The 70,361-nt window shown below is 38.2% G+C and overlaps 8 protein-coding genes across 10 annotated transcripts in view; 5 read left to right on the top strand and 3 right to left on the bottom strand.

Annotated features, from left to right (window-relative positions):
- The window catches only part of LOC144641970 (uncharacterized), a 2,249-nt gene extending 516 nt beyond the window's left edge, over nt 1-1,733 (bottom strand). The window contains exon 1 of the mRNA XM_078500979.1: nt 1-1,733. This exon is cut by the window's left edge and continues 516 nt beyond it. Coding sequence (XP_078357105.1) covers nt 474-1,595 — 1,122 coding nt within the window. The 5' untranslated portion in view covers nt 1,596-1,733 and the 3' untranslated portion in view covers nt 1-473.
- A 4,544-nt stretch (nt 1,734-6,277) lies between these two features.
- Nucleotides 6,278-10,138, bottom strand: LOC144642289 (protein AMN1 homolog). The gene is made up of 5 exons (XM_078501261.1): nt 10,130-10,138; nt 8,881-9,025; nt 7,283-7,500; nt 7,060-7,116; nt 6,278-6,466 (listed from the first exon to the last, which is right to left on the bottom strand). Exons 1-5 carry the CDS (start codon nt 10,136-10,138, stop codon nt 6,278-6,280), a joined length of 618 nt encoding a protein of 205 aa, XP_078357387.1.
- A 9,655-nt stretch (nt 10,139-19,793) lies between these two features.
- Nucleotides 19,794-24,099, top strand: LOC144644113 (deoxyribose-phosphate aldolase-like). The gene is made up of 5 exons (XM_078503527.1): nt 19,794-20,449; nt 20,976-21,161; nt 21,955-22,109; nt 22,948-23,135; nt 23,845-24,099. The coding sequence occupies exons 1-5, from the start codon at nt 19,831-19,833 to the stop codon at nt 23,876-23,878; spliced, it is 1,182 nt and encodes a 393-aa protein (XP_078359653.1). The 5' UTR covers nt 19,794-19,830; the 3' UTR covers nt 23,879-24,099.
- A 3,504-nt stretch (nt 24,100-27,603) lies between these two features.
- On the top strand, nt 27,604-30,152 carry LOC144644095 (cystinosin homolog). Its single transcript, XM_078503514.1, has 2 exons — nt 27,604-28,166; nt 28,986-30,152. Exons 1-2 carry the CDS (start codon nt 27,687-27,689, stop codon nt 29,334-29,336), a joined length of 831 nt encoding a protein of 276 aa, XP_078359640.1. The 5' UTR covers nt 27,604-27,686; the 3' UTR covers nt 29,337-30,152.
- Nucleotides 30,153-31,916: 1,764 nt separating this feature from the next.
- Nucleotides 31,917-39,271, top strand: LOC144644094 (cystinosin homolog). Its single transcript, XM_078503513.1, has 3 exons — nt 31,917-32,415; nt 35,277-35,622; nt 38,797-39,271. The coding sequence occupies exons 1-3, from the start codon at nt 31,936-31,938 to the stop codon at nt 38,817-38,819; spliced, it is 849 nt and encodes a 282-aa protein (XP_078359639.1). The 5' UTR covers nt 31,917-31,935; the 3' UTR covers nt 38,820-39,271.
- On the top strand, nt 38,369-46,401 carry LOC144644092 (trypsin-1-like). Of its 3 annotated transcripts, none has more exons than XM_078503509.1 (10): nt 38,371-38,907; nt 39,262-39,342; nt 39,843-39,995; nt 40,905-40,940; nt 41,668-41,820; nt 41,987-42,046; nt 42,159-42,218; nt 43,344-43,409; nt 43,815-44,013; nt 45,680-46,401. In XM_078503509.1, exons 1-10 carry the CDS (start codon nt 38,883-38,885, stop codon nt 46,227-46,229), a joined length of 1,383 nt encoding a protein of 460 aa, XP_078359635.1. In that variant the 5' UTR covers nt 38,371-38,882; the 3' UTR covers nt 46,230-46,401. The 3 variants fall into 3 exon arrangements, with proteins under 3 accessions (XP_078359637.1, XP_078359635.1, XP_078359636.1); XM_078503510.1 differs by having other exon boundaries at nt 38,372-38,891; XM_078503511.1 differs by lacking the exon at nt 42,159-42,218 and having other exon boundaries at nt 38,369-38,907.
- A 4,165-nt stretch (nt 46,402-50,566) lies between these two features.
- LOC144642291 (uncharacterized) lies at nt 50,567-51,674 on the bottom strand. Its single transcript, XM_078501262.1, has 2 exons — nt 50,631-51,674; nt 50,567-50,572 (listed from the first exon to the last, which is right to left on the bottom strand). Exons 1-2 carry the CDS (start codon nt 51,561-51,563, stop codon nt 50,567-50,569), a joined length of 939 nt encoding a protein of 312 aa, XP_078357388.1. The 5' UTR covers nt 51,564-51,674.
- An 11,172-nt stretch (nt 51,675-62,846) lies between these two features.
- On the top strand, nt 62,847-68,222 carry LOC144644093 (cystinosin homolog). Its single transcript, XM_078503512.1, has 2 exons — nt 62,847-63,515; nt 65,629-68,222. The coding sequence occupies exons 1-2, from the start codon at nt 63,036-63,038 to the stop codon at nt 66,040-66,042; spliced, it is 894 nt and encodes a 297-aa protein (XP_078359638.1). The 5' UTR covers nt 62,847-63,035; the 3' UTR covers nt 66,043-68,222.
- Nucleotides 68,223-70,361: the final 2,139 nt, after the last annotated feature.

Raw genomic sequence — 70,361 nt, forward strand, 5'->3', positions numbered from 1 at the left:
ACCTCAGCTTTTTTCATCGCCTTATCATTATAGCATCAACGCAAGAGAACTCCGCGTGGTTTTCGTCACATCGTAAACAACATTTTTCTGCAAAAAGTTACGGATAATAGCATGGCTCCATCATCGGCCTCCAAATACGTTGTTCACAGGTTCTCGAGCTACTCTGAGTGAAAAAAGTGTTCCAAGCACACTTGCAGAATCGTTTATCTATAACAAAAGCGTGTTAGATCAGCATGTCAGCATGATGGAAACTCATTTTAAACTCGTTAACTACTATGGGCCTTCTACTGATAATCATATATCAACTTAATCCGGCCACAAGAAACACAGTGTAAATTATACTTCACCCATTTTGTAACATGCATCTGATCCTCTTAAAATTTTAACATATAATCCTAGGCCTGAAGGATACTGACCAATCTAAAACAATACTAAACAATCAATAAAGACCTTGGGTGGAAAACGTGCGTTTGTCAGTAAGCTTCGGCGAGGTACATACTAAATTCCTCTCTGTCCAAGTCATCGCATAACAGTTCTGTAAAGTTTTCTAACATAGTCCCTGAATTTCCTCCCCTCATCCGTTCAGTATACTCATCACCTTCCTCATCATCATTTTCTACAGTTTGCGGTTGGGCAAATCTACAAGAACTCAATCTCGTTCTGCCGACTATTTTGCGTGGTTGTGTATCTTCTGTGGGTACTGTAGATCCACTATTTCCTGCGGGATGTACCGCACTTTTGACAAATGATGAACGAGGTCTATTAGGATAATAATGTTCAGATGATTTTATCTGTCCGGACTGATAAGCACAGGGCGAAAACATCGCATCTTTCCTTCCAGTTTCGACGGGATAAAACACATGCTCAGGGCTTGCGCCAGATCTGGCATCGTCAAAATCTGCTGTGTTCCGATCTGATGAAAAGCATACGCCGGCTTTGAATTGGGCATTATGACGATCAAGGGAAGCTGATCCGATAAAGTGAGATCTGCTGTGTTCCTTTTCCAATCTTGTTGGAGAGTATGCATGGTAATCGTGTTGATTGTTAAAAGATTCTCTGAACATACTGTAACTCCAATCTTCAGTTCCTGCAGAGTAATATTGCCCTGCAAGGTCCGTGTACTGAGTTGAGGCAAAATGTCTCTCTTTGGGACTCGGATCTGGGGTAGGAGGCAGTCCGAACACCTGGCTGCTCATAACAACGTTAGAAATACTGCTGATGAAGGTTGGGTTGATGTATGTCGAGTTTGTTCGCTGGCCAGGTCGTCTCTCCTGCGAGCGCCTCTTTGGCGTGTAACGGTAATTTGGATGTTCTTTCATGTGACGAATTCGAAGCCTTTCTGCTTTCTCGACGAAAGGACGCTTTTCCTTCGTAGTTAGCTCATTCCATGCTTTGCCTAACAGCTTGCTGATCTCTGCATTGTGCAGTTTTGGGTTCTCTTCAGCAAACTTACGTCTCATAATTTTTGCCCATATCATAAATGAATTCATCGGCCTCTTCACATGCGAGTCGTCGTCGTCTTCAAGGTAAGTCGATGGAAGCATCTGCGGCTGTACCATGCCAGGCCAATTTGTAGCAAACTCGCTGTGCCACATTTTCGTTATTGAGATCTGCGATAAACTTTCAACGTATCACTGCAGCTGCACACATAGAGCTCTTAATTCGAGTGGGATGCTTTTATGTAAGAGGACCGACCATATATAGGACAGGGGTACGGTTTCGTGGCGCGGCGTCTTTGGTAGGGGGTAACTAAGGCACGAGCTTTGAAGAGGTCTTACTGTTAGGTTGACACCTTCCCATTATCTCCCATAGTGGGAATTTAGCGTTCTAGTTCAGAAACAATGTTCAACATGTTTTTTCCAAAATTGCACAATTACGGAATTGACGTTCCATAATGCGGCCTCGAGCTTAAGCTATTGAAAAGCAATAAGCAAAAACAACTGGGGATTTAGTTTATTTACAATTATGAGACGCTTAAATCTACCATGTGTTTCTTATTGACGAAGCATTTTTTTCGCGTGACCCTAGATTCGGAAACAGGGATTGCACCTTTTTCCTGTCTGCACTGTCAACAGGAAATGAAATTTCAACATTGTTGGCTCATTGTCGCACGGATGTTGTTTTGAATTTTTCTTCTGGGCAATTTCACTGGTAAACCTCTTTTTCAACTTGACATAAAAATCTTGACCCTTTTTAGCTTAGAGTGGGTGAGAAGTGGATTTAATTGAAGTCTTTGAACGCTGAACAAACTTTGTTTCCGAGCTCGGTTAAGTGACTACAGTCAGCTGGAATGCAGAGCTTGGCTCAAGTTATGTAGATTAGACACGCAATTTTTATCTTTTAAACTATCTCGAGATTACTTCTTTTATGCCATAATCAGCAATGATGACACTCTCACGAGAAGCTTAAAACTTGATGGAACATCATTTGGGTGCTGTTTTTGGTCAAATTTGGAGACAGCAGTGTTATGCCTCTGGATAAACAAAGGATAAACATTAACCGCTATCATAGCGAGTATCTATCGATACTCCACTTGACATGTGACCTAAATGCTTGGTATCTAACCTTGTCGTTTTCCATTGCAAAAACAAACATCAAATATTATAGACACGTGATCAGTAGGCAAAGAAATCTTACTGGAACAATCGCAATATTTGTGATAATTAAAACCTCGTTTTGTCTTATTTTATTGTCTATTTTTATCAAAAAAAAAAGAAAGAAATTAAGTCCGCCATCGGACGCAAGGTTATCAGGATCAATTGAAAATCCCAACGGAAAGAACCTGAACAGGGCATGAGTTAAAAAAGTCAAGAGCTTTCAAGGTGCAGAAAGGAAATATCCTGTGGAAGCTAGCTATGGACATCTCGGGTCCCAGGTTAGAACAATACAGTTGAATCATCCCTCCCCAAAGATATGGCCACTTCAGAGAGCTCAAAGAAGAAAATGATTCATCGTGTAAACCGAACGGGCACAACCAAAAAAATTATGTAGTGTGTCTCAAAACGGAGCTAATAGTACTTCAAACACCTACACGAAATGATTAATAATATCTCAAAAGAAACATTGTGATTACTAAATATCAACAATTATCGATAATAGACGGACTGGATTAGAGACTAAGGATCACAAGTTCTTGTGGGGTGAAGTCTGTCATCACTTGACCATCTGCCGGAGGATCAATTTATCACTTGTCATTGTCAAGACTGGGGTAGCGTTCAGAAGATTAGACCGACCATGTGTCTTGGTTATTGACACTGTCAGTTAGCATCTTCATAAATCTGGGTCAGCGATACAATTTCTTTGGAATTGATACTAGCAAGAGGTGTTACAAATGTTGTAATGGCGCTCTTGACAACAGAAATGCTTCTACTTTCTATAAAACGCACCACTTTTTAGCACATTTATAGAAGTAAAAATTTTGCAGCAGTATTTTGCTTGCATCCATTAAAGGTAATGAATAAATTACAAAAGAGAAAATATGGAACGCATCAAGATTTAACCACTTTTGCTACCATACAATTTTTTTCAAGTTTTCTTTCGATGTAAATATTTTTAAAAGCCTTAAAATTGATTTCAGTTTTTGGTAATGATAATTTTTGAAATGAGAATTTAATTTCGTAGAAAATAGGGTACATCTTGAAAGTTGATGCCAACGTTGTCTTCTGAACAAATTTCAGTTATCCCGGGTTTTGTTCAGACTATTTGAATTTGTAAATAGCATAGTTTTAAACTATTTTTATTATTGTGCCTCCGGTCATCTACATGAATTCCGAAGTCAAGTTACACCTCTTATCTTTGTTATCAGACTGATTTATCAGTTACACCAAGGCAGAAAGATCGGGATCTTGGGTAAAGACATGAAGGAGTGGAAGAAGAAAAACTCTAATAGCCTACTCTTCACAGGGCTTTTCAGTAACTATTTACAATAAAAATTACACTAATGAATGAAAACAAATTTAAAAAATGTACAGTAGGTTTTAAGTTAGGTTGAAAATGATCTGAATGAAGTGCATTTACTTTATTGCGCCAGAGGGTAAAAAGACCCCGCTTAGACACCTAGCAAATTAAGAACATACGAGATGGATACGGTTAAATTCGTAACACATTTAACGTATTGGGATCGTCTATAACGGACCTCGCAGACAAGTCTACGGACCAAAATGCACTGAAGAATAAACTTATCACCGATCTGCAATTGTAAGATGCGGTGTCGTATAAGTACAAAATAGACGATAACTGCTTCGTAAGTAGAGAAGCCGCAAAAGGTGAAAGTAAAACGTGGGATGATTCAAAATGACTGCTAATGTTTTGTCGTTGTGATCTTGCAAAGTTTAGAGTTACAAAAAGAGTTGACATATATATATATGTATACTGAAAGTACTTCATTGCCCTGTTTATCTTCATCTCTCGATGACGTATAAATTCAACATCCCCATTGATGATCAACTCTGCTTTGGCTTTCCACTGTAAAATTCAGGTTCGCATGTATGCATAGCATGTACATGTACTTTTCACATCAAAGGGTAACTAAGAATCGGATAAAACGGATAGAACGAGAAGCATGTATTTTGTTATTACCGAAATTGATGAGTACAAGAGACATCATGTAACAAGAATGTCCCTTTGGCAAATCCATAAACCTTAAAAACTGAACAGCCAATCAGGACACAGCATTTTCACACCAATGATTGTAATGTTTCATGTTAAATAACTTGAACATCAGTGCAACTCTAAGTTACTGTCTGACGTGAATTTCCTGAAACGGCACTAAATGCATCAAAGATAGATGCAAGAATTGTTCTTTCAGGTTATTAACAGTAACAAGATAAGAAAGTAATTTTTCTTAAAATAAGTCCATGTTGCGACATGGCATTTAAACGGAATCAGGGCACACTTCAAGAATATATAGACACGTATATAGCGTTTCTGACTGTCCACATAGTTATCCGTTTGTGAGTTTCCTTTGTAGAGTTCTATTCTAGCAAAGCACAATTATTGGGCCTCTTTAACCAGTGCTAAAAATACATAACAGTGCCCCTGGGTACCCGGTTTCCTGATTACCTTCTTTTCTTCAGTAGGGTGGATATTCAACATGAACAGTGGGTAAGAGTTCACTTTGAATAATTTCAGTTGTTGTTAGTTACATGTATTTTTTCACTGTAAAAAAGGAAATCTAAACGAAAGGACCACTACTCTGCAGCTATTGTACCCACTCATCCCATACGCTGTGTCCACTATCTTTAACTCTGCAAGTGTGTTTATAATGCTCTGTTTTTACACACATAATGGTTTTCATTTAAACTTTTTACCTGATAGATACATTCTCAGTTTTGCTTTATTTATAGCAATTTATACTGGGTGGCATTCGTTTATGTACAAAGCCGGTGCCCAGAAGGGTCTTGTATTAGAAACACGTATATTTCTTCCGTGACATGCTTGACATATCTCCATAGCAACCTCATTCCCGGGGTCCTTCACTTCCTCATTTCCTCGCGTAAAAACAAGAGAACCCTGAGAAATCTTACAGAGCATGCGGAAATTAAAAACATGTGACGCACGCTTCACAGGCGAACAATGATGCAACTGCACGAACCCAGACACGAAAGCCCAACACATAGATTATGTGAACTAGATTGTGTTGTTTGTCGCACGAACCCAGACACGAAAGCCCAACACATAGATTATATGAACTACATTGTGTTGCTTGTCTTTTACTATATTACAGTAGTGGCCGGCTACGTGGAATTTAGTTCAAGTGTCAGGGTATTCTGCAGTTAAGCCCAGTCGGATCAAACCCGTTTTACGGAAACCAGATTACACTCGAGCAAAACATTCTTACAAGTTATCCATTAGAAGATTCAGCAAAGTGTAATTAAATTCGCATTGTGCAAAACCAGAACAGCTTACCTAGGCTGAAAAATTTTAAACAATTCAAGTCATAACTTAAAAGTTTTCTTTTAAGAAAACACACATATATATGTAAATTAAATCAAAAGGTAAATTAGTCACATATTTTTAAGTATCAAATTTTTAAAGTTAACTTATTTTTCAATAAGATAAAAGAATCTTTTATTTTTGTCAATTATTAAATTTTAGGGAAACGTTGTTAGGTTAACCTCGTGTTTTCTTTTTTTAAAGATGTATGTTGATGTCATATGTTGCTCAGTAAACTCCATCACATGGCGCGTTTTTTAAATGACACCGGAATTATCTTATTAAGCTAATCCTAACAAGATGTATCAATAAATAATTGTCAGGGTTGCAAACTTGGCAGCAGCTAATACACCGTCCATGATAACTGTTTCATACGCCCGCCACGCAGCATGGCTTCTTCAAGAGCTTGACGGGATCTGTCCGTAACGCGAGGGCAGCCATCAAATATAAGAATGTTTATTCTTGGACAGCAAGCGAGCAGTGCCTCAATGCTGACATCTGTTATGTGAACACAGTGTGACACTTGAACTTCCTGCAAAGTAAAGAAGTCAAAGAAAAATCAAGAGCTTACAGTCATATCTTTTAATACAGTAAAGCTCTTCGAAGACCTTTCGAAGGGGGCTTAATCCCAGCTTAATAGAGAGGGGCCTTTTAGAGACGGGAGGCTTATTTTAAATCATACAGTTTAATCCCGATAACTCAAACCCTCAATGACTCAAATGTCTCACTGAATCGAACATTTTCCCTTCCCTTCCAGGTCATTTTCTTACTAATTTTACTCTCGCTAACTCGAACCTTGTTTATTTTCCTTGAAGGTTCGAGTTATCGGGATTCAACTGCATATCAGTTGGAGTTCATGTAAATATGAAATAAAGGTATTAATAAAGGGGATTTATTAATGTTTTAGTGCTGTTTTGAAGGCAAGCAAATCTCTCTTTCGGCAGTCGATTTCAAAACTCAGGACTGACAATGTGTCAGTACGAATTAGGGAGAACAACAACAAGGTGTTATTTGAACTGCAAAATTACTAGTTACTTCTCAAAAGAAGAACGGCGATTGAAATAAAAAAGGTGACACACCCCTCCCCTAAGCGAACGTCTGGAACAGGCTAAACATTGTACTTACTTTAAGAGATTGTTGACATATTCCACTCGTTAAGTGCATTATACCATCATCAGTTACCTGCAAATTATTTTAAAAAGTCAGTTATATAATAGAAAAGCCCACATTTTTATTCAGTCCACTTATTTAAACAGGATTTGAATATAACATTTTGTTCCGGCAAATTATATATATATTTATATATTAACAATAATTTTGTATTTTATGGATAACTTGCTTCCATTACCCTAGTATTAGAGATGTTGAGACTTTGAAGAAATCTGCAGTTGAGTGCTATGAGCTGAAGTGATGCATCTGTAATGTTGACACATCCACATAAATTGAGATGTTCCAAATGACTGCAGTGTTGAGTCAGAGAAGCAACTCCATCATCTGTAACATAAACACATCGGCGGAGATACACTGTTTGAAGGCGGCAACAAGAGGAAAACACTTTGCTGATACCTGTAAAACGAAGAAAATGCATTGTATTACTGAGCCTCGTTAAAACAAATTAATCTTCACCCTCTGTCACCTTCATGCAGTTTTCATGTGGGTATTCTTTTCATCTTTGCTGCTTTAGGAATTCGCTCATGATAAAAATTGCAAGTTTGTACTTCGAAATCGAGGCTTGGTGGCGAAACTAGTCAGTCGGACGTAAACATGCATAAGGGCTATTGTTTCTCAAAGCTCTCATAAGCAACTGCTCCTGCAAGCCACCATGACCATCTCTGGAAAGAACCAACTGCCTGGTCTTTTCCTTGGTTTAAATCTCTTGTAAACGTCCACTCAAAGATTTTTGATTCAACTCTGGGTCATATTAGTAAGCACTTCAATAAAAGAACACACTACTTGATTACATTTATTGTAGTATAACAATAAGATGATTTAAGGCTGGAAAAAGATTTATGCTAAAAGCGGCTTAGGTAAGCGACAAGTCTCTATTGTTTTAGTGTGTGGTTGCTTAGCTTACAAGCGCTCATTCTCATAAACAACCTGAGCTCTAGTCAAATTCCTGATGTGGTCACTTACAAGAGCTTGACTGTTCATGTACAGTGCAATATTAACAGAAATGTATAGTAGTCAGGGTTTGAGACTAACATTTTTGCTAACTACAACCTTTCAGCCTTACCCAGTCACTGATTAATGTTACAACCTAAATAATGCTTGATTTCCCCAGCCTGCGTTGCAGACCAACTAAACCCCGGTACAGTCTAAATTTCCCAGACAGGCTGATAATTAGCAGAAACAGTTTTCTTTCACTTGTCGCTTTTGTCACTGGAAAGTCCTAAACAAAGTTATCGTTTGGTGCTTTTCGGTAACTTACTTAATAGGCTTGTCCGTATTCTTTGATATATGTCAACAGTGAACTTGTTAGATCTGTTCTCTCAGAGTCAATTTCAATTTGGGGTTTCTTTTCACAAAACTGCCTTAAATTTCCACTAGACATTTTGGCTAGTGAAAACCCAAAATCTACTAGGCAAAACTGCATTTCTACTAGCCTTTGGCTAGTTGGCTTCTGTAAGTCTCAAGCCCTGGGTAATGAGTACTTAAATTGAGTATTACTTACACGAAACTGCCCTATGACCAGACATTTCTATCACGTTTTGCAAATTTGCAACCAAGGAAAGTTGCATGTAGCTACTAGCTAGTCCCACTACTATGTTAAGCCTGCTCACAGGCTCACCTTTGGACCACAAAGCAGTCTCTTTCATGCAGCTTTGCCACTTGTACAAAAGACTGCTCACTGGCTACATGTACATTGTACATTATGTTTTTTTGTCAAAAATGTGCCCTTTCAAGATGGTAGGGAAATTAAGGGCTTGAGCCAGAATCATCACATACCTTTAGAAGTGATACTCTCTCTTGAATGCTTGGTAGCATTTAAGTCCAATTTTCGCAAATTTTTACAAATGCAGAGACAAGCAAGTCCATCATCTGTTATTGTGCACTCACACAGCTCCAGCTCTCTTAAGGCAGGGTGTAATACCTTAAAAAACATAAAAAAATGCCCAGTCTATAAAAGGACAAACGAACATGACTTCTTATGGTTTGCAATTCCTTCATTTATAATTATGTAATTAGTATATACTACTATAACAGTGGACAGCGTTTTTTGCACATGCTGATTGGCTACTCAAACTCTGAAAATCTTTTGCTATTCACCTCAGAGCAAGGAAAACGAGAAAATATTTGAAAATATTGTAATCTTTGACAGGAATAAATTAGTCAAAAATCATCCTTTTGGGCTATATTATCTCACTGTTTTAGTATAAAAAAACAGCTATTCACTTCAGTGTCAGTGGCTAGTGGTGAATATTAAACTCGCTGATTCACAGCAAGGTAAGTATCCACCACTAGGCACATTGACTTCGGTGAATAGTTGTTAAATATTAATAACAACATTGTTTGTAACAAAGTGCATGAATTTACATGTAACAACAGGTTTGATGACTTTTTACATAAACCTTTCAAAAATGACAAATAGGAGTCATGAATGGTCCCTCAAAATGTCGCAGTGCTTGCAGTGCTCGCAAAATCTTAGTGGGTGCTCCTTTGCTCGTGCTCGCACATTTTTACAAGTGCTCGCATGCTCGATTTTTAGTGGAGGTAGGTTTTTGAAAAGTGCTCGTTGCTCGCAAGGCTAATTTTTGTCAATGCTCGTGCTCGCAAAGAAAAACGCTGTGCTCGCATGCTCGCAAAGACCATTTGATACCCCTACAAATCATGACAATGTATGAACAAGCAAACAACTGTACATGTTCAAATGTGTTCATCAAACATTAAAAGTTCGCTTTGGTTCTCTTATATGTATTTAACATAATACATGATTTGAAATAAGCACCAGGTCTCTAATAAGCCCTCTCCCCTTTCAAAAGGTCCTAAAAAGAAATAAGTCCCCTAGAAGCTTAAAAGAGCTATAGTATGTGAACTAGGAGTATCTTATTACAGAAAATTAAAGCTCATGTTAATTAAGGTATTTGAAATTAAAGCATATTAAATTAAGGTGAATAATATTTTGAGGAAAACTTACTCCTGAATAAAGGAAATAAATATGAAAGAGGAGGTAGATTTTTAAAATGAAGGAAATTACCGGTAACATGATTAACATAAGGAAGTGCAGTTTTTGGTGACAGCAAGAACAAATTTTGTTTCAACTGAACATTGAAATTGTTTTGGCCAAAGTCATAAGATGTTTATGTGTCAGATTTCGAACTGCTCTGATAATTTCACAACATTATACATGTAGGATTTTACATTGCAAAAGAAAACAGTTTGTAGAAAAGAAAGTCAACTATGTCTGGACTGGATCCAAAATTTGGGGAAATATAACGTTGCAGAAATTAACGCTTCACTTAATCAATGTTATGGAAATTAACGCAGACAAAAATTAATGTGAATTTTTAAAATTCGTGTTAATTTCATGGAGCGTTAATTTCCTCTCAACAAGGGAAAAACACCAAATTCTCAAAAACAACATCTGTGTTACTGTACATGCCATAAGATAGCTAGCTATAGTTTATAGGAGAACAAGAAGCTTGAGAAGCTTGAGAAGCTTAAAATCGGGCGCTTAATAATTAGCTATCTGTTTTGACTTGAAAAGCAGGGTACAGTACAGTAAAAATCACTGGAAAAACAGTCACTTAAACCTATTCAGGCCGGGAGGGGGGGGGGGGGGGGGAGCTTTTGAGGCCCGCGCTGACTTTGGACGCTTATAACTTTTTCAAGATTCAACCAAACGCTGCCAAACTTTGCGCGTTTATCTAAAATTTATCTCGCAATAATCTGGTAGGATTAGTTATTGTGCCAGTAACTTGAAATCATCATGGCAACGTCATTTTGACAGGCTTGTTTTCCCAAATTTGAATTTTTCGTGTTTCTATTTAATAATGAAAATCTGGAATGTTTTCAAGATTGCATTATTACTTAGGGCCTGTTTACAAGCAGGTAGGGTAACCCTAGGTGCTAGGGTTACCCTAGCAAGAGGGTTAGAAGATAGCCCGGGTTTACAAGCAAAATTCGCAGGTAGGGTAACCCTACTTACCCGGGTCAACTTACACCGGTTACGCTTCAGTTAACCTTGTAAAATTTTGTCGTTAGAAGCTGTTATTCGAAAATAATTCCGTTCCAGTGCAAAAATACGACAAATTGTGAATGAACACGATGTTTCTTGGTCACAATTCGCTGTTTTTGTCGGTATTTTTAAACATATTTAGCTTCTTGGAGCCAAAATAAAGTTGTCTCGGGTAGGCGAGTTATCCCTAGCAGAGCGTTTACAAGGCGCTAGGGTTACCCTAGCACCTAGGGTAACCCTAGCACTCAGCTAGGGTTACCCTAGGTGCTAGGGTAACCCTAGCGCCTTGTAAACACGTCGATGAAAATAAGAAGAAATGTGGGAGCGCTAGGGTAACCCTCCTGCTAGGGTAACCCTAGCACCTAGGTTATTAATGACATAATGGTCTCAAATTATAAAAATATATTTCGCACAATACAAATAAACGATTGAACTAGACGTCTAGAAGATATAAATTTGTAACACTTAGCAAAGTGCAGCCTTTTCGCAATACTTAATAAAGGCGGGGTTTTACCTGAAGACCAATTTTTCCAACGCTTTAGGTGGCTGACGCATTTCTCCTAATCAGGTAACTACTATTGTCAAGAAAATGATCACAACTTTTTGACCAATGATTAGGTATTTGTTTCATACCATTACTGTAATAGCAACTGGTGAAGAATAGTAGTACTGATCCAAAGTATAAGGGCTGGAAAACACTGAAAACCATTTCAGCCGCGTTTCAAGGATTCCAAAAAAGCTTTACTTATCCCATATATATTTGTTTTGCAGTATTTTGTTAATTTTTGGACAATTTTGGGGGATGTCTGGGAGGCGATAGTTTTTCTCAAAGGATTAGTAAAATTTAGACAAATAAGAAATATTGGAGATTTAATGTGATTTTAAAATTTGAATTTGAAGTTAAAAATTGGTGGACGGACACCAAACAGTCTCCTGACAACCCGGAGTGCTCTTGCGAGGGGGTCAACTGTTTGGAGGTGTTTCCATTCTTTTCTTCAATCCCTTCTTTAAATCTCTTAAAGTTCCATTCAAATTCAGGTAGAACCCCACCTTAAGTTTTGTTCTTGTGAGAAAACAACAGAAGTCAAAGGTTGCGTGATATAACCAACCATGGATTTTAATTCTCCCTCCCTTTCCATCTCCTTAGCCTTTCACCCCCACCTGTCCCTCCCTTTCTACTCTCATTCAATTTAATGTTTGTTTACATTTCCTAACCAATTCAGTATCGTACTAATCTGTGCCAAGCAACCAGATAATAACAGAAATTTGCCTTAATTTTGATCTCCCATACCAAGACCTTAGAGTATAAACCGCTAATAAAACAAAACACACTTGATAATAATTTTCTGAGGTTATACACCTTGCAGTATTAACGTACTAACGAACTTGATAACAAACCCCATGTCGTACTAAGGATTTTTACTGATCAACATAGAAAATAAGTTCACAAGGGTTTGTTCCCAAAACGTTTTTTACTGTACAGAGGGTCTGTATATTGACCTGTAACTTGTATACCGTATTGAAAAATTAAGAACGAACCGACTTCTGCCCGCTACCATGATATCATGTTGAAAAATTAGCTCGTTCGAAACCGTAGTAAAATCGTTAGAGACAGACAAGATACAGCCGTTTACTGGCAGTCTTTGAAAATCCTGAATTTCGTCAAAATGAGCCAAAATAAAGTTTTAAAATTTCCTTTATCAATATGGTTCTTATCTTTTTATTCAATTCTATGAACTGCTTTTATGCAGTACTGTCCACAAAGATTTCAATTTCCTCAAAGTTTCGGGACAAATGGATACAAAATATTTCGTGCAGAATGTAATTTGAGTAAGCGAATGTTTTCGCGTCTATAAATACTCCAAGCAGTGAATGGAAAACCGTTTTGTTTTAATCGATGAGTACCACTTTCAAATAGTTATAATCCATAAAAAATAACAATCAGATCAGAATACAATAATTATTAATGTAAGGTCTCGCTATTATGTCTCGGCAGAGATACTTCTTTTTGCAAGTTCAAATGTATGCAAATTTCGTGTGAAATGTAATTCGATTCCATTGTCTTGTTTACAAAGTCTTTCTTAAGAAAGTTGTATTTTCGTGAATAAAACCCATTGGCCTGTTTTGTTTTCCTGATCATGTTTGTCTGTGATTTTTACAAAACATGTGGTCTTTTTTTTCGGAACTTTAAGTTGTACAAAAATTCCTCTTTTGAACACAGATGTCACTTCCGGAATTTCTCATCTAAAATTCAATTGGTATTTAATTATAATTATTCGAAGTTTTCATTTTCGAGTCATCTTTTCATTTGATAGCATTACTGATCTCGTAAAAAATTCCATTCAAGTTCACACCAATACTGTACATTGCCAATGTTTTGCTGACGTCTTGAGAAGTGTCATACTAACGTCACTAGTCAAATCTAAAATATATCCAAACCAAGTTGTGCAAACATTCTACTCTTTGTGACAGGCGACTTTGACGCCCAACTGTGCGGAAATGAAAATCGACATACTTCTTGCTAAATATATAAAAAATAGTTTTAAAGTGGAGTCCGCCTCAAAAAAATGTACCGCCAGATCACACTGCTATTTGTAGAAACCAGCAAAGCGTCTAGTTTCAAAGTTTCCCACAAAAACATTGCGTGACATGAATGACGTTACCCCTTTTATTTACAAAAATAGCTTCAACTTGTCAAAGCAACTATAGTTTCACAATGGTGATTATTAGTACTTTACCCGTTAAGCTTTTTTCTCTGTCCTCCCGCCGAAGCAAAGAAGAGAACCAGATTGCAGATTAGCCCAAAAGTCGACCCAGTGTTCCTACAACGATTTACTGTCAAAACTGAAATGAAACCGATTGGCCCAGGCTATCCCCGTCATTTTTAGCCGACAGAAGACTATCGTCTAGGACGACCAAAGGGTAAACTATAAATCGGCCACGCCCGATTAATAAGTCCTTGACGGTTCTTGTCGTTTTTCGGTGCCTATTCATCTTCGGCATCTTTCTCATCCACCTCTCGTTCTGTCCTGTGTCTGTCATCACACGAAAGAAAAGCTGATTCTCAAAAAATCTGCCACAAAGGAAATTGACAAAAACAATATGAAAACCATATATCGAAAGTTTCTTATTCTAAAATTTTATCATACGTCTTAATTCAGAGCTACAAAGAAGTTCCTCCTTTTGAGTTATTGATACTGTTCTTACAGTACCTCTTTCCACTAGCGAAATTTTACAAAATTCCTTCGCGGCGAAAAGGTAGCGCGAATCCAGAACAGACTCCAATCGAGAGAGTGGGTTAATTCTAGATTACTATTAATTAACTATTACAACATTCATTTTTAAAATAGTTTCCCAAGCCGACTAAGCTAACTAAACGTCGAGTGTATCTTTCAGTAAACAAAACATGCCGTTATGACGCCGGAAATCCAGCTCACGCATACTATACCCCGTGACTCACGCAAACCTCCGACTTACGTGCTACTACAGTCATTCCTTTCTAAACATTTTTTTTTGACCACCACCGTACCTTTCTACCCAAAAAACTCATGAAACCGCCCGGTTTTAACCTGTTTTAACCTTTCAAAAATTAGAGCGTTCGAAACTAAATAAGATCCGTAATCACAAACAACATACAGCCGTTTACCAGCACTCTTTAAAACTCCTGAAACCCTTCAAAATCAGGCAAAATAAATCTTTGAAATAACCTTTATCAATGTTTCTTATTTTTTATTCAGTTCTATAAAATGCCTTTCATACACTACTGTCAAACAAAAATTTCAATTTCCTCAAAGTTTCAAGACAAAAGAATAACAAATATTTCGTGCACAATGTAATTTGATTAAGCCAATATTATCACGTCTAAAAATACTTCAAGCAATTCAGTGAAAACCCGTTTTTTTTTTCGTATCAACGAAAACCACTTTCGAATAATCAATACATGAAAATAACAATAAGATCAAAAGGAAGAAAGGAACCTTTCTAATTATTTGAAGACTTTCAAAGCCGTGATATTATGCATCCAATCCGCGATAAAATTTAATTACAACAAAATCCAAGTTCTCATTTTGAAGTCCATTTTTTTCAGTTGATACCTTTATCCAACTTGTGAAAAATTCCATTCAAGTTCCTATTAATACTGTACATTCCCAATGTTTTGCTCAGGTCTTCAGAAGCGTCTTACTAACCAAATCTAAAATAATTCCAAAACATGCTGTACAAACATTCTACTCTTTGTGACAAACGACTTGACGACCAATTGTTCAGAAATGAAAATCGACACAGTTCTTGCTAAATAAAAAAAAAGTTTTACGGCGGAGTCAGGCTCAAAAAATATACCGCAAGATCACACCCCCATTCATAGTCAGAAACCAGCAAACCATCTAGTTTGCTAAAAAAAACACTGCGTGACATCAATGACGTTACCTTTTTCATTTACAAAAATAACTTTAACTTGTCAAAGTACCGTAAAAACCCGCAGATAAGCCGCACCTTTTTTCCAAAAATTTTCGCTCGAAAGCGGGGGTGCGGCTTATCTGCGGGAACATTCGGAAAAGGTGCCGTAAATTTTCGTGGACTGATGCTAATTTATGGAAAAGTATGTAAATTAATATTACACAAAACTACAAGAGAGTACCGGTCATTGCTTTTGCAAGTTTGACAGCTCCTATACTGTTTGCAGTGTCGACAATGGCCTATAACTTTAATAGTATAAATATTGATACTTTACGAGCGAGAAAATACCACGAGTATTCACGAGTAAGATGGCCAATTGTTTCTTTCTCATTTTGCACTTCGATGGAAAATTTGTCGAACTGATTATGAAATTCTCTTCATGCAACGAGTTTATCTCCAATAGATGGCTCCCAAATCTCCTTAATTTGTCGATATGATAGCCACGAAACCCGAACGCCTCCATCGCCATCTTGTTTTGCTTTACGTTCTCGCCCTAGTCCCATATTTCGCATCCGATCAAATGCCTGGTTACTAAGCTACGAACGTTTTGCAAACGCAAGTTGTTCAATGTTGTGACACAAAAATCTATGGAAAAACTGCGTTGAATGAAGAAATACCTGTCAACAAATGCCAGAAAAAGATCACCCATAATATGTCAAAGTTGGTTTTCATTATATTAAAGAGCTCAAATTGTGGGTAAGACTGAAGTATTCTCTGTTTCAATGTTCATTGAGTTTACGTTCGATGAAGAAGACTTCCTAAAGACTCAACTTTGGATTTTTGACTCGACTTTGGATTTTCTTTGATTCACTTTCAAAAAACTTTTTTCCAACATTTGAGTTGTTAAACTCAGGGTGCGGCTTATCTGCGGGTGCGGCTTATCCGCGGGTGTTTACGGTAAGTGCAATTTCACAATGGTGAATATCAGTACAGTATGGGGCCCAGTTCTCGGCCGGGTCCAGTTCTCGGCCACTTTGTGTTTAACGCGTTTTTTCACACTCCAGTTGAATTAAAAGAAAAAGGTATTTCCTTCAAACGATAGACTGATTCATGTGCTTTAAGTATCTTGAGTTTGATCGTTCAATTCGATATAGAAAGCTCACAAGTCGAATTTACGCGGAGGTAGGTGAATTTGCATTCCCGAAAAATTTGTTTGTTTACGGCTCCTTAAAATTCATGGATGTAGTTAAATTCGTATTTTATCCAAAAGCCCCCACCATACGAGCTAATTTTTGGCATGTGAAACGTAGAATAATTCAGCTTTCTGCTTTAGTTAACTTTTCGTTGAACCGTTGTATTTTTTGGTCTTAATTTACTTCGAAATTTTTTCTTGCGACGTTTGCGTATTTGCCAGTTCTCGGCCACCCTGCTCGCTATCACAGCTTAGCGCTTGGTTTTTAATATAATTTCATCTGCTGCTGCCAGAATGAAAGAAATAAATGTTTTAAAAATAAAGTTCAATCTTATCTCTAAGTTTTGAGCTGACTCTTGTCTTGTCTATTATTTCTACAACACCTAACTCTTTCAAGACCTTTTCACTGCAAAATAAACCATCTAAATGCATTGGTCACACAATGCGGTTTTGCCAGAACCTGCACATAGGCAACTAGGCGCGTTAAAATCCTTCTTTTCTAAAGTAAAACAAAGCCTCATAAAAATAATTTGGGATCGATATAACATAAATAGGTTTACAGAGTGATTTTATGACTGTGAAAATTAATTGAGCATTTTTTTTACAGATAATTACGCACAAGCTTTTTAGTGGCCGAGAACTGGGCCAAGGTGGCCGAGAACTGGGCCCACAAATGGAGCTTTTATTTTTATTATTGCTCGGGAAAATTAATTTTTGACCGGTCGATAGCTTTACACCAAAAAGCTGAATAATGTACCTAGCTCTGGGAGAAATTTCAAGTTCCTGCGGTTCTTCTGAGGTAAGAAATACAAGTTTACGTCAAAAGTGGCCGAGAACTGGGCCCCATACTGTACTTTGCCCCGTAAGCTTTTTTCTCTGTCCTTCCGCCGAAGCAAAAAAACACAACCTGATTACACATTAACCCAAAAGTCGACCAAGTGTGCCTGCAACGATTTCCTGTCAAAACTAAAATGAAAACCATTGCGGTATGCGTCACCCGTAGCGGTTTTGTAGCAACCCCAAGCTATCCCCGTCTTTTTGGCCGACAGGAGACTATGCTCTAGGACGACCAAAGGGTAAACTATAAATCGGCCACGCCCGATTAATTAGTATTTTCATCTTTCAAGACTGAAAGAACCTATCGTAACATTTAACAGGGAATTTGGGTGACTTCTTCTTCTTGCAACGCCTAAAATGGACATTAATGCAGCTGTAACAGACCTATACACTGCAGGATCAGCAGAATTTCAGATCTGACAAGTATAAAGTCAGTAAATAAACAACATTGTGTCTAGATACCCGGCAGCCGGGAAGTGTTTTCAAAATACTACATACCCGGCAGTCTGAAATTATTCTAGAATTTCCACGGAAAAACCAATCCAATCCTCCTCAAAACTATAGATCTTTGCTTAGAAATGCCAAGCGATTTCAATTATAGTTTTGGCTTTGTGTTTGAGGAAATTTTCGAGCTTGGGCATACTACAAAATCTTGATTCTTCGACACTTAGAAAAAATTCGTACTCTGACTCCGGTGTCAACTCTTATAGAATAATTTCTACAAAAACTGAAGTTGAAACCCTGCGAGAGTATTCGATATTTGCTGAGAAATGTGAAGCGATTCTAAATAATGTTTTGCTTTTGTTGTGGACGAATTCTCTTGGCTTCGGCGTACTATAAAATCCTCGACTCACGGGCACGGTTGTTCAAAAGACTAGATACCCGGCAGTCAAAATTTCATGAATAATCAATACATTCAATATCCACAAAAATGATCATTGAAACCTAGCTCCCGAGAGTATTTCAGTATTTCAATTTTCGGTCGGAAATACCAAGCGAGTTTTTACAATGTCAGTTTGGTTTTGCACAAATTGTACGAATTTTATGTGACTCACGGGCACGATTTTTCAAAGACTACATACCCGGCAGTCAAAAATCAGATCAACAGAACCTCAACGCTATTAGGCACACGTTGCGAACTGATCTGAGAGTGGTCTCCTCACTGAGGGGACAAATCCCCTGAATTTGAAAAAATCTACTTGAGTGACTATATATAGAGGAACGCTTTGTATTTCTATTTAACCGAGAGCTTCGTCGCTTCCAACGCTAAGCCGTTTAGCCCACAGAAGAACTTCGTCGCTTCCAACGCTGAGTTCGTTTTGGCGCGAAAAGCAACACCACGTGCCACCTTTGTCACGCCACTAAAGTGTCACACCGGAAGTTACATCGGTGGCGGACTTTCGTCACCGAACGCTCAAGCGTTTTGTAGCTATTTTGTACTACTTTGCCGAGGCAATTGTTGAGGCCTTAAGTTGGAAAATCGCTTGGTATTTCTACACCGACATCTCAGCAGGTTCAAATGGAAATTTTGATGGAAAAACGGGAAGCTTTTTTGACTGCCGGGTATGTAGTCTTTGAAAAATCGTGCCCGTGAGTCACATAAAGTTCGTACAATTTGTGCAAAACCAAACTGACATTGTAAAAACTCGCTTGGTATTTCCGACCGAAAATTGAAATACTGAAATACTCTCGGGAGCTAGGTTTCAATGATCATTTTTGTGGATATTGAATGTATTGATTATTCATGAATTTTTGACTGCCGGGTATCTAGTCTTTTGAACAACCGTGCCCGTGAGTCGAGGATTTTATAGTACGCCGAAGCCAAGAGAATTCGTCCACAACAAAAGCAAAACATTATTTAGAATCGCTTCGCATTTCTCAGCAAATATCGAATACTCTCGCAAGGTTTCAACTTCAGTTTTTGTAGAAATTATTCTATAAGAGTTGACACCGGAGTCAGAGTACGAATTTTTTCTAAGTGTCGAAGAATCAAGATTTTGTAGTATGCCCAAGCTCGAAAATTTCCTCAAACACAAAGCCAAAACTATAATTGAAATCGCTTGGCATTTCTAAGCAAAGATCTATAGTTTTGAGGAGGATTGGATTGGTTTTTCCGTGGAAATTCTAGAATAATTTCAGACTGCCGGGTATGTAGTATTTTGAAAACACTTCCCGGCTGCCGGGTATCTAGACACAATGAATAAACAAACATCCTAGCTACTCACATTTGCAAGATTGGAGTCCGTCAGAAGACCTCGCTTGGAGAGCAAATTAACCAGCTTTGTCTTTATCTCTAATGGAAGCAGACCTAACGAAGTTTCGTGGTCTGGCAACTGACAAGCCACTGCTCTCAGGCAATGATTTTGTAAACTACTTACCACTGCAAAAACCGCCATATTTTCGTATCGCGATGGGTGGCAACCGCTGGCATTTTTCTGTAACACGCGGGCTCAAGAAGAAGAACAAAGTGGGCGCCAGTCTCCTCGCTCTCTCTCCTCACACGTTGTCCAAGATGTCTTCCCATTTAGTTCGTAATCCTGGAGTTCCGCTCGATTTAGAGTGGGTAGGCAGGTCACGAGTTAACCTTCCTGCAGTTAAACGACGTGCAGACACGCTAAAAACCCGCCGATCGATAAAGAAGCAATGGCAAGCGGCTTGGCTTCTCCGAGCGGTGACTTGCATAGATCTAACCACCCTCTCAGGGGATGACACTGCGACCAATGTTGCTCGGCTGTGCTTCAAGGCACAAAACCCCGTGAGACAAGACTTGCTGGAAAGCATGGGTATGGCCGACAAGGGTATAACCACAGGTGCCGTTTGTGTTTACTCATCGCGCGTTCCGGACGCTGTCAAGACTCTCAAGAATATTGAGTCCAATGTTCCAGTTGCTTCAGTGGCTGCAGGATTCCCAGCAGGTATAAAACGAACCTAACTCTGATCGATGATTTTATTTTGTTGCCACTACCCCGCCCCCTTCAACTCCAAACCCCTCCTCATCGATATGTTTTAGTACTTGTAGAGGCCGTCATGTCAGGGGTGTAAAAAATTTACATGTTGGGGCTGTATTTAGAGGTGGAGCCTTTGTGGGGCCCATGGCACCTAATACGTGGAAAGCTCTTGTATTGCATTTCAAGCAAGTTTTAGAGCAGTAGTGATTGTTAGTGCTTTTAAGAAAGTTTTGCATCCTGGTTGTAACCTCCCTCACACCCCCTGTCCTCCTGGTTGTATTAAGTGTGTTTGTGAGCAGAGTGTCTCTCCAGGCCAGTGCTTAATGCTAGTTTCTGTATCAAAGTAACTAGGAATATTGCACTTGAACAAAATTTATTATTTTGTTCTTGGAGGAATTCAATAAGTACAGTATAATTTACAGGAATTCAATAAGTACAGAATAATTTTCAGGATTAGTAGTCACAAGAAATATAATGTGGGGTTTTATTACAGGTCAGACTCCTCTCAAGCAAAGACTGGAGGAAATAGAGACTGCCGTGGCTTCAGGTGCCACAGAAATCGACATTGTAATCAGCAGAGCATATGTACTGGAGGGAAACTGGGAAGCACTTTATAATGAAGTGCAGGCAATGCGCAAAGCTTGTGGAGAAGCTCATCTTAAGACAATTATTGCCACAGGTACTATTATTTTTTACTTGTATGTTCAACCTTCCAAGTTAAGACCATTTAAGTCGCCATGGCAACTAAAATTTTGGAGCAGGCATTTAAATTAGAACTGAAGTCGCCAGCCTGGCGACTAATAATTGAGAAGAAGGATTGAAAGTGTGAGCTTAATTTAGCGCCTAAAATTTTTCACTTGCGACCAAACTTGAACAGAAGGTGGCCAAATGGCCACTAAGGAAAAAAATAATTTTGGAGGGTTGATGTTGTCTGAGGTCATCAGTCTACAAATGAAACAGATAGACTGAAAAAGGGGTATTGCAGTCATTGTACCAGTATGCCAAACTTGTCCCTTTTTTAATTTTAGATTCTTGTGCCCAGAACAGGGTTGTCATTTAAGTTGAAGTTATAACCCATATCATTTTGCTCTGTTTGCAAGTGTAACTTCAGTTGACATCTTCACCTGTAACATCAAGTGAACTCAGCTGTAACAGGTGTTACAGGTTACAGTGCCCTGCAAGATGTCACATACATGTACACTATAACTAAATCACTTTACCTTACCCCTTTGTAAATACTTTTCGACTGACGACATTAATACAATGTCATTAGTGGACGGTGAGCAAGAGTTTTAGTTACCTTTTGGCAGTGGTGTATGAAAAGCCATTTACAAGTACTGGTATAACCAGTTGGCCTTCTGTTGATCAATAGAAAACACCTGATTAGCTAACCATTCATATTGCAAGTTGCCAATTGTCAGCCACTGGGTTGTTTCACATTGGGTTCACATGCATTTTATTTTGTCATACAGGTGAACTTGGCTCTTTAACCAATGTATACAAAGCTAGTTTGGTTTCGATGATGGCTGGCTCAGATTTCATTAAAACGTCAACTGGTAAAGAGTCGGTAAATGCAACATTCCCAGTTGCATTGGTTATGGTGCGGGCAGTCAGGGATTACTATCAGGTATTACATGTACCTGTAGTGTATGGGCATTTTGCCATGAGAGAAATTATACAAGTGTTGACCATCCAATAAAGAACCTAATATCTTTCTAGCTGCAACTGTTAAATCCATGTTGGGCACTCTTATTATTCAGTTTTATCTGCGTCGTTATGCTGCCTAGAAGAAGAGATTTGCTAAACATTGGGCTAAAACTTAAAAGGTTAAAACCAACTTGGTCCAAAAGTTTTAAATGGGATGACTTTTCAATGTTAGCTTGACATCATCATCAGGTCAAAGATGAATATAATTGGGCACAAATACAAATGTACGGTAAAAAGAATTCCTAAGAGAAACAAATTATTTGGTAAAGCTATGATGATGATGATGCAATAAGGTATTTGTATGCAGAGTTATGTTGCCATTTTGTAAATTATGAACCCATAACTTTTCTGGATTTTGTAAACTGATCTATTCATTTTTGATTCTTTTTGTTTCTTTTGTTAAGATTTTTCTCAGAAAAAATTGAGTCAAATACATGTATAAATAAAATACAGTAAGAATAACTTAAAGAGTGTCATATCCAAAGAGTGGCTCTTTATCCCCTACTTCCAGATCGAATTGGAATTTAAAAGTGCTGGTTTTTGTGGAGGGAGGAAAACTGGAGAACCCAAACAAAAACCCTCAGAGCAAGGTTGAGATCAACAACAAACTCAACCCAGGTTTTGAACCTGAGCTCTCTCACCACTTTGTGATCCCAGCTCCCCCCAAACAAATTTATTTATCTCTCTGTTTTTCTAATTTACATGTTTAATGCTTTTCATAAAAAAAGTTAAGAAACCTTATTTGCTTCCTGTTTCAGCAAACTGGTCACAAAGTAGGCTTTAAGCCAGCAGGTGGGATCCGTAGTGCCAAAGATTCTTTAACATGGCTCTCCATGATGAAGGAAGAACTTGGAGATGATTGGACACATCCTAACTTGTTTAGAATTGGTGCCAGTTCTCTGCTTGGAGACATAGAGAGGCAACTATTCCACTATGTAACGGGGAGGTGAGTGAAATCTTTACTTGCGGTAATTTTACAAGTGTTTACATGAAATATTAGAAGTACAAGGAGAGGAAGAGGCTAAGTCAAGTCAAGAATGTACAGAATGATAACGTAATTCCTTAAAGTTGGGTTTGAGGATTGACTCAGTAAAAACCTACATACCCACCTTTTTTGTCACTGTTATTTAATGTTATTCAAATATTACCTGACTAGTAAAAATAACTTGGTATAAAGTATGACAGGATACATGTATGTACCGTTATTATTCAACAAATGCACACGCTGTCCAAATATGGTCAAAATGGGATTGTTATCTGTCATCCGTCATGACAGATATCCTGCGACATACATAGCTTGTCAAGATTCGTTTGAAATCTTGGAAATGCTGCACAACCCCAGTTTTTTCTAGTTGCAAAATATATTTTGTTGATACATGTACTTTGTTGAATAACAAAACAATTATCCTGCTCAATCTTGCGGAATTTCATCTGATTTTAGCCAACTCAGCTGTAGTATCAGGTGATATTCCGCACAATTTTGTAGGATGATTGTTAAATATTTACACTGTAGTAAACAACTGAATTGGTACATAAAAATTGAGTTGAGCAGTTTCCATTAAGAATGAAAGCCTTTGTATTGTGGTGATGAGGCTTAAACGTTTTCACCATACACATATAAATATTGAACAAAACTATTTTTTTTTCTTGTCTAGATATGCTGCACAGCATGAAATGGCCATGGCATGATTGCTGTGAAACTCATTGGTGTAAATTGGAATATGACAGCCTATCTAGAGGGAAAGATGTAATCAATTTTATTATAGAGAACTGTGCCAATTTAAAAAACTTGCATATTAAAGGGAAGATGTGAACTGCATTGTACATGGGAATGGGAATCTGTGTTTTTTAACTGGAGTTGTCAAATGTGACCTATTTATATAATCTTTTAATAAAACTGTAATCAGGTACTACAATGTGGCTTCTGTGTATCATACCAGCTGTCGCCAGCGAGATGCAAATCCAGCTTTCTAGAATTGAGGATGGGTACTTGAGCCAGCGGGTTAGAAGTCAAAAAAGTTATGGTCTGTCGAGAACATGCATTAGTGCCCCTTGAATCACAGTTAGTAGAGGTGATTGCGTGACGAGCACAATGAACAGCCGCATAGAGGTTAGAAATTTGAACGAGTGGAGATTTTTTTAAGTTGGTGGAAATTTTTTTTATTAGTTAAAAACACGGTCAGTCGAGAAATTTTCACCAGTCGAGATCTGACATTAAGGTCGCGCAGGACCCTTGCAATCATTAGTATGTATTTATTTAAAGAGTATGCACGAACTGCCGGACGACTGAAGCCGACAACAAACGAAATATTCATGAGAATATTTGTTTTTAAACTCTTTTGTACAAGTAATTTCTAGTAATTGTTCTCAGCTTTGTGCCACGTGCGTTGGAACATAGGGAATTATCATAATTAGATTCACAGCTTTGAATATATCACCCGTTGTTGTAAACAGTGACTCGGAAGGTCTTTGGAAGCCCCAAAACCTGCAATTTTGTGTCCAAGTTTTCTCCGCCGATATAGAATTTCAAGAGTTGATTCGCGAGGAACATAAACTTGGTGTATTCTATTGTGCTATGACTAGAGCGAATTTTTAAATTTCCTTTTCAAAATGAAGATAGCACGTTTCAAAGTTAAGATTTCACATTTTTGCTCTCTTAGAAGCCATTAACTTGTAGCAGTTTTTGAAATTGAAAATTTCGTTCTAGCCATAGCACAAAAGAGGTTAAGATTTATCACTAGGCTATATAATCATTTAATTTGGTGCGCTGTCCTACCCGAAAACTTGGATACAAAATCGCATTATTAAGGGCTTGTAACATCACAGTCAACGGTCATCCCTCAGTAAAAGGAGAATCATGGTGTAATTCCATCATCCCCGAATATCCTTGTTAAATTTTAGAGGAATCGATGTTCAAAATGTAGCGAATTAAAGCTTTACAAGATAGCACTCCGTCAAGAAATTTGGCTAATGAATTTTTTAATGAGCAAGGGTCCCGCGCGACCTTAAAGAGAACAGTTTTTAAGGAGCTTTCCCACGGAGGGCGATTCTTGAAAATCTTAAATAACCTTTATTTTTAACATTTGAAATCTGCAATCCCGTTCAAACTTCTCGAATCTTAACAATCCTTGTTCTTTTTGGCTTATTATTACTACTTATTACACTAAGTAAACTTAGTTAACTTTTATTCTGAGGTAATTTCGTAAATCAATATACCATGCGTGACCAGGAGCCCATCAGTGACAGCTCCTGCTGAGGAAACTCCTGCTCTAATAAGATCTATTTGTCCACAGTATTACCGATAATAAGCTATTGTGATACGTGCTTTTGCCCTTTGGGCAGCACTAACAAAAAGTCTCTTGAACGCCTACAACGACGAGCTGCGAAAATAGTATACGGTTTTAAACCTGACATAGCCACGGAAACAATACTCGAACATGTACTCGAGAACCTACGTTGGCCGCCTCTTACAAAAACTATGGAAAAGCACTGTGCACTGTTAGTTAACGAGTGCTTGGTCGGAGACGTTCCCTCATATTTTAAAGACTATTTCCTGTTACGTAGCCAGGGCGACAAGCAACATGTTTTTAATCAGAGATGCACTATAGATCGTCTTTTACTGACATTATACTTCCAAACATTCATTTAGATGTCGCTAAAAAGTCTTTTTATTATCATGGTGCATTCATTTTTAATTGTCTTCCAACGATTATTAAGACTATGCAGCCAAAGGAACGTTTTCAAGCTATCTCTGCTTTTTATTCTTAGGTTATTTTTAGAACATTTTTAATTCGAAATTTACTTATTTTTATGAGAACACTAGTACTTCTTTTAAACTTTTTAACTTTTTTTAGCATTTTAGCGGTATCTTTTTAAAGTAGATTTTATAGATAGATAGATATTTTATACATACTCTCTTTTACTTTAAATTTGTTTTATTCTCACAGGGCCCCCGTTGATACCAGTCCTGCGACTGAAGGGGTCAGGTCACCCTGTTAAAATATATATATATATATATATATATATATATATATATATATATATATATATATATATATATATGTGGCGTAAAAAAACGGCATTGTAAAAAAGCGGTTTTCTTACAATTATATATTTTGTAAAAAAGCTGCATTTTTACACTTATATATTTGTAAAAAAAAATGATTCGAAGGCTATAGCTTTCTTTCAATTAAAGCAAGTGTTCTGAATCTTTCTGTACGCTTAAAAGGCTTGAATTATTTGGCAGTGTCATTCTGTATTTTAATGTGTGAACATTTGTATGGCCGGTTTCTTTACAAAATTAGGTTGCAAGAAAAAGGTCTGTCTGCTATACATGTAGCTCAGCAAAGACTAATTAAAACGGTTAGGTTTTTTCGTTTGTTTGAAATAAATTTAAATCGATAAACACTGGAGCAAGTTCTTCGTATTATATTCTAACTCTCAGCCTAAAAGCAGACGTTTGTTGTTTTAAACAGATTTAAATTTCAACTCGCCGATCGAAGGCCGCCGGAATGATGACTGTTTAGTTTTGATGAAGCAGCTGGCCTCAAATAATAAACCGCTTCCGTTCTTAATTTTCGCATCACCGAAGCACGAGATTCGTATGAATGTATTTTAAATAGAGCTAATTTAAAAAAGTGAATATCCTGATTTCACCAAATGATTTAGTTTTCGTGACCTCTGCATGACCCTTGCGTAAACATTCACATGTCGAAACATATTAGCCAGTTTCAGTCCCTCGTTTTTTTAGCGAACGAAAATCAATATCTTGATCGAAATGAAACAGGCTTGATGTACCGGGCATGCAAGATCGCTTCATTATCACGAACACTTCAAAAAGTGTAGCAACAAGGCAACTAAACAGATCTAGAAATGCTACACGTTTCGCATAATATTAACGTTGTGACTCAGTGTTCGACTGAGGCTTTAAGACAGTTGCGCTTTGGTATATGGGTTTTGGCATACCCTAATTCCAACTCAAATTCTCTAAAGGTACTCTATGCAGCATCTTGTCCGTTTTTCTGTAAAAAAGCAACTTTTTTACAAAGATATTTCTTGTAAAAAAGCAGCTTTTTACAAATATATATTTTTGTAAAAAAGCAGCTTTTTTACGATTATATTCTTGTAAAAAAGCAGCTTTTTTACAAATATATATTCCTGTAAAAAAGCAGCTTTTTTACAATTATATAACTGTAAAAAAGCTGCTTTTTTACATAAAAAAGCAGCTTTTTTACAAACATATATTCTTGTAAAAAGGCTGCTTTTTTACAATTATATATTTGTAAGAAAGCTGCTTTTTTATGTAAAAAAGCAGCTTTTTTACAAAAACCGTTTTTTTACACAACATATATATATATATATATATATATATATATATATATATCTGTACGTGTACGTGGCGGTTCGATGGCGGTGCATGTGAGCGACATTTCAGATAATTATTTTATAATTCACATTCGCGCCTCTTGTATGCCGTAGATTGACTTCACACGCAATCATGACCAACACTACTTTCCTCAACATTTTGGCCGATGTGGTTGGTTGGGGTTATTTCTCGTGTTGGATAGTATCCTTTTTCCCACAGATATACGAAAACTGGAGACGCAAATGTGTGGTGGGTTTTTCGTTGGATACGTTGGCCGTTTATTTCCTCAGCTATGTGATGTACATGATTTACAATTTGACGGTCTTCTTCGACCCGAAACTTATCCCTGGAAATTCGAATGAAGACAACCCTGTAAAGCTGACGGATGTCGTGTTCGCTGTCGTAGCGTTTCTTTGTACAATTGTCCTTGTAATACAGTGCTTAATTTATGATCGGGGATCGCAGACAATTCATCGAAGCACTGTCGTTGTTTGTATTGGTTGTTTGCTTACTCTGGCTGTCCTAACTGTTCTTCGCTGTTTTGGTGTCGGCTCGTGGTTTTTGGTCCTCCAGTACTGTGGATACGTAAAACTGGTTGTGTCATTTGGAACGGTAAGTTATTCACCGAAGTTAACGTGAATTACGTGCGTTCAATAACGCGTTAAACATGCATAAAATTAACGTGAATGTATCGTTAATTTTCCTATAATAAGGTATACTTTTTTAACCTTTGTACACTGAGTAGTGAACTTGTGTTTATAAGAATCTCTTTTATAATAATGTTGAGGGTAAGAAAGGGTAAAGTCTTATTAGAACAAGCTAAGAACATAACCAAGGCTGATATTTGGGTAAGAACTAAATTTGTTTCCCCATCATTTATTCTGAAAATGCAAAATAATACACGTACAGAATGAATCAACCTATGGCCATCTTTTAATTATTGGGAAGGCATTTTTTGCAGGTTGAATTTCGTAGTCTACTTCGCACTCCGGTTAGCCCGAATAACACTCCGATTAGCCTAAATTAGCTTAGGTTGCTTGGGTTGACCTTATTGTTAGGGTTTTTGCAACTTCAACTCAAATAAACGGGTTGTTTCAACCTGCAACCTGCAAAAAATACCTGTCGACCTTTATTTAAATCTGACTCGGCTGGAACCATCAATTCACGTGACAGTGACATGGACGCCAGAGTCGGAGAGTTTCACTGCAAGAGGAACATTTTAAGGACGGCTTCCGGCTCAAATCGTCGATATAGAGGGTCCTGAGGGGGGTGAGGGGGAGGGAGGGGGGGGGGGTTGGAATAAATCCCATTTTCCCAGCCCAGTTAAAAAAATGAACGTTGAAGTGAGTTTTTGAGTTAACTGAAAAATGTTTAATACATTAATAAAATACTGATTAAACCAAAATATACTTTTTCATTACATGTATTTAGTATTATCCTCAAGTTTGGCTAAATTTCAAGCGGAAGTCGACAGTTGGATTTCATATTGGTGGAGTGCTCCTTGATTTTGGAGGTGGAGTTCTTAGCTTTTTACAAATGGATCTGTACTGCTTCATTGAACACAGTAACGATCAACTGACTGGCAACATTCCCAAGATGGCCCTGGCTGTAGTTTCACTTTTATTCAACATCATCCTTATCTTGCAGCATTATGTTCTCTATTTTGGAAATGAACACAAGGCCAGTGAAAATGAACCATTGCTTGGAGGCGCGCACCGGAAGACTAACTTTTATACCGTAGACGTCAACGCTGAAGAAAGAGATTTTCTGCCGACGAGTTAGACTTATGATTTTCTGATGATCAGTTTGCCGAGTTTCAGTGGAATGTGAGTGCTAGAGAGGTTAAAAGAAACGACCTTGCTGCTATGGAAACTGCTTAATTAACAACACAATAAGTGTATACCTCCTCCCTCCCCCTTTCCCGGATGTTTTTCTACTTGCTTTTGGTGGCGGCACCCACAAGAGTCCTTATCATGTTCCCCAGGGCTGGGTTGTTAGAAAGCCGATTTCTGTTACACTAACTCAGGATTAAAAGTTGATCAAGAATTCAATTTCTTTTGTATGACAAAAGTGTTTTTATTGCTTATGTTTTGTAGAATTTAAGATTAGTGGAGGACAGAAAATACCATCAGTAAACAGAAAACCAGGGCCGTAACTAGCAAGAGGCAAGACAAGGCACTTGCCTCGTCTAGATTTCAACCCAAACTTCAAAATTAAATGTGTTTAGTTGGGAAAATAATCCCCAGTTCAACAAGATTGAGTTTTTTTTTCAAGAAATACCTTATAAAAAATGTTTAAGAAAGAGTTTCAGAGCTTCTAGATTTCAAAACATTTTCTGGACGGCATGCCTACAGAACGTTAACCTCGCAAAATCTTGCCTCGTCTATGCTAAAGGTCTTGTTACGGCCCTGAAAACCTCACTGAAAAGTTAAAAAACTGAAATCAAAGTTCACGCTAATTCTGGATTAGCTTAATCATGCTTTGAACAACCCGGCCAAGGGCTTTAAAACTGTCACTTCACCACTGCAGCTGTCACTCCATTTTGAGGTTTCAAAAAGGACAATCGTGTTCCTGTAAATTAGGCAAAGACACACGGATCAATTTGTATTTTAAAACAATTTTTTAAAGATACAGTTGAGCCTCTAATACGGACACCGAAGAAACGGAGCAAAGTGTCCGTATTAGAGAGGTGTCCGTAAGGAGAGGTTCGACTGTACAATAACAATGGGTTTTAAAACATAACCGAAGGTATTTCTTCCTTTTGATAAATATATAAAAGGATTACTCAGGCAGGTGATGAGAATATTAGAAAAGATCGTCAATAAAGCTTTTTTTGTGTTAAGACATTTGCCACAAAGTTTCCAGAACAAACGTTAAAAAATCTGTAACGAGAAATAATTAAAATTTAAGCTTTGGACAACAGGCTCCTTACATTGAGTTATTTACTGAGCAGTCACTGAAAATGCGCCAGATGTTGTAAGCGAGTCTAGACTTTTTCCTATGTAAGCTATTAACAGGACAATTTAATTTACAACTGCATCTACATCTACTGTCCATAAGTATTAAAGTCGGTAAAACTCTTACGACATCACACCGCCAGAAAACTATTAAAAGTCATAAGAATTTAAAACTTGCTAAAACACTACGCGATTATAGAAGATTTACGAATGAATGAATGAATAACTTTATTTCCCATACTTAAAAAACGTTGGTTTAAAAGGAGTCTAAAGAACTAAAGGTAACTATCCCCTAGGGGAGGCATTTCCAGTCAGCGATAATTCTTGGATTCTTTTGAGCTCAAGACGGATTTGAAAACAGAATACTTATATGTCTCAACTAGTAAACAATTACTCTACTCTACTCTACTCTACTCTACTAGTCTACTCTACTCTACTCTACTCTACTCTACTCTACTCTACTCTACTCTACTCTACTAGTCTACTCTACTCTACTCTACTCTACTCTACTCTACTCTACTCTACTCTACTCTACTCTACTCTACTCTACTCTACTCTACTCTACTCTACTCTACTCTACTCTACTCTACTCTACTCTACTCTACTCTACTCTACTCTACTCTACTCTACTCTACTCTACTCTACTCTACTCTACTCTACTCTACTCTACTCTACTCTACTCTACTCTACTCTACTCTACTCTACTCTACTCTACTCTACTCTACTCTACTCTACTCTACTCTACTCTACTCTACTCTACTCTACTCTACTCTGGGAGAGATGATTGCGTGACGAGCACAATGAACAGCCGCATAGAGGCTAGAAATTTGATTTTTTTTTTAGTTTAACACTCGGTCAATCGAGAAATTTTCATTGGTCAAAATCTGACAATAAAGAGAACAGTTTTTAAGGAGCTTTCTCACGGAGGGCGTCTTGAAAATCCTAACCTTGATTTTTAACATTAAAAATCTGCAATCCCGTTCAAACTTCCCGAATCTTAATAATCCTTGTCATTTTTGGCTTATTATTACCTCTTTAATGGTTTTCTCTCTTTATCTTAGTAAACATTTGTTCTGAGGTAATTTCGTACATCTATATACCTTGCGTGACCAGGAGCCTGTCAGTGACAGCTCCAGCTGAGGAAACCCCTGCTGCGGCCAAATAATATAAATAATAGGGTTCTTATTTCCAAACTCGGAGCGCAAATGAAATTTATAAAAGCGTGAAATTTTTGGTCTGATATCATCCAGACTTCATCAGTCAATGAGGCGTGGTTTTTTCAAGATGAATGTTAAGAAGTCATTTCAAAGCCTCGGGGGAGTTTAATAAAATTCTGTCATAAATTGGAGCTAAATTAAAACTAAAATTATTTTTAGGTTACGTTCGCGGCTTTTGTATACCGCAGTTTGTCTTCACACACAATCATGGCCAACACGGCTTTTCTCGTCATTTTGGCCGATGTGGCTGGCTGGGGTTATTTCTCATGTTGGATAGTATCCTTTTTCCCACAGATATACGAAAACTGGAGACGAAAATGTGTGGTGGGCTTTTCGTTCGATTCGTTAGCCTATCTTCTCCTCAGTTATGTGATGTACATGATTTACAATTTGACGGTCTTCTTCGACCCGAAACTTCTCCTTGGAAATTCGAACGAAGACAACCCTGTAAAGCTGACGGATGTCGTGTTTGTTATCGTAGCGTTTATCTTTACAAATGTCCAGGGAATACAGTGCTTGAGGTACGACCGAGGATCGCAGACAATTCATCGAAGCACTGTCGTTGTTTGTATCTGTTGTTTGCTTGCTCTGGCTGTCCTCACTGTTCTTCGCTGTTTTGGGGTCGGCTCGTGGCTTTTGGTCCTCCAGTACTGTGGATACGTGAAAATGGTTTCTTCATTCGGAACGGTAAGTTATTCATCGAGGTTCTTTTACCGTTTTCACCAGAGAAGTAAATACACCGTAACCTAGCCTGCGTAGCTAGCGGGATAAGCGCGGCTCGAGAAAAATCGCGGGCAAAGCCCTTGTGCGTGAGCGGCGCAGACGCAATTCCCTCGCGGCTTCGCAGCTCGACTCCGCCGTTAACCGTAAGCATAAGCAAAGCGCTCACTCGCGAATCCCGCCAGCTACGCAGGCTAACTGTTACCCGGCCTTGGTCAAATTGAGACCTCTCATTTTCAACCTTTGTTCACTGAGTCATGAATTTTTGAGTCACGAATTTTTGTTTGTAAGAGTTTAATTTATCTCCCCATCACATTTATTGTGAAAATGCAAATACACAAACGGAATGAATCAACCTTCCGTGTGACTACTCCAACCAAGGCCATCTGACAAAATTTTGTGCAATTTGATAAATGAAAACCTCGGACATTAAAAATAGATTTATTACAAATTATCAATCTAAGCAAGCTGCACACTACAAAAGCAATAAATTTATAACCTTTTTATTATTTTGACACTCAAACAGTATTGCTCAATTTGCGGGGTAAAAACCCGCACATAAGAATCTCATTTTTGTGGGGGCAAAGCCGCCACATTGTTAAGAACCTGTTACCCTCTAAGAACGTCTTTAGCGTAAAATCTGGAAATAGGTTCTTATTTCCTAAAATATATTAAAAATATTTACGTTTCAAGAAATAAGGTAAGTCGATATTCTGGATCCTCTTTGGAGTCACCTTGGAGACTTATCTCTCCAGTTGCAATGTAAATCAATGTTGAAAATCATAAAATATTATTGATAAAATCACATAAATAGAAATAAAATGGTATGCAAATTTCATGGAAGGAAAAGGCTGAATACCATTAAAAAAATCTATAAGCAACGATGTAAATTTCTCTTCAGAAAATAGCCAAGAACTGTAATACAACTCGGCTGGAACCAGCAATTCACGTGGCAGTGATTAACATTTTACATGTAACTGCGTTTCGGGGAGTTTCATCATTGTTCATTGCAATAGGAAAATTTTAAGGACGCCTTCAGTGTGGCTTGCGGCTCAAATTGTCGGTATACTGCCAGCCTCAGTCAACAAATAGATGCTTACATGCATGGAATGTCACAGGTAGCCAAAACTTTGGAAACCATGTCTATTGTTTTATCATTCGTACATTACATTCTCATGTTGGCTTTGTTCTATGAGTGAAAATTAACATATTTCTAAAATCGCTCGGACCTTTCCCGGGGTATCCAATCGAACAAGATCGAACCAAAAATCAATCGAACCCAATCGTCACCAATCGTTCGATTGGGTTCGGTAATCGAACAAAATCGAACATCTATTTTGCTGTGAGTTCGATTTTCGAACCAATCGAACCAATCGAACATAATCGAACACAATCGAACACAATCGGGTTCGATTTTGTTCGGAATCTTTCTCTCAGTTGATAAGTAAATCACGCAGGACTAATCAAAATCGACTTTTATTGAATGAAATAAAAATAAAAACGCCCAAATATCGAACTGAATGTCAATGTCAAGTAAAATATATTTGGTAGAAGAGAACAAAACGACGGTAAAACTGAACTGAAATGCACTATTGTTTACATTTCTATATTAGAAGGAAGGATATGGTTTCTGCCATGATTTTCACCTTTACACTCAAACAGAAGTTGCACCATTTCATTCACTGCAACACAGGCAGTTGTGTTCAATATGTGAAGAATCATTACTAGTATCCAAAACGCTGCCGCCATCAGTCTGTCCAAGCCCTCAAGGGCGGCCAAAAGCGACGTTAACAGGAGAAGAGCAATTTCCAGCATGACAACAATTACATTGGAGGAAGTGCTTAAAACATGGATGACAAAAATAACAAGTGAACAAGTAAAACAATTTTTTTCTTAAGATCGAAATCGTCGTAATAAGCAAAAAACTTGCATGCAAAATTGACTTTAGTTTCGGACGAGTACGTTGTTCGACTGCCCCAGCCGTGGCTCTTGAAATCAATCGATGCAGAATTAACGTCGCGTCGCTGGTGTGCCCGTGGCTATTGTTGGCTATTGTGCAGACAATCGCCCTATCCTGGGGTATGGCGAATCACCAAAAAAGGATTAGGGGAACGGTGCACCGTACAATATGTACGCAGTATAAACAAACAGGAGTTCGGTAATCGAACGTTCGATTGAGTTCGATTGTTGGTTGTTCGGTAATCGAACGTTCGATTAAGTTCGATTGTTCACTGTTCGGTAATCGAACGTTCGATTGAGTTCGATTGACCAAATTTTATTGTGAGTTCGATTATGTTCGATTACCGAACCCAATCGAACGATTGGTGTTCGATTGAGTTCGATTACCGAACGTTCGATTGGATACCCCGGGACCTTTACAAAGCGAAGCGTAATGCCGCACCGGCAGGTATTTTTTGCAGGTTGCAGGTTGAAACAACACATTTATTCGAGTTGAAGTTGAAAAAACCCCCAATATAAAGGCTAACCGCGAGCAACCGAAGCTAATTTAGGCGGCTAACCGGGTGCTAATTAAGGTAACCTGAGTGCTATACAGGCTAACCGAATGTGTCTAAAGCTTTGAAAATGTGTGGCAAATGTGATGGTTAATGTGATTGACATTTAATACAAGAGACATAAAACGTTTGAAATTTGAAGTTTAGCTTATGTCGTTTTTACAAACTGCTTTCTTACTGGTAGAATTTCTAGCACATTAGGCAGGGGTACAAAAATAGGCCATTTTACATTTATTATACTGACCTCTCAGAGTGAGTTTGGTGAGTTACAACAGCTGACGCATGAACTGTTTGATTTTTTTCTCATATTTTTAGAATTATCCTCAATTGTGGCTTAATTTCAAGCGCAAGTCGACAGTCGGATTTCATATTGGTGGAGTGCTCCTTGACTTTGGAGGTGGAGTTCTTAGTTTGCTACAAATGGATCTGTACTGCTTCATTGAACACAGTAACGATCAACTGACTGGAAACATTCCCAAGATGGCCCTGGCTGTAGTTTCACTTTTATTCGACATCATCCTTATCTTGCAGCATTATGTTCTCTATTTTGGAAATGAACACAAGGCCAGTGAAAAAGAATCATTGCTTGGAGGCGCGAACCGGAAGGCTAACTTGTACACCGTAGACGTCAACGCTGAAGATAGAGATTTTCTGCCGACGAGTTAGTCTTTCTTGTAACATGTTAGGTTTTCCGTTGGTGAGCACTCCCAATAGGAGGGAGGCTCCGACCGAAGGGGGTACCTTTTCAGCCTAAGGGCTGAGGGGATCATTCTCGTCCCCAGAGCCGCTTGTCCCCCTTAGCGGGCAAAGCCTGGGGCACAAGGAACTTGCAAGCGGCTGTGGGGATGAGCATGGGTAGGGATTTCACGAGTTGAAGTATACTGAAGGGAAGGGAAAACTGTTTCTTAGGTTTTTTTAAAGGACGTTTCAAAATATCTAGAACAGACCTACCGAGCGGTCGATTCATTTAAGTTTTTAAGGGGTTATTCAAGTGAAATATTAAGAAAAGAGATGCAGTACCCGTACCTAGGTATGTGAAAGGGGTACTATTTTCCTATCGAGGTATATGAAAGGGAACCTTTTCAGTCTGTCGGTTTGTGATTGCTAGAGAGGTTAAAAGGAACGACCTTGCTACTATGGAAACTGATTTATCAACGACACAATAAGCCTACCTCCACCCTGCCCCCCTTTCCCGGATGTTTTCCCAATTTTTTTCCATGGCTACACACACAAGGGTCCTTATCATGCCCAGCAGCTATCATACTAGCTTGAGGTCTCAAAAAGAACAATCATGCTGCTAATTATTAAAGAAAAGAAATATGGATCAATTTGTATGTTAAAATAATTTTATGAAGAAACAGTAATAACGCTTTAAAACATAACCGGAATTTTTTATTCCGTGACGTTTTGAGATATATGGAGGCTACAACACACAGGTAGGCGATAGGATGTTTCAGACGTGATGTTTACAGAAGATCGTCAATAAAGCGTTTTTGTCCTTTGTCGACGTACATCAGTTTCTACCAAGCGATTAAGACAACGTTTACAAGCTTGAACTCTTGGGAAAGAGAAGAAAGAAAATACTAATAAAAACAGGAGGGGGCTCTATTAATTTTTTTAGATCATGATAAGTATTGTTTATCGTCTTGTATCAAAAATGCTGAACAGGTCTCTGCAATATTTTTTTTGCTACAAGTTGCGTCAGTTTTATGCGCTGATCAAAATTAAAATTTCGCTAATAGCTATGAAAACACCAGCAAAAAATTGTATAAAGTACGCAGGACAAATGCTAAATGGACCAAGATTAATATTTGAATAACTGCTTAAAGAAATATTTTCCATTCTATCTTTTTTAGCCACTTGAAATGTTTTTGCAGTTTTTTTTATGTTTAAGTGCGAGTAAATTTCAAGTGTGCCATTTTAATATCAGAGTATCAACCTAAATTTTAAAACAGCACTGTTTTGAAAATATTAGTGTGATATTTATTTCCGTCTCCCTTGAATATTCTTTGGCAAGGAAAGTGATTGCTCAGCATTGTTAGGACTCCTGGAATATCTTGGATGCTTGATCAACGGGTATCTCTTCCCCACCTCTCGTGTCCCATGATCTTGTCGCAAGTACTCTTTTGACCTCTTGGTGGAAAACCGTAAAAAACCTTGAGGAAGGGAAAAAATTTTGTAGCACGGGAAAAAAATTTGCTATTTCAACTTTTGTCTTAATGTTAAACAGGTCTCTCGCAGTATTAGTGGCGTACGTTTTGTTTGTTGAACGCAATTGAAATTTCGCTAATATATAGCTGTAGAAACATCAGCTAAAAATAATATATAATACACAGGTATAGATGGCCATGCTAAATGGACCATTATTTGAATAGCTGCTTAAAGAAAATGATTTCTTTTATTTTAATATTTTGCTCCTGTAAATGTTTCTTCAGATGCTCTATGTTTTTCAAGTGCAAGTGAATTTACTTTGATGTCCATTTTTGTTGTTATAGTCTCGCCATAAAGTCGGCAGTAAAAAGCTCTAGTGTTGCCAAGTTCATGTGATTGATGAACCTTTAACCACCAAGCATGGGTAAACAGATTGGTTCCAAACATTGAAACAAGACCGCCCTAAATCCTGTTGTCTTAAACCTTATAAACTAAGATTTTTTACATGAAATAATAAAAAAGGCTAAGGTGTTACTTTTCCCTCGAGGCAAATTCGTAATGGTCCACACTTTCAAACAAACTTGTTTAAACATTTTTCTTTTGTGAACAATAAGAGCGTTCTCTTCCCTTCCTCACATGTCCCGTGATCTTGTCGCAATACTCTCTTAGGGCCTGTTTATATGGAGGAGAGTTGTCCCTGGTAGGAGGGCTACCCTCTCCCCCGAGCTATCTTTTGCCGAGCGTTTATATGAAAAAGTTGTCCCTGTTGACCGAGCCAAAACTTGGCCCTCTTGGTTCAAAAGACTGGCGAGAGTTGTTTTGAAACTTCTATTATGTCTGCCTTTTTTTATTAAGGAACGCTGAAACATCGACCACGACCTTTTCTTGGACAAATTTACCGGCGACTTCGATTTAAATGTATCTGCAATTTTGTTTTTGTCGACTGCAGCGTTTGCGCATGCTCTGTATGTGTCAACTTGTCCCTGGTAGGCTAGGCGAAAATAACCAAACTGTTTATATGGAAAAAAGTTGGCTCGCTCCCCAGGGTCACCCTACCTTCAAAGCGAGTGACCCTCCACCCAGGGTCGCCCTGCCCCCCGAGCCAACTTTGCAATTTCTCATATAAACAGTTCGCAGCTATTTATAAAGAAACGTATGAAAAGCTCTCTCGCCCGGGGTGGCTCGGTATGGAGGGTAACCCTCCTACCAGGGACAACTCTCCTCCATATAAACAGGCCCTTAAGAATACTTTTGACCTCTTAAAGGGCCTAACATAACCACGTGGCCGAAATGCCTTTGCCGTGCTTACGAAAACCTAGAGAAAGGGAACAAATTTTGTAGCACGGGGGCGGGAAACATCAATATAAATAAAAACAAAGTTTGCTATATTGACTCTCATCTAAATGTTAAACAGGTCTCTCGCAGTAAGTGGCCGGTGTAAGTTCTGTATGTTGAGCGAAATTGAAATTTCACTAATAGCTATAGGATCACCAGCTAAAAATAATATGAAGTAAACAGGTAAATGGCCCTGCTAAATGGACTTTTATTTGAATAGCTGCCTCGGTAGAGAAAATGATTTCTCTATATTTTAATATTTTGCTCCCGGCCTGTAAATGTTTCTTCAGATGCTCTATGTTTTTCAAGTGCAAGTGAATTTCTTTTATGTTCTCTTTTATTGTCATAGGTTCGCCACAAAGTCGGCAGTGAAAAGTTCCAGTTTAGCCGAGTTCATATGCTTCAGTCGACGAACTTAAGGAAACTGTGGAGGGCATGAGGAGGGTTAATAAGCTTCCAAGTAAATGATTAGTTCCAAACATTGAAACGAGACCGCCCTAAATCCTGTTGTCTTATACCTTATAAACTTTGGTGTTTTGTTTATAATCCAAACATAAACTAAGGTGTTTCTTTTCCCTGAAGGCTTCTTCTTAATGGTCCACACTTATAAACAAACTTGTTTAAACATTTTTCTTTTGTGAACAATAAGAGCATTATTTCTGAAAAGCGGCAACTGTTCCCCCCACTTACGATATTATACAAACTAAATGGTTCTGAAGTATATACAAACACGACTAAATAGACTTCATAAATACAAAACGAGTACGTTTACTATAAAAAAACTAACACCGTTCCTGTTTCTACGCATTTTCAGTTGTGGATGAATCCAGAACAACGAAGATGAATATCGTGGCAAGCTTGTTGCTATCTGCGTTGACATACGCTGTTTCAAATGGTTTGTATTGTATTTCAATCAGCTAACTAACTGAATTCAGTAACCCCATTTTAAACGATCTGTTCTTAGGTCGCTAGTTAGTAATCTTATGATACGAGCAAGTAGCAAATTTTACCGAAAATGCTTAAACCCTTCCTTCTTCATTTATCAAATGAGCAGACTATCTCATCCAGGAAACTTTATGTGATTGAAGCTCATTTCTAAGCTTGTCTTAGAAGCGACTATCAAATACTTTAAACGTTTGTCTATACAAAAGCAGCTTGACTTTATGTCAAAGCAAAATGCGCTTAGAAAGTGACAAATTTCATTAAGGAAAAAGAGTAGCTTAAAACATCTACGATTCAGCTACGGACCTTCATCATTACCTCTCGATCGCCCTTCAAAACACCATCAATTATCCCTACATTCTAACTATTCAGAATCTGTTATTTTATTTTATTTCATTTTGTTAAAATTTCTTTAAAAATTTTATGGTAACACATTTTAATACTTTTTTTTAGGTTGTGACACCGTCCTGACAGAAGCAGGAGCCTGTTGTGTTTTCCCGTTCGAGTACAATGGTGAAAAGCACTGCGAGTGCACCAGCAATAATTGGTTTCGACCGTGGTGCAGTTTGACCCCTTTCTATGCGGGAAAGTGGGGACATTGTCCAGGTATATCTATTTTTTAGTATAATTTCCAGAGGTAGATATAAAAATGAGACATTCTGATTCATCGAGAAGCTCTGGTTTATGATGCGCTAGGCGGCGAAACGGAATAAAACATTCGCTTATTCGAAAAAAAAATCGACCTGGATTTGGGTATTCTGCAAATTGATAACCAAAGCTTTTGGACCAAAAATATTTTCCAGGAGATGTACGTTCTCAAGGTATAAGAATTGATCGCAAACACGGTTGTTTTGGATATCTCACGCGGGCGTGAGAAATTTAGTAAAAAATGAGCATATAATTATGCAGACCCATCTCGTTTAAAGAATTTAAATTTCTTTGTTTGAAATTTAGTACAATTGTTTCTTTAAAAACTGAAATCGTAAAGTCGTCTCTTTTCAAGATATACATAAGGCAACAGTAAAGTAACAAGCACCCTTCGGATCAGCTACCTTTGTATATTTGTTACTATTTTTATTAAAAATAAATATTCTTTTCCATTACACAGCTATCAATCAACAACGCTCCAGTTTAAACTGTATTATACGCGTAAAAAAGTCCTCTCCTTTCCTCCCCCTTTCTCTACTTTTTTTTCTTAGTTTCGAATTTTCTGAAGATGAAGCTCTAGAGCTTTAATAACTTTGTTACTTTTGGTTCATTATAAAGAGGGTCTGGGTAAGAGTATTAGACATCAACTTGCAAAGGCCCAACACTCTATCTCCTCCTCTCCAAATTGTTCATGCTAGCTAAATGATTAATAATATAGTTGCTCAGTTATTTGGAGGATTTAGGCCAATATACATGGTAATGTGTGTACAGTCATTTTGATAACAGTTTAGGGGTTAAATCACATAAACTGCTCACTGATTCGTTGTTCTTCTTGTCTGATTGTCTGCCATTATGATTTCTTTTTAGATGATCAGGCAACAACTTCTCCTCCAACTTCTTCAGGTAAACTGACATTCAAACAAATTTATGAGTCAAGCTTGTTGTAAAGGAAAACAATATATGTATCATAAAGAAATTAATCTTTCCAAAACGCCGAAGGATCTAAACGGCTGCTTGCTTCTTATAATCGGACCAGACAGACAAGGTTGTTTGTTGTGATTTAGCATTCGAAACTGGTTGCACTCATTTAAATGATCTGTTTTGGCTCGCTAGCACTGTAATTCTAAGTACTTTAATGATACGGGAAAGCAAACCGAAAATACTTATTGTAAAAATGTTACTTTTACATTAAACAGCGGATTTTCTTAACTCATCCAGGAATCTTCAACTGAATAAAGCTCGTTTTGTAAGCGTACCTGAGAAGCAACTAAAAAATTCTTAATTTTTTAAAAACAAAAACAGCTTAAATTGTGATCAGAGTAAAATATCTTGGGAGAGATAAAAATCAATACAAATTTCGGGAGGAGAAAGTAAGGATAAATTGTCGAAATTAGGAATGAAAATCAAAAAAGCTCTACGGTAGGTTGACCTACCGATAACAATGCTTTCATCACCTCCAATTCTTGATTTCGTCATAACATCATCAAGCAATACGTTTCTAACTTTGGTTATTTTTCTTACAAATAAAATGGGGAAATATTGACAAAAATACCGGGTTTTTTTTTATAACGGTGAAGTGTTTATGTTATCTTATGACTCAGTTTAAACGTTGTCTAATACTAATTTATAGGCTGTAACACCGTCGAGACTAAAGAAGGAGACTGCTGTCATTTCCCGTTCGAGTACAAAGGTGAAACATACTGCGGATGTACCAGCAATAATTGGATTCGACCATGGTGCAGTTTGACCCCTATTTATGAAGGATTGTGGGGACATTGTCCAGGTATATATAGTCCACTCCATTCCACTTGATCTCCTCCACTTCAAACTTATATATTGTAATCTATTAATTCGGAAGATGAATAATAGACGATGTTAAAACATATTAACTCTTTATCAATTCGAAGTTCGTCTAGTGTGATCGTGCGAAATTATCATTTGGTTTTTAGATAATCAGCCAACAACAACTCCTCCAGTAGGGACAACCACCGCTCCTCCAACTACTTCAGGTAAACTGATGCTCGATCAAATTTATTAGTGAAACGTCTTGTTAAGGAGAACAATACGTTATTCGATGTTTATGTGCTTTCTGATCGTGCAACATTATCTTTTCATTTTTAGATACAACTACTACAACTACTCCTCCAGTAGGGACAACCACCTCTCCTCCAACTACTTCAGGTAAACTGATGCTCGATCAAATTTATTAGTGAAATGTCTTGTTAAGGAGAACATTAACTAATTCGATTTTTATGTAGTGCGATTGTGCAACATTATTTTATAATGAAATGATTGATTGTGTAAGCAATTGTATTTTTAGCCTGAAAAAAATTAAGGCTACAATGGAATTTTGAACCTATGACTTCCGCGGTACCGGTGCGATGCTCTTTCTAAGAAACAGGAAAACTTATAGCCCATGATGAATGCCGGGAATTTTTGTGGAATACAACCAGTTGAATAGTAAATAATCACTCCTGTTCACTTCATTACCTCATTTCCATACACACCCATTCCATTAACTACTCCTATCTGGCAACAGAAATCCGCACTTATTCCCAACCAAGACTAAGCACATCAAATAAGCACGGAATCTTCTTAAAAAGATATGCCTAGATCTTTTCTTTAAAGTTCCTGAGGACATATCTGTTTCTATGGGGGCATGAACTCGCTTATTCGCTGCGTTTGTTTCAATGTTCTTATTAATAAAACTTTTTTTTAAAGATAATAATTAACTTTTTGTCAAGTCATATTTCATTATTCGCTGATACTATTGTAAGGTTGATATTTTCTAGCAACGGTAAAAACAATCACTCTTCGGATCAGCCGTGTATCTGTAAATTGGTTTTGTGGTTAATTACTATATTTGCTATTCAGTGACACATTTTCTTTCAAAACGTTGATTTAGATTGATTTTAAAAAGAAAGAAGTCAATTTTTTACACTTAAGTGAGTCATGTTTTCGGCCTCTTACTTATTTTGCCATAACAAAACTTTTACAACGCTTCAATGTAAACTACATATTACGCTATAAACCGCCTTACCCTTTTCTCCTCTCTACTCTACTTTTTTAAGACTCATGATAGTTCCCTAAGGATGAAGTATTAGAGCTTTAATTTGACATTCTCGGTCCATTATAAAGTGGCTCTGGGTAAAGGTATTTTGTATTGTGGCTCAGTTATTTGGAAGTTATATTTTTAGAATCTAGGCAGTCATAGTGGTACCAGTTGATGTTTAAAACATATAAACTGTTCACTGATTCTTAGGTTCGTCTTGTGTGATCATGCTACATTGTCATTTCTTTTTTTAGATAATCAGCCAACAACTGCTCCTCCAGTGGTGACAACCGCCGCACCTCCGCCACCAACTACTTCAGGTAAAATGATTCTTAAACAAATTTATGAGTGAAAAGCAATTTATCTTTCTAAGAAAAAGACAAAACACCGAAGGATCCATCGACTGCAGCTGTTTGCCTCTTTATATAATCGGGCCAGACAGGCAAGGTTTTGAGAAATGCTCTTGTAGCATTAGAATTGGTAACAGTGATTAAAATGTTTCGTTAGCAAGCGAAATATAGAACTGAACTCAGATTTTCAACCAAACCTTGTCAAATGGTTGATTACCTTAAGGGGACTTAAATTGAAAGCATATCATGTGCATGTGCATATTATGTGCTTTTGTTAATGACGCTTAAAATTCTGCGCAGTAAGGATGCGCAATGCAATACAGGGTAATGACCTTAATGTCGTCATGACACTTTCATGTTCTTTACTGTTATAAGCTACCAGCTGTGGTTCCAGGTCCGCCGGTACTCGTATCGTGGGTGGTACCCAGGCCCAAAATGGCAGCTGGCCATGGCAGGCTATGCTGGCCCATGCTGGAGGATCGCAGTTCTGTGGTGGATCTATTATTTTGGAACAATGGGTGTTGACAGCTGCTCAATGTGTTAGTGGTAAATCTCCAAGCCAGATTGTTGTAAGGTTGGCGATTGTACTTTACGTGGTTGTTTAGGTAGACTAGTGAAAGGAAAGTTAGGCGGGAGTCGCAGGAAAGTTTTCATCAATGATAACAGAAGTATAATAACAGAAGCGCTGCAAGTGGAAAATCAAACAAAACCTTTAATTAGGTCATGCAATTCTTTTCAACAATTTTTTAATTTTTTTAACATTTTTTATTAAATTTATTGGGAAAATGACATAAATATGTACATAGTTAAAAAATTAAAAATTAAAAAAAGGCAAGGGTATTTCCCAAAGGGGAGAGCGCGAACGGCACGTGAGTACCGATGCGAGGCGCTTTCCGAATTAAAAGTTTATTTAGTACAAATATACCTATTTATACCATGCCATAGAAAATACAGCCAATCAGAATACAGGAAAGCCGTTGTATATTCGACGATATTCAACCCAACCTTCCCATCGTGCGCTGCGATTGTATTCGCGACGAAATTTAGTAAGCGTATTTTCTATGGCATGGTATAAAATAGTTACACAACACTTTCTCGTGGTATACTATGGAAAATCCCACTTGTCACTTGTATTTTCTTGGTACACACACTCGCCTAAAGGCTCGTGTGTATACCAAGAAAATATAAGTGACTCGTGGGATATTCCATAGTATACCACTCGAAAGCGTTGCATAACTAGTATTTACAAAGAAAAATAAGTCTTATCGGCGTATGTCGCGTGTCGCAGGTAAAATGTCGCGGGTCCACAAAATTGGCAAAGGTCCGAAAAACTAATTCCTGTGACAAGACATTCCCTGACTGCGGACCAAGTACGGGGATAATCTACATCCAAAACTGAGTTTAAGAAAGAAAAATAATGTTTTATTAGAGAAGTTAAGGATATGAAATCAGTCTAGCTGAAATCAAACTCCATGGATTTTGTAGGAACGTGGTTGAATTCTTACTTTCTTATGTATAGTGTTCTTAGACTGCACAGTTTACATGACTATTATCCCAAAAAAGGAAGGGGAGAAGCAACACTCCTCAAGTGCATAAACTGATAAGCCATCTGGCTAGCCTTCCTATAGGTACAAACACGGAAACGTTGTACGCGAGAGGCAAGAATTGAAAATATTTCCTATTGAAGACTTAATCAGACTGCTATCGTCGAGAAAATATGCTGCTCACTTCAAGCAAAATGTAATATTCAAATTAGGCTGATGATTATGATCATTATTAAATAATATTTCTCAGCTAAGTAGTGGAAATCACTGTCTGATTCTATCTGTACTAGTGCTTTTACGGAGTTTAAGAGGAAAATTCAGCGTTTTACCTTTGCTTAGACGTTTTTATTTTCTAATGATATTTAAAAATTATTCACCGAAATGGAAGCTTTTCACCGATACTGAGGTGAGAAACTGTTTTAGTATAAACCAGACCAGTAAAAAAGAAGGCTCATAATGGCGAATTTGAGCGATTTGAAGAGTTTTGCGCTGATTGTTACTCCACGTCAGTAGTAACAGTATTTTGAGCCGCAGAGACGACGAAATTTACAATTGGGGTAGATTTACGTTTATTTTTCCCCTCATCCTCTCTTGGTCCCTTTCGTTGTTCTTGTACCTTTCTATATATTTTGAACTACCTTTCTTTATTGGCGGTTTTTTTTTTATCTAATTGTGTTTATTTTGATGTACATGTAGGATGGGAGCCTACAAAATCACCGACATTGCGCAAGAACTGCAGGTTGAAAAGATTATAGTGCATGAGAGTTTCTACCCTGATACATTGGCTCACGACATCGCGCTCCTAAAGCTGAAGACCAAAGCGACACTTGGCACAAGTGTCGGGCTGGTGTGCCTCCCTTTACCCGAAATTGATCCAGGCAAGACATGCTACATCACAGGCTGGGGAACATTAGAAGAATGGGACGGGACATCCCCACCTGCCCTACCAGACTATCTTCAGGAAGCGTCAGTACCAATCGTTGCCAAGGATGAATGTATTAGTTCGTATAGTAAGGTCGGAATAAGTGTGGATGGCCCTTCCATGATCTGCGCTGGTTTTGAGGAGGGAGGAGTGGATGCCTGTCTAGGTGATAGTGGGGGTCCCTTGGTGTGCGAGTCCAATGGCAAGTGGTACCTCGAGGGAGTTACAAGCTGGGGGTACGGTTGCGCTACAAAAGGCTATTATGGCGTCTATGCCAATGTGCGCTACCTGACGAGCTGGGTCTATGAGAATATAATAGAATAGAGTAGAAACGTGTCAAATAACCACTTAGTTCAGGATCGGAAAATCCTTACAAATTTGGGGACACGAAAGAGAGGAAATCATGTACTAAGAATAACCTCTCTGTCATGTTAGATTATTGACGCTTTGTGAAGTAAAGCAAATTTAAAACATGTAAGGTAGAATAATAAAGAAAACAAGAGCATTATTTTGTGTTCAAGGCTTTATGTCTAGTACTAATAGAAAAAATTCAACCCAAGCTTTGGAAGACGAGAGAAACGGCATAAAATAACACGTTACAAGCCTTGATCAAACCTTTCCGTTTAGGAGTTTTAGTGACATGCGTAATCAAACGTTAATCATACCTTTCCCTTTATTTCATTTTCATTTTCTTTCGATCACCCGACCTTAATATCTATAAAATCTTAAACTTTTTTTAGATTAAAAAAAAAGACTGTAACACTACTGTCACAAGGCGCAATAATTCGCTCTCGTAAAAGAACTTGGTAAAAAAAATTCTTCCCAAATTTAGAGACTGAGATCAAACTAGAGAAAAAAAGTAGTCTTCGCAAAATAGTTACCACTGATGGGAAAATAACAAATAATCCAAAAATAAATAAATAAATAAATTTTATTTGTCACTCCAATAAAATGGATTTTCAGTAACAGTTACAATAAAAGCTCTAAATATGTAAAAAATACACCGTTTTTAAAATTGAAAAGTAGCTCTATCCCTGCCAGTGATGCCGCTGCAAAAATGATCTATGAAACTTTCTCGAGAAAAAAAAAACAAGTCCACCCCAACAGCTAAACAAAAGTTATCAGCAAAGTACCTGTTCCATTTCGCGTTACAATTGAGTCAAAAATCAGAGAATTTTAATACAAGGTTCTAAACAATATCGTCTTTACTAATGAAAAACGTATTCGTCTCGGTCTGGCTCAATCTCCAAACTGCACCTTTTGTCAAGAAGAATGGGAATCCCTCGAGCACTTCTTGGTCATTGTAGTATTCTTAAAGGCCACAAAGGCCAGCAACTCGATCTCACAAAGTAGCACTGTCACATACGCACTAAGCATACAAAACACAATCCTTCGCTTGACACGTGACCACGGTTTCCCGCGCTATGAGAGTCCCGGATGTCTATACAAATGTACAACACTACATCTCCCCTTTTCTTCGCTTATGAACTCTTAGTGAAAGCTCAACAAGATAATGTCAACAATGTCCCATGAGGCAAATAGGGCACTCTTATAAATGTAACATAATCAAAATACTGTCACTGCAGAAAACTTTTGTTAACGTAGCAAATAAAAGTTTCTGTCACTACAAAATGGCAACCACCCTTAGGTGGTGACATAGTCACTGAATCTGTCCGGGGGTCGGGTAGCTCTCCCCGATCTCCTTGGTGCTATCTGTGTCTGGATTGGACTCTGGTCCTCCACTGGAACAGCGCTTGCTCTAATCTCCGGGCTGGGTGTGGGTTCTTGCCCACACATCTGCTCACACGGTACTACTGCAGGAAGGCTTGGTTTGCTTGACATGCTGGATGTTTCGCTTGTATTCCACACCTTGAGGTGATTTTAACTGGACCTGATCCCCGTAACGTGCTGTCACCTGATATGGCTCTTTCTCGTAGTTTGGCGACAATTTGTTCTCCTTCCTCTTCTCCAGTAACACAAGATCTCCCTCTTGTATGCATTTCTCCGCTGCTTGGTGCTTCTTGTCAACATGGTCTGCACCGATTTGCTTTTTCTCTGCATCATGATCTCTGGCTTGCTGATATCCCAGATTCTCAGGTTCCTCCAAATCAGCAACTTCTGGCAATTTAGTGAACATTTTTCTCCCATACAATAATTCTGCTGGGCTTTTGCCAGTCGTTACATGCGGAGTGGAACGATAAGCCAGTAGGAACTTGTTCAACTCTATTCTCCAGTCTCTCTTCTCGGCATGGGCAACTCTCATTGCTTTTAAAAGGGAACGATTTTGCCTCTCGACTTCCCCATTTGCTCTTGGCCATAGTGGGGTGGTCAACCTATGCTTGATGCCCATTTCCTCCAAGTATCCTTCCATTTCTGCGGACACCAGGTTGGCTCCGTTGTCGGTTCTCAAGGTACTAGGTACCCCATATCTAGAGAACTGTTTATCTAAACACTTGATAATCACTCCAGAAGTAGTGGATTTAATTACATCGACTTCCACCCATCGGCTGAAGTAGTCCACTAGGACCAGCAAATATTCTCCCGTTGGCATGGGCCCAAGTAAGTCCAGTGCTACATCCTGCCACGGCCTCTCTGGCATCCTGGTTGTTTTCACTGGTGGCGTGATGGTCTCCTTTGTGACCAATTGACACCCATAACACTCTCGGCACTTCTGATCCGCATCCTTATCAACACCCGGCCACCACACCTTAGACCTCAGCCTCTCCTTCATTTTGACTATCCCTTGGTGACCCTCGTGTGCAAGCTCCACAACTCTCTGCCTCAGCGCCTTGGGTATCACAATCCTCGTTCCACGCAGGATAATTTGCCCAATGAAAGTCAGTTCGTTACGCACCATCACAAATGGCCTCGGACACTTCTCCCAGTTTCCGCTGATGAGGCAGTTACGCACTGCTTGCAGCTCTTCATCCTCTGCTGAGGCACGCTCTATCTCTTGAATTTTGACTGCTACGGGGACTGCTTGAAGGGCAACCATCCGAACATGCTCATCGTCATAACGACACTTCTCTGATGCAGGGATCATTGTCAAACGTGACAGGGCATCTGCAATATTATCTCTTGATGCAACACAACACACCTTATAATTATAAGGCTGCAGTCTCAACACCCAGCGCTCGATACGCGCGGATGGTTTGGATCCTCTGGAGTAGATCACCTTCAGGGCCTCGTGATCTGTAACCAAATCAAAGGTTTGCAACCCGTACAGGTATAAGTTGAACCGCTCACATGCCCACACTAGTGCCAACGCCTCCTTTTCCGTCTGACTGTACCTCCTCTCTACACTGCTCAGACCCCTGCTGGCGTAACAAACAGCTCGACCCACACCCTTCTTTTCCTGTACTAACACTGCACCAAGGCCCACGGGACTCGCATCAGCTATCACTCGAGTGTGTGCATCTTTGTCGAAATAGGCTAGAACAGGTGCACTGGCTAACTGCTGTTTCAGTTTCTGAAAAGCCTTTTCCTGCTCACTGCCCCATACAAAGGGTACTCCCTGCCTGGAAATTGCCCGTAGAGGCTCTGCGATGGTCGCAAAGTTGGGAATAAAACGTGCACTGAAGCCAACCATCCCCAGAAAGCTTCTAACCTCTGTTGGCGTGGTTGGGCGGCTGGACTCAAGCACAGCACGTACTCTCTCTTCAGTGGGACCAATCCCGTACTTCGATACCAGTAGTCCCATGAAAACCACCTTGTCCATTCGGAACTGACATTTCTCTGCATTGAGGGTGAGGTTCTTCTCCTCCAATCTCTGCATCAATCTATGGAGATTCCCGTCATGCTCCTCATCGTTCTTGCCATGTACTATCAAGTCATCCGCAATATTCTGAACTCCGCCAACATCTGATATCACTTGCGTAACTATCTGCTGGTACTTTTCGGGTGCAGAGTTTACCCCGAAGCTCAATCTCTTGTACCTGAATAGTCCATCATGTGTGGCAAATGTGGTTATGTCTCGAGAGCCCTCATCTAACTCTATCTGGTGAAATCCAAGACGGAGGTCCAATTTCGAAAACACTGTACTGCCGTTGAGATTCTCCAACACTTCATCCAAAGTTGGTATAGGGATCCTTTCGCGAATAATAGCTTCATTTGCCTTTCTCATGTCCACACACAACCTGATATCCCCTGATGCCTTTGGCGCAATCACCACCGGACTAACCCACGACGTCGGCCCATCTACCCGCTCCACAATATCCTTGGCAATGAGGTCTTCTACCTTCGCAGTTACCTTCTCTCGCAGTGCAAATGGAACACGCCTTGGCTTCTGAGCTATCGGTGTCACATCTGGGTCAACATTTAATTTCAACTGGTAGTCCTTAAGTTTACCGACACCAACAAACACCTTTGGGTACTTAGCCTGAAGGGCTAGGGCTAGGTCCTCTCTGACAACATTGCACTGCACAGATCCACCACTCGCACCCAAACCGATTCGTAGCAGACCCAGGGCCTTTGAAGTTTCATGACCCAGCAGACATCTTCCAGTCTTGGTCACCACTAAGTGTGAATTTATCTTCTTGTCACCCGCTGAGATCTCAACTTGAACCTGACCGATTACTTCTAGCTCCTTTCCACCATATGCATACAGCCGCTTGCGGCAATCTTCCATTTTCGCAGTAAGGCCTTAAGTTCCTCATATTCTTTCATTCCTATGAGGTTGCTTACTGAGCCAGAGTCAATAAGCACTCTTGTTGTAATGCCACTAACACTTACTTCTACTACTGGTTCTTTAGAACTGGTTACATTGCATGTTTCCTCTCTATTCTCAGTCACTGCGAATGCAAAAGCACAGTCCTCCTCACTATCAGATACCTCTTGATCACCCACAAAGTTAGTATTGTGATTTGGACGTCGCTGGTTTGTTTTACTTTTGCTTCCATAACTATCACTATTTCCCTGACAACACAAAGCAAAATGACCATACCTTCCACATTTTGCAAATTTCTTTCCCTTCGCTGGGCAGTTCCAGTCCCTTGCCAGATGCCCCTCTCTTCCACAATTGTAGCACTTTTTGTTTTTCTCATCCCTTTTTCCTTGTCTCGTCTTGACTGCATTGACACTGTCTTCCTCTACTTGCGGTGTCGGTGGGCTCACCGTCATGTTTGTTGCCTGTCGCCCCGCCGCTTCCCATGCACGAGCTTTATCTAGCGCCTCTTCTAGTGTAATATTCCTTTGTTCCAACAGTTTTCTCTTCAGTTCAAAATCCGTTAACTTCTCGATCAGCTGATCCCTCAAATTGTCGTTCAAACTCGTTCCAAAATTGCAGTGTCGGGCCTGTTTTCTTAGCCGAACCATAAACTGGTCAGCAGTCTCTCCATCTTGTGGTGTAAGTTGGCGAAAAACATGGCGTTCGTAGGGAATGTTCTCCTCGACTCGAAAGTAAGAGTCCAGCTTGCGAATGGCAATTTTGTAAGCATTGTCACCCTCCTCTGGGACAGGGCCAGGGTCTTGTAGATCTTCAAATATGTCCTGTACTTCCATCCCGGCGAAATGCAAGAGTTGAGATGTCTTCTTACGAACATTCTCGATGCCCTTTCCCTCGGCATAATATTCAAACGCACGCTTCCATTTACGCCACCTCTCCGCGACTTGCGAAGCCGGTCCGGTTAAATCCAACGGCGGTAAGTGCTTCTCAGTCATATTTGGACCATCCTCGTCGCCAATGTAGTATTCTTAAAGGCCACAAAGGCCAGCAACTCGATCTCACAAAGTAGCACTGTCACATACGCACTAAGCATACAAAACACAATCCTTCGCTTGACATGTGACCACGGTTTCCCGCGCTATGAGAGTCCCGGATGTCTATACAAATGTACAACACTACAGTCATCTTCTGAAATCTTCGGGACGACAATACTAAAAAAGGCAAAAACGATAAAGACAAACTGACTTGCGTTAATCAGCAATAATGGGCAGACTGATTTTTAAAGGTGGCCCACTGGTATTTATTGCTCTGACAGGTCCCTTTTTAAAGCGCGTTTTTGGAAAGGAAAACATTTCGCTATTTCTTAGAATTTTTAAATACAAAGCCTGACAGAAGAACCCTGAATTGATGTAAAATCATTAAAATTTTGACGATCAAGCAAGTTTTGTCTAATTATGAGCAGTTTTCTGAATAATAAAACGCGATTATTTTTAATATACCACGGTGAAATTTTTTGTAATGACCTCAAACAAATTGGCAAACAGTTCAAGTTCACCCACAGCCAGTTACATGATAATCCTTACCGTAGATTTTACAAAATAGCGACTTCTTAATTTTGCTCCTGAAACTGCTGTTTTATTCTGTCCGCCTCAACTGCCGCATAAATGTGCCAGCTATCTTGACGAAATACCCACCCCTTTTAAGGGTGATATTATAGTTAAATCCATTACCTGACTCGTGAATTCCACGTTAAATTTCACGCGAAAAGCGATTCGTGCGATATCGGTTTTGACACTGAACCATCGTTTTTCCACGGTTCACACTAGCTTTTAACCATTTTTTTTACGACCGAATGTTAGTATTTTACAGCACATTCTTGTTTTTTAAACATGTATTGCAAGTTTTCGTCACATCAGCACAAGAAAATCTTTCATCTCTTCGGCCTGAAAGAAGTAAGAAGTAATGCTTTCCTTCACCCTACGTAGGACCATTGTGCAAGCGCTAAGCACTTGTGTTGTCTAAACTTCATTACAACGATGTAATCTACCACGCCCTTCCGGACTACCTCGTAAATCGTCTTCAGCGTGGGCAAAAGGCGGCTGCGAGTTTTGTAGTGGAGAGATATGCTTCTCTAGACGACGTCCTATCTCTCAACTGGTTGCCAATACAAGAACATAGACAACTGAATTTGCTTAACTTAGTGCATAATTAAAGCTTTGTATAGTCCTTTTTGGCCCGAATACTTACGTTTAACTGTCCACAATCCGTCCAGAATCTTAAGGTCAAACAGTGGTATTCAAGTAGAAATCCCACTAATATCTAACACCTTTCAAGATCATGCCGCTACCCCATTTAACAAACTTCCCACGAACCTTGAAAACACTGCGGACCATGATGTATTTTGCAGGGAAGTAAAGCGCTTCCTTTTTGAAGAAAACTAAACCAACAGATTGATCTCCTGTAGCTTTTTAAATAGTATAGTATTTTTAAATGTATAATATAGTATAATATAGCATAGTAGTATACAGTAATTTAACGATTATAGAGTTTTAATTGTAAATATCATTTTATTTGTTAGGTTAGGGTAAGTTTGGTAAATGTAGAGTTACTCTGTAGAAATGTTACCAATAAAACCATTATTATTATTATTAATATTATTATTATTATTACAAGTTAAACCGGTAAAAGCAATATATAATTATATATCCCATAGAAAACAGGTTTAAATGTAAAATAGATTAGTGTGTATCAATCAGATTAATCTGCAGCTTACTTGCCTACATTCTGCAGTTCCAGAAAATATCCATACCCACCGCAAAATTCCCAGGAGGGATGGGGGATGGGGGTCTCAATAGTTTAAAAGAAAGTATGAAGCTAAACTGGAAATCCCAGGGGGTGGGAGGGTCCAAACCAAAGAACCATCCTTGGGGGAGGTACATGTATGGATATTTTTTGAAACCACTCCCTGTGGAATCAAGCCTGTGCTGCAAAAACAAACTTGACACATTAACTGGACACATTAACCTGGAGTAACATTTATGGTCTGCCATAATAATAATGTAAATTCTCTATTCTATTTCATTATTTTTGCATGTTTTTATTGAAACAAAAAAATTTTGTCATGAACCTCAGAATGGTTTTAAAACTTACATGTAATTGTCATTATTATTCAACACATGCGCGCGCTGCTCATATATGGTTAAAATGTTAACGATATCTGTCATCCGTACATAACAGATATCCTGCGATATACGCAGGTTGCAAAGATTCGTCCGAAATCTGGTAAAGCACTGCATAATAATGATTACAGTTTTTCTTTCTGCAAAATGTGTTTCGTTGACAATTTGTGGAATAATAAAACATTATTATCCTGCTCAATCTTGCGGAATATCGTCTGATTTTATGGCTAAGTATCAGGCGATATTCCGCGCGACATGTAGCCTTATTGGGTTCTGTAATGTTCATATTATATAAAGAGCCATAAATGTCACTAAAGTACATGTATATTCAGGTTTAAACTGGCAACATGTGGGAATCAATCATGTGACAATTTTATTACATTGACAAAGTGTGTATTTTTGAGTTCATTTTGACTTACAGGAATGCCCTTCCAAAGTCTTCAAGTCACCTGTAAATAGAAACAAAACAAACAAAAACTATTTTTTTTATGAAATTGCTATTTTCCAGCATGCAGACTGTATATTAAAATTAAATGGCTTTTTTCAGTGTGTGAAAAAACCTGGCTGCTTTAATGTTGGGCTAGTGGGTCCAATATTTTTTTCCACTTGCTAGATAGCCAAATGACATTTATGGATTTTAATTTTTTGTTGTGCTTGTTTCGAAAGAAACATGGGACTTTGGTTAAGCTTATATGTAATGGTTTCACTTTGCTCAGTCTTCCTGGATCATGAAAAGAAGAAATCAATTTTCTTTGCACACCTCCTTTCATTAAGTATTGCAGAAAAATGTCATGTATTACAAAAGAGCCATTCCACTATAAATAAGTAGGACATTGGTTAGCCTAAAAAGCTCCCTGGTTATCCTAAGCAGTACTTTAGTAAGCCTGAGTATAATTAGCTGAGGTGGCTTGAGGTTATGATATTAATTTTATTTAAGTTAGGTATTTCTGACTTGTATGGCACTTATGTGTCATGAAACATGCGAGCCATGCAAGCCATTCCAGTTAGCGTACATAGGATTCTGGTTAGCCTACATAGGATTCTGGTTAGCCTACATAGTACTCTGGTTAGCCTTAAAAGCACTTTGGTTGCCAAAGGATACATCATGTTGCTTGCAGTTAGCTTTATATTGGGATTAGGGTTTTCTGGCTTGCTTAAGTTTAAGGCCTGACAAATTTTTATATTGCTACTGAAGGTCATCCAACAACTGAAAATACAGGCCTTAAAAATGTAAAACAGATTTTTTATAAAGTAGACAAATGTCTGGTCAAAAAGCAGATCTTAAATGCCTCAGGTAATGAATGTGTGTAGAGAGAACTGGAAGGAAATTGCTAGAATTGACTGTCACATTAATATGTGTAAAACTAAGAGATCAACAACTACCTGTAGTGAACTTGTTACAATCCATAGTTTCACTCACTGAACAGTAATCCAAAATGTTCTGTCAAAACATTAGGCATTTTATTAGTCCCAAAAATTACCTGTAGACCACAAAATGCAAAGGAAAGGTAATATATATACAATAAAACATCATGGGAAGAACAAATATTAAGTTAAGAAATGGTCTCAGATATTTAACTTGCCCAAAGAGGCATTCCAAAACGTGAGTAGCACTGTTTAATTGAAGTCTAGATTAGCTACCAGGTTGACTGCAAGAGGTCTGTAGTCTAACTTAAAAAAAAAATAGAGATCACACTGAGCTGAAATGTTTCTTCCAATTTCAAAGGGAACACATCAAATTTTCCTGATTAATTTTTCTTTGCAGCCTAGAATGGCCACTTGTTCAATATTTTGAGAAACATTTCCGCACGTATAAATAATGAAAGGATGCAATTCTTATTAATTTGAAAAACAGTAGCTTAAAGTTCAGATGACGAACATAAATCCCGGACATCAATAAACAGTTGCATGCCTCGACGAAATGACTGCCATTTAATACTATCGAATCGTTCGAATCTCACTATCTACTCTTTTAAATTACGCCTAGCCCGGCTTTAATTCCAGTAAGCTAAATTGATAATCATGAGAAACGTCGAAAACATCAGCTTTTACCAGTCTAAAAAAATCATTGTTCAATGAGAAACACGAAACACTCACCTCAGGTTCCTGTATAAAGTTTCTGTTACCCACGTTTTCGCACGTTTCTACTCATTCCATATTTTTCTTTATCGGGAATACAAATGAAGGAGGTGTACCCTACGTTTGGGGACTCGTTTTGATCGCGTCAAGAAGAAAAACATCGACAAAACTGTCCTCGATAACCACAGGCAGACCACCCTATGTGTTCGTAGTTAATTGTTATTGTTGACACGAGACGAACAAAAGAAATTTTGAAATCTATAAGGGCTACTGAAATAAAGCTCTTGAAATTAAATATCTAAACTACATTTCGCTCTAAATATCTCAATAAAGTTGAATGAAACGTTTATCGACTCAATTGTTGCATTTCTTCGCCTGCGCGGGCCGTTTTAAGCGCCTTTTTAACTGATTTAGCCGGCCGAAGGCCGGTAATAGAAAAAGAGGAGACAAGGATTGCAAGTCGGCGGCCGACAGCAGTGACCTCCTCCACTTCAAACCGGAATTAACGCCAAACTTCTGAAAAGCTCACCTATCTGACGACGGCTATCGATCGGTGAGTTGTTGCTCTATCTCTTCGCCGAATTTGAACTTCATCCCTCCAACAATTTCCGAGAAAATCCACGCTGAAATCATGCATACAGCTTTCTGACTATGATCGGTGCTCAACTCAGCGACCAGAGAAATTCCAAACACGCCGGCCGTTTCAAATTCACCAATCAGCGCTTGGCATTTCGCGGCAGCCCGCCGCGGCTCAGAACCTGATTGGTGAATTTGAAACGGCCGGCATGTTCGGGATTTCTCTGGTCGCTGAGTTGAGCACCGATCATTTGTTTTTTTTTACCGCCGTATTTTTCAGGAAAGAGAAATAATGGCCATTTTTAAAAATACTTTTTGAAATACTACAACTTCGTTTAAAAATATCCTAAGGGAGAGATTCTAGTAAAGTTTCCAAGCGAATTTAAAAATGTGATCTGTTCTGGTCACGTGACCGATGACGTCATAACAATGAGATTGATTGAAAAGTACTTAACGTATAAGTATCTACCAACATGTACTTTCTTGTTACCTCACATTTAATGCAACGCCAGATACGTACTTGTACCCAGACTCCCATTTTTTGAAAATTGTACAGAGCCCCCTTAATATTTATATTTTGTTTTTCTTCGGTACCTCGGCAGTCCAAAATGCCTCACACCAATGTGCTTCAAACTGCAATGACTGTTTTTTCAGTAACAAACTATTTTCGTCACAGTAGGCAAATACGAACTTCTGAGCAAAGTCACGTGACTAATGACGTCATTGACATACGACTTATACAAGAAGTACTTTATGGTAAGGGATATTTCTAAACGACGTACTACTCCTACTGACTTCAAACTGACCAAGTTATTTGGCATTGACGATTTTTCAGTTGCAAAGGATTTTGGGAAGGTTTTTATTATAATTATATATTACTTTTATAATTATTAGTAAACAACACGGTTCCAAAGTGCAAAGCACTGATTATCAACAACGTCAAGTAAAGGTTTGAAGGAGGCGTGGACCAATGAATTAAGTACCTTGGAATAACTTAAAAATTAAAATTCGACATCGAGGGTGATTTTGAAATCCCGCTATTTGCGGTTCGCTTCGCAAGCACATTTAAATTAGTTCGCCGGTTTCTACCAGTTTCTACCAAGTTTCAAGCGTTTTGGCTTTGGATTGCAGGCTTCTAACATTAATTGATTCACTGAGCAGAGACGGTCCCAAAGTCACTGAAATTGCACCAATTCTCTATTTTCCAATTGCCCATAATACACTGTGTTTGCCCCCCAAATTTTGCATAAACTATTGTTTTCAAATTCTCTTGGGAGGACTGCATATTTCCAAAACAATAGTTTATGCAAAATTTGGGGGGCAAACAAAGTGCATTATGGGCAATTAAAATAGAGGATAGGCGATTTGCATGATGGCGTCATACAACTACCAGAATCCTTCACTTTTTCTTTTTATCATTAATTAGAGCGACGACATCGTGCAATGGGCTTTATTCGTATTCTCGGTATCGGACTGGAACTAGCTTGCAATCAAATGCAAATGACATGGAGCTGTTTTTAATGAAATTCTCCCGCATCAGCCTCCATTGCAAGCTAGGTCCAGTCCAATACCGAGAATACGAATATGGTCTATTGTGCTATTGCTGGAAACTCGAGTTTGGACTTTTTTCTATACGACAAGCTACATCTACATAAGTCAGTAAAAATCCTACGATATTACACCTACTGTAAAACTTTTAAAAAATCATAAGAGTTCAAAACTTGCTAAAACACTAAGCGAGTATAAAAGAAAACGTCGGAAATTTGGCTAGAGGTAACTATCTCCAAGGGGAGGCAGTTCCAGCCAGCGATAGTTCTGGGAAAATATGAATATTTAAAAACATCTTTTTGGTCATCGAGGTGATGGATCAAGAACTTTGAACTATCTTTAAAACCTTCTTCTTAGTTCCTGAGTGTATCCCACTCAAGGTCTTGCATCATATTCGTAACACTCCCATATCGGCTGTGGTTTTGTGAGCAGGAACATGCTTCTCATCATGTCTGATTATCGATTGCCGAAGCTTAAAAACAAGCGCAGACATCGCGCCAGCAATCGATGAAAACAAATTTGACATACAAACTGTTGGCTAAACTTGACAGCTGCAAGTTTGGAGATCTTTCCAGACGGCTATACGATTCTTGGAAAGGAGAAACTGGAAGGGGAATAATGGCAGCGTGTTTTGCAAGCGATGCTATAATAGAAGGCCGGGAGATATTATTGCTATCCATCGTGCTGACTTGGACAAGGGTTGTGAGATAATTATCTGGAGTCAATGCCAAAATACTGGGAGGCGTTCTAAATCAATCAGTCAATTCGCATGCTTTGATCGGCCAAACACACACGATTTGCCTAAAAGTCCTTGAAGAACTCGACTTCTCGTTGCTCAAGCTTGATGACAAGTTTATCAAACACGATGTGACAGTCGCAGGCGACTTTAATTCCCCAAATATTGATTGGAATAATCCTGAGATTCTATTAATTTCACGTCTCCTTACAAGAAGTTAGATCAAGAAATGAATAATGAGCATGGGCTTTTGGCTTCAATTAATTTGTAAAGAAACCAACCAAGAGACAAGCTAGGCAACTCTCACAATATTCTCGACCTTCGGTAATATAAAATCGCCCAGACATTATTAGCAATAATTAGTGTTGCTCCAGTGATGAATGATCGTGATATAGTTTTGTTTACAGTGAAGTCAGCTTGCCAAAGGAAACGGAATGTCAAGCGCAAAGTATTGCTGCTAATATAAGCACAAAAGTCAGTATGATAGTGAAACAGTGGAAGCGAAGTGCAACGACTTTGATATCGTCCGCAACATAACATTTGTGGTTTCTTACTTTTCGCATAAAATGACAATTACTCAACGACAGCTAACAAGCAAGGGCGAAAGAGAGATTATGCCATCAGCAATAAAGGCGAAGAAAACGCCGGATCTAAACATCACTGGAATACGTTCCGTTCTTTCAGGAGACTTACGCAGGAATACCTCAGTGAGAATCTTGGTTGTGCAATTAAAGGTATGACGAATGGCTGACTCAAGTCAGAAATTCCATGCAATTTTCAAGTGTTTTTACTGAAGAAAACCTTGAAAAGATTCCTCTAGTGGGCTGTGACCCTAAACCTAATATTAACAAGAAGCTTGAGAAGCTTGAGAAGCTTAAAATCGGGCGCTTAATAATTAGCTATCTGTTTTGACTTGAAAGGCAGGGTACAGTACAGTAAAAATCACTGGAAAAACAGTCACTTAAACCTATTCAGGCCGGGGGGGGGGGGGGGTGGAGGGGGCTTTTGAGGCCCGCGCTGACTTTGGACGCTTATAACTTTTTCAAGATTCAACCAAACGCTGCCAAACTTTGCGCGTTTATCTAAAATTTATCTCGGAATAATTTGGTAGGATTAGTTATTGTGCCAGTAACTTGAAATCACCATGGCAACGTCATTTTGACAGGCTTGTTTTCCCAAATTTGAATTTTTCGTGTTTCTATTTAATAATGAAAATCTGGAATGTTTTCAAGATTGCATTATTACTTAATGACATAATGGTCTCAATTTATAAAAATATATTTCGCACAATACAAATAAACGATTGAACTAGACGTCTAGAAAATATAAATTTGTAACACTTAGCAAAGTGCAGCCTTTTCGCAATACATAATAAAGGCGGGGTTTTACCTAAAGACCAATTTTTCCAACGCTTTAGGTGGCTGACGCATTTCAGTATTTTCCAGCCTTACACTTTAATGGAACAGTATACAACTCCTAATCAGATAACTACTATTGTCAAGAAAATGATCACAACTTATTGACAAATGATTAGGTATTTGTTTCATACCATTACTGTAATAGCAACTGGTGAAGAATAGTAGTACTGACCCAAAATATAAGGGCTGGAAAACACTGAAAACCATTTCAGCCGCGTTTCAAGGAATCCAAAAAAGCTTTACTTATCCCATATATATTTGTTTTGCAGTATTTTGTTAATTTTTGGACGATTTTGGGGGATGTCTGGGAGGCGATAGTTTTTCTCAAAGGATTAGTAAAATTTAGACAAATAAGAAATATTGGAGATTTAATGTGATTTTAAAATTTGAATTTGAAGTTAAAAATTGGTGGACGGACACCAAACAGTCTCCTGACAACCCGGAGTGCTCTTGCGAGGGGGTCAACTGTTTGGTGATGTTTCCATTCTTTTCTTCAATCCCTTCTTTAAATCTCTTAACGTTCCATTCAAATTCAGGTAGAACCCCACCTTTAAAAGTTTTGTTCTTGTGAGAAAACAACAGAAGTCAAAGGTTGCGTGATATAACCAAGCATGGATTTTAATTCTCCCTCCCTTTCCATCACCTTAGCCTTTCACCCCCACCTGTCCCTCCCTTTCTACTCTCATTCAATTTAATGTTTGTTTACATTTCCTAACCAATTCAGTATCGTACTAATCTGTGCCAAGCAATCAGATGATAACAGAAATTTGCCTTAATTTTGATCTCCCATACCATGACCTTAGAGTATAAACCGCTAATAAAACAAAACACACTTGATAATAATTCTCTGAGGTTATACACCTTGCAGTATTAACGTACTAACGAACTTGATAACAATCCCCATGTCGTACTAAGGATTTTTACTGATCAAAATAGAAAATAAGTTCACAATGGTTTGTTCCCAAAACGTTTTTTACTGTACAGAGGGTGTGTATATTGACCTGTAACTTGTATACCGTATTGAAAAATTCAGAACGAACCGACTTCTGCCCGCTACCATGATAACATGTTGAAAAATTAGCTCGTTCGAAACCGTAGCAAAATCGTTAGAGACTGACAAGATACAGCCGTTTACTGGCAGTCTTTGAAAATCCTGAATTTCATCAAAATGAGCCAAAATAAAGTTTTAAAATTTCTTTTATCAATATGGTTCTTATCTTCTTATTCAATTCTATGAACTGCTTTTATCCAGTACTGTCCACAAAGATTTCAATTTCCTCAAAGTTTCGTTACAAATGAAAACAAAATATTTCGTGCAGAATGTAATTTGATTAGGCGAATGTTTTCACGTCTATAAATACTTCAAGCAGTGAATGAAAAACCGTTTTGTTTTCATCGATGAGAACCACTTTCAAATAGTTAATGCATAAAAAATAACAATCAGATCAGAATACAATAATTATTAATGTAAGGTCTCGCTATTATGTCTTGGCAGAGATACTTCTTTTTTGCAAGTTCAAATGTATGCAAATTTCGTATGAAATGTAATTCGATTCCATTGTCTTGTTTAAAAACTCTTTCTTAAGAAAGTTGTATTTTCGTGAATAAAAACCCATTGGCCTGTTTTGTTTTCCTGATCATGTTTGTCTGTGATTTTTACAAAACATGTGGTCTTTTTTTTCGGAACTTTAAGTTGTACAAAAATTCCTATTTTGAACACAGATGTCACTTCCGGAATTTCTCATCTAAAATTCAATTGGTATTTAATTATAATTATTCGAAGTTTTCATTTTCAAGTCATCTTTTCATTTGATAGCTCAAGTTCACACCAATACTGTACATTGCCAATGTTTTGCTGACGTCTTGAGAAGTGTCTTACTGACGTCACTATTCAAATCTAAAATATATCCAAACCAAGTTGTGCAAACATTCTACTCTTTGTGACAGGCGACTTTGACGCCCAACTGTGCGGAAATGAAAATCGACATACTTCTTGCTAAATATATAAAAAATAGTTTTAAAGTGGAGTCCGCCTCAAAAAAATGTACCGCAAGATCACACTGCTATTTGTAGAAACTAGCAAAGCGTCTAGTTTCAAAGTTTCCAACAAAAACATTGCGTGACATGAATGACGTTACCCCTTTTATTTACAAAAATAGCTTCAACTTGTCAAAGCAACTACAGTTTCACAATGGTGATTATTAGTACTTTACCCCTTAAGCTTTTTTCTCTGTCCTCCCGCCGAAGCAAAGAAGAGAACCAGATTGCAGATTAGCCCAAAAGTCGACCCAGTGTTCCTACAACGATTTACTGTCAAAACTGAAATGAAACCGATTGGCCCAGGCTATCCCCGTCATTTTTAGCCGACAGGAGACTATCGTCTAGGACGCCCAAAGGGTAAACTATAAATCGGCCACGCCCGATTAATAATCTCAATAACCTGCAATAACCAATAACCGGCTATGGTTTCATGGTATATCTGGAATCGGTTTTAGTTAGACTCGTAACAACCAATAGTATATCAAAATCGATTTACAGGATAAAAAAGAAACCAAAATGAAAACCAGTTTTTATTCTCGACATCTTGCGTAAAATGATGGAAATGGCAGGACACCTCGCCCCAACCCCCCATTCCCCACCCTCCCCCGGTCCAATCTATGTAACGTCCCTTATGTAACGCAACGCGTTCTTTTTGTTTGTGTGACACCTTCATATTCAACCGTCCGGAGGGATTGATCAGGATAATTTAATGACAAATAGCTGTGGCATACAAAGCAAAACTAAAGAGAGACTTTTACGTCAAGAATCAGCTCAAGAAGAAATAGATAAACCGAACAAATCCAGTCATTGGTTGAAATCCATTTTACGTCACGTTGGCGCGTCCGGCTTGCCGCATGCCGCCAAACACGACTGTGCCGGCAGTTGCAATCAATGGCGAACACGACGGTTCTTATCATTTTGGCCGATGTGGTTGGCTGGAGTTATTTCTTATGTTGGACAGTATCCTTTTTCCCGCAGATATACGAAAACTGGAGACGGAAATGTGTGGTGGGCTTTTCGTTCGATATGTTGGGCTATTTTCTCCTCAGTTATGTAACATACCTGATTTACAATGTGGCGGTGTACTTCGACCCGAAGCTAGTTCTGAGCGATCTGAACGAGGACAACCCTGTGAAGTTAACGGATGTAGTGTTCGCTATCGTAGCGTTTATATGTACGAGTTTTCAGGGAATACAGTGCTTGATGTATGATCGAGGATCACAGACAATTCATCGTAGCACTGTCGTTGTTTGTATTGGTTGTTTGCTTGCTCTGGCCGTGCTAACTGTTCTTCGCTGTTTTGGGGTCGGCTCGTGGTTTTTGGTCCTCCAGTACTGTGGATACGTAAAACTGGTTGTGTCATTCGGAACGGTAAGTTATTCTAAATTACAGCACAGTAAATTGTATCAAAGTCAGGCCACGTGCGGGCTAATAATGCTTATCCTATTGTAGCCTGGTTATTTTTTTGTATTATCGTTAACGCGTCGTTAAGTCAATACTTGCACGTTAAAAATGCATGAGATGGTCATATTAGATACATTATGAAACGTTTAAATTTTGAATTCTCGGTAGCAGTTCAGCGTGTATCGTTTTAAGTTTTTTATCAGTTCAAAATATTCAGAGAAAAAGTGTTACAGTGGGGGTGGAGTGTAAGGGATGTTTGACTACATTGTTAAGGGGAGGGGGGGGGGGGACAGAGGGTCTGTGCTTCCTGTTTACTGTACCTTTTACTTCAGGTTCTTGCCCCTTCATTAGTGGTTCCCACCACTTTGTGCTATTTCTATTACAAAATTCTATGAAATACTGCAAAATTCTAATTTCTCCCGGTTCCTACCCCCACTCCTCCTGCCCCCTCTTCTACTTCGGCCTTCCATGCCCCTCCTGTTCCTTGACCCCCTCCACTGTAAATTTAGAACATCCTCAGGGCTGTAACTAGCAAGAGGCAAGACGAGAGTTTAACCTAAAATTAAAAACGTAATATGTTTCGTTAGGAAAATACATGTAATCCCCAGTTGAACAATATTGATTTTTTTTCTGAAGAAATACCTCATGAAAATGATGTTTTATAGTTTTTAGATTTCAAACTATTCTGGGCATGTTCCTATACTTCATTGGTGGCTCACGCTTTCAGTGCTCACAACTTTTACATACATTTATCTTATTATCCACTCCCGTCGGGGATATTCAGGGATATTACTTTTGCCTTGTCTAGGGCAAAAATCTGGTTACGGCCTCGAAAGTCAGCTTGGTATCAAGGTCTATAGAACAAATAGAGGAAAAGGAAACTGAACAAGCATGGTTATTCATTTCTTCTGTTGGTTTCATCAGGCTTCGAAGATCCAAAGTTGCTAATGCCGTAAAATTCCAAAAGTAGGGACACCTGTTACTTTCGGAATTAGAAGTCTTTGAGGCTCTCTACGTTCGGGTAGTAAAAACCATAATCAGATGGACTACTGCATGGAAAAATCAGCCAGTGTAGAGGAAATTTTCTCTGATATATCTGACTCAGGGCAGGAAAGCTAGGCAGATACCATAAATTGTTTCTACACCAGGACCCACTGCTGCATTAGTATGCTGTATTAATATCTCAGTATGCTGTTAGTTATTTCAGTTTTAATTTGAAGAAACATTCCTGTTAATAGGTTCCATTCAAAATCCAACAGTTTCCAATTTTAATTTGAAGAAAGTTCCTGCTAGTACATTCCTGTAACTTGATGAAAATTATGTGGGTATTGTTTACGTGGTGAAATTGATGGAGCACAAATTCATGAGCATTCATAATGGTTTGTGACATACTTGATACCTTCCCTTGTTGTTAAGTTGCATTATTTTACCTTTTACTCAACTATTGATTGGAAAAATAAATTTATTAAACCTGGAGTGTTAATATTTTCGGTGGGCTGAGCAAAAAAGGGGGGGGGAATGGTTGTGGACGCACTACTATCAGTGGAGGTTGCCTCCCCCAGGATTAATAATCAGCCACAATTTTTTGATGTTAATTTTTTTAGTGGGGGGGGGGGGGTAGTTACTTTCGAATAATTCCACGGTAGTGTCAGATAGTTCATAAATCGCCTGATGTACATTTTTGCTATTGATAAACAGTCTAACTCACCCGATCATTACCTCATAATCTATTATCCTGTCTGGTGGTATCTAAAGTGAGTGTACAGGCTACTCACAAGGTCTTCGTCGTCAGACTGTGCTTGACTTGCTGATTTTATTTTTGCCTGTTACCCCACTTGGGAACCTGTCTACGTGCAGGCTCTGGTCTAAGTTGCAAGTCCAGTGTTTAGGGTGTGGGGTTTTTGGGAAGGTGGAGCAACTGTATTAAAGTGCTAAATTAAAAACAAATTAAAGTGAGATTAGTTTGTTCAATTGGTTTTTTTTTGGAAGCACAATTGTTTCAAAACAAAAAGCAGTTCTGAACACTTATGTACTGTTGAATTTAATATTGAACTCTTTTTACACTGTTTTTGTATTCCAGTATTCTCCTCAAGTGTGGCTTAATTTCAAACGCAAGTCCACAGCTGGATTCCATATTGGTGGAGTGTTGCTTGATTTTGGAGGTGGAGTTCTTAGCTTGCTACAAATGGATCTGTACTGCTTCATCGAACACAGTAACACTCAGCTGACTGGCAACATTCCCAAGATGGCCTTGGCTGTCGTCACACTCTTATTCAACATCATCCTTGTCTGGCAGCATTATGTTTTCTACTTTGGAAACGAACACGATGCTAGTGAACAAGAACCACTATTGAAAGGTAGGAAGAAGACTAAGTTTTATGCTGTAGATGTCAACGCTGATGATGGAGATTTACTGGTGACGAGTTTGTCTCTGTCAATGGAACAAAGTGCTGAAGAGGTGAGACGAACTCATTCGCAAGAGTCCCCCGTGTAAACTTATCAGTGGACTGTCAATCAGATACACACTATACTGGTAATTATTTTAATTTATTGAGTGGAGGGATTCAGATTTGGTAATTTAAACTAAAATAATTTAATTTGTTTATTTATTAATCCTATTAACTAATTTAAATTATGGAATTGCTGTTATCAGTCAACTTGTGGAAATATATGCAAAATATGAAAATTATTTAAAACATTTCAACTACCGGTAGCCCATGTGAGTGACCATATTGTAATCTGTCAAACTTCAAAATTGAGACTATACAATGTACTGTACATGCAGATTAACCAAGAATATATTTTTAAATGCAGTCCTTCTACATGTACGTGTACATGTAATATAAAAAGCTGTTCTTATGGACACTGTTTATATAGTTAACTTTTGCTCATGGGCTTGCTTGACTTGTCATGCCATAGACAACACTGTAGTGAGAATTTAATGGAAAAATTTGAAACCAAAGCTTTAAAAGTCTATATTTTATAAAATCAAACAAATAGCAAATGAAGGCAATTATATTGCTATAAAGAATTTATATATGTTATAACATATTGTTATAAAACAATAGATAGGTATTTTTGCCCAGGTGATGTTGTAAGCCATTTGAGAGGTACATGTACATGTATGTTAATTTTTAATTTTCAATTGTCTACTAAATCCTTGAAGTACAGTTATCTTGTATGAAAGTGAGATAACCAAAAAAGGAATAATTCAATAATAATAATGATAATAATTCTTTATTGGAAGAAACTTATTACAACACACAGGCACAGGGTTTTTGGGGCGATCTTTCATAAAAAAATATAAATAAATAAATTAAATTTAATTTGATAAGATTTTCTCAGTAACAGCTGGTAAAGGTTTAATATTTATTTGTAAAATAAATATATTAATAATGTAAGTTTGAAATGCTTGGTTTAAATTTCAAGTTTGAAATGGCTGTTTGAATATGCAACCCTCCAAGTTAAGACCATTTTAGTCGCCATGGCGACTAACATTTTGGAGCTGGCGACTATATTGGAACCAAAATTGAGAAGAAGGATTGAAAGCATGAGCTTAATTTAGCGACTAAAATTTTTCACTGGCGACCAGTCAGTGGCCAAATGGCCACTGTCAAAAAAAATAAACTTGGAGGGTTGATATGTGCTTAAGTTATTAAAATAGTTGGGAGTTTTAAGGTTTGGGTAGTAATAAGTTAATTAAGGAAGATATGTCACAATATTAAGCCTTTTTTTGCTGTGTACTAGCTTGCGAACACAGTCGCATTTCCAGCTTTCGCTTGTCTCTGCCGGAAAATGAGAGAGACAGGCAAAAGCTGGAATTGTGTCTGCTTTTGCAGGCTAGCTGTAAGAAGAATTACCTCCTAATTGATTAAATAAGTTAAAAATAAGACAAAAATGGTCAAGGATGGTTAAAATTGCAAATGATTATGACTAATTAAGGTTCACCATCCATAGCATAGTGCTACATTTAGTGAAATTTAAATTAGGCAAGACTGCCTTGAAAATGCTATATGTACATGTATGTATTCTATAATGCATTTAAAATTGCATTACAGTTATTTTACTTTCTAATTTACTTTTAAGAACACTTGAGTATCAAACATACTTTACCTATTAATAGCACTGAAAGGCTTCTTGAGGTGGACAGTGTTAGGAGATGATAAAAAATGAAGCCCACTAATTTGTAAAAGAAAGAGAAAAGAGGGATTCTTAAATCCTCAATTTCAGTCTGTTAAGAGTGATATTTTGAAATCGAATTTGTTTTAAATCATTTTTAAAAGAACGTTTTGTAAATAGTCTATAAATCCTGTGTGAGTTTATGACTGAACGAATGAATGGATGGATGGATGAATGAATGACTGAATGAATGAATGAATGAATGAATGAATGAATCTGTATTTATTCCACACAGTTGCAACATCGTGCAATTTTACATTACAGACAATTTTAAAGTTACTAAATATTATCAAAGCTAATGTTAAGATCAAAAGCACACTATAGACCTAGTTCTATACTTATTGAAACAAACATCTATCACTTCAGGCAATTAAAGTTGGTTTACCTTTTAAGAATTTGTTTAATGTTTCCGCTTCAACTGAACATTAGCTTTGCCTTTTACAAGAAATGTCCTCCTTCCAAATATGCTTGAAGAAGGAATGGAATAAAAGAATCTCCTTGGGCCTTAATTGATGATTTACGGTTGTGGAACGTTTTCTACGTTTTAATAGATTTGTACAGGTAGCCATTTAACTGTGGACAGTTAAAAGTAGTTGTTTTTTCATGTTGTTTTTTCTGTTGCTGTTGTATCTGTTCTTGTCGAAGAAGATGGTATTAAGTGAATTCTTCTTTTATTTCACATTTGCTGAGATTCTGCAGCATACAAAAATATTCATCTCCGAACATGTAGAAAGTACATTAGTAGTAACAAGAATATGTGTAGTGGTTCCATTGTGCCATGATGGGACTTGCCAACATGTCCCGCTACATTTACTTGCGTGTGTAAATGTTGCAATTATGTCCCTGCTACATCTCCCTGTGCTATGGGAGGTGCAGTGGCCTAATGGTTAGTGCGATGGACTCCGGATCGAACAGTCCGGACTAGAGCCCTGGCCGGGGTCATAGTGTTGTGTTCTTTGGCAATTGCAAGACACTTAACTCTCACAGTGCTTCTCTCCACCCGGGTGTATAAATGGGACGGGCAAATTTAATGCTGGGGATAACCCTGTAATGGACTAGCATCCCATCCAGGGGGAGTAAAAATACTCCCAGTCGCTTCATGCCACTGAAACCGGGATAAGCTCTGGCCCGATGGGCCACTAGCTCCAACGCAGACTTTACCTTTTCTATACCTCTCCCTCCGACATGCCGCTGCAACATGTCTCTTCGGTGTCAGGGCTTTTAATGTTTTATTACTAAATAAACCGTATTGACTTATGACTACCGCGATTATTTGACTTTTTGTGCTAAACTGAATATCAGTGCAATTTTCCGGCTACGTGTAGTCTCGTCAAATGTGTTGGCGCTCATATGTAATTCTTCTCGATTCTTCACTGCATTCAGTTTCGTTGTCGACAATAAATACCCAAAAGTGGATTTACTATTTATGTAATCGCGGGTGTGGGGGTACTCTCTTAATTATATTTACGTTTAATTTAGTTGGTTTAAGTACAACATTTTCGTGCCAAAACCATAACATGATGGCTTGCTTTCATGCAAATAAAACACGTAAACTTTTCCGGCGAAAGGGTATAATGTATTGAACAAATCGCCGCGCCAAATCTACTTAACGAGTATTTTTAAGCAAACCAAAATTAATTATATTTAACACCTTTTTTTTTGACTAATTAGGCGAAACCAAACTTAAAGGCAATGAAAAAACTCTAATCACAAAAACTAAAACATCCTTTCCGGTGTAAAAGTGATAATTTATCTGGACATGTGGACAACTGTCTGGAAAAAACCTATAAAGTGGTATCAATTTGATTTGCTGTTTACGTGTTTACGTCAGTTAGCACCGGCCCTTTGTTTTGTAAGTTTGTTGGTTACTTGAGCTTTTCAGTTTAATTGTTCGTTCATCCATTTGTTAGAGTTGGCTAACACAATTTTTCTATTGATTTATTACTTGCTAGTTCAACAATTTAAAACAACGTTAAGCATTTTCAAACAATCTTTCTTTTAGTTCCTCGTTTGTAGGCAAAGACTAAAATTCGTGCGTCATAAATGTTGTTCTCTTTGTCCAGGCACTTTGCGTTGCGACCAACCACTTACAGCTACAATGAGCGCTCTGTGGGTTCAAGGTGTTTTAATAAACACATTCTCTTGGGAAGCATTCTTGTCACAAACTAAACAATACTGATGTTCGCCTGTTATTACTTTATCACTTGTCTTTATTTGCATGCTTTTATGACGGGCCAATTGTGGTAATCTCTTTGTGTTTTGGAAAATACCGCTAATTATTAATCCTGACGCATTTAGCGATGTGATTTTAAAAGGTTCCCTCGCATTTACGCAATCGCTTTGAAGGGACCGTTTAAAGAATTTTCCTGTTGGAATGATTGGGAAATTTTTAACTGAACGAGGAGAGACAACGAAACAAAACTTTTTCGTTGTTGTCGCAAATGGTGGCTGCGCAATGGATGATTTACAACGATGCTTGATGTTGCGGAATATCGAATCTAAAAAGGACGAGAAACGATACAAGACTGAAGCAGAAAAAATATCAAATAAAGGAGTTGAGAAGAATGCGTCTCACGTAACAACGACAGTGGATATAATCAAAAACTCGACAAAAAAGAGCGTCGACAGATCTGA

This window comes from Oculina patagonica, chromosome 2 (assembly GCF_052425735.1).
Source record: "Oculina patagonica isolate OP01 chromosome 2, crgOcupat, whole genome shotgun sequence".
Lineage (NCBI taxonomy): Eukaryota > Metazoa > Cnidaria > Anthozoa > Scleractinia > Oculinidae > Oculina > Oculina patagonica.

What these genes read in the sequence shown, in the direction of transcription:
- LOC144644092 (XM_078503509.1), top strand. Translation starts at nt 38,883, where the DNA reads ATGAGGAGGGTTAATAAGCTTCCAA. An exon ending in GACATACGCTGTTTCAAATG is followed by an intron (nt 39,343 to 39,842) that starts GTTTGTATTGTA and finishes ACTTTTTTTTAG; the next exon opens with GTTGTGACACCGTCCTGACA. An exon ending in ATTGTGGGGACATTGTCCAG is followed by an intron (nt 41,821 to 41,986) that starts GTATATATAGTC and finishes TTTGGTTTTTAG; the next exon opens with ATAATCAGCCAACAACAACT.
- LOC144642289 (XM_078501261.1), bottom strand. An exon ending in AGAGAGTATCACTTCTAAAG is followed by an intron (nt 7,501 to 8,880) that starts GTATGTGATGAT and finishes TTCGTTTTACAG; the next exon opens with GTATCAGCAAAGTGTTTTCC. An exon ending in TCAACATCTCTAATACTAGG is followed by an intron (nt 7,117 to 7,282) that starts GTAATGGAAGCA and finishes AATAATTTGCAG; the next exon opens with GTAACTGATGATGGTATAAT.
- LOC144644113 (XM_078503527.1), top strand. Translation starts at nt 19,831, where the DNA reads ATGGAAGCAGACCTAACGAAGTTTCGTGGTCTGGCAACTGACAAGCCA. An exon ending in GGCTGCAGGATTCCCAGCAG is followed by an intron (nt 20,450 to 20,975) that starts GTATAAAACGAA and finishes GTTTTATTACAG; the next exon opens with GTCAGACTCCTCTCAAGCAA. An exon ending in CAGTCAGGGATTACTATCAG is followed by an intron (nt 22,110 to 22,947) that starts GTATTACATGTA and finishes TTCCTGTTTCAG; the next exon opens with CAAACTGGTCACAAAGTAGG.
- LOC144644095 (XM_078503514.1), top strand. Translation starts at nt 27,687, where the DNA reads ATGACCAACACTACTTTCCTCAACATTTTGGCCGATGTGGTTGGTTGG. An exon ending in TGGTTGTGTCATTTGGAACG is followed by an intron (nt 28,167 to 28,985) that starts GTAAGTTATTCA and finishes ACATGTATTTAG; the next exon opens with TATTATCCTCAAGTTTGGCT.
- LOC144644093 (XM_078503512.1), top strand. Translation starts at nt 63,036, where the DNA reads ATGGCGAACACGACGGTTCTTATCATTTTGGCCGATGTGGTTGGCTGG. An exon ending in TGGTTGTGTCATTCGGAACG is followed by an intron (nt 63,516 to 65,628) that starts GTAAGTTATTCT and finishes TTTGTATTCCAG; the next exon opens with TATTCTCCTCAAGTGTGGCT.
- LOC144642291 (XM_078501262.1), bottom strand. Translation starts at nt 51,563, where the DNA reads ATGACTGAGAAGCACTTACCGCCGTTGGATTTAACCGGACCGGCTTCG.
- LOC144644094 (XM_078503513.1), top strand. Translation starts at nt 31,936, where the DNA reads ATGGCCAACACGGCTTTTCTCGTCATTTTGGCCGATGTGGCTGGCTGG. An exon ending in TGGTTTCTTCATTCGGAACG is followed by an intron (nt 32,416 to 35,276) that starts GTAAGTTATTCA and finishes TCATATTTTTAG; the next exon opens with AATTATCCTCAATTGTGGCT. An exon ending in TAGAGATTTTCTGCCGACGA is followed by an intron (nt 35,623 to 38,796) that starts GTTAGTCTTTCT and finishes TTATTGTCATAG; the next exon opens with GTTCGCCACAAAGTCGGCAG.